Below are 72,089 nucleotides of genomic sequence, written 5' to 3' on the forward strand. Positions count from 1 at the left end.
TGTTACTCTAATGGCCATCTAGCCTCTGATTAGCCTTTTACATTAAGTAAGACATGTAATGACTGACCCAGAAATAGCACAGAGGAACAAACTGTGAAGGCAAAGGAAGAGATGTATCCTATACAGGATATAAAAGTCCTATACAGCCAGACTAAAGTAAAGTAATAACAACAAAATAGACTTTGACCCCTCTGAACCCCAGAGAAGCAGAGCAATGAAGCAAAAGGAAGACAGTAGTTTCTCTGTAGAGTCAAGTTTCCTGACCAAACTAAAAACATTGCCACTGATTTTGTAAAATGCTGAAAAATATTGCTGAGTTGTAACTACTCAGTTTCCACAATTGTATTTACATCAAATCATAACTGCCCAATTGGAAAGCCCTAGCTTAAAAATGTGAGACCAGAAGCACTGACCATATGTTATGGCCAAAACCCAGCTCCATAACAGATCCACCTCGCTAACGTCTATTTTTCAGGAGTGTGAAAGGAAAGAAGGCTGAAGCTAATGCATCTCGACATTTCCCTCCCCACCACTCCATCTGCTGTGCCACTGATTAAGAGGCTTCCAGAAAAGCTCCCAGCTCTATGTCGGATGGCACTGTGGATTACAAGGCGCAACACATCACCATTTACAACATGGATGTAAGTTCGACAGCAGTAAGAGAATCAAAGATCAGGGTCTTAAAAAACTCCATGTACTTTCTACAGAGACAAGAAAACAGAAAAAAAAATGAAAAAAAAAAGTTGCACACGTTTGGATTTTCCATTCTTCTGCACTTGAATTTGAAATAAATGTACATGTATCCAACATTAGAGTGCCAATCTCTGTGAGAGATATGCAATATGAAAAAGAAACTGATGAAAAAATATGCTTGATTTGTATATAACTGGTGTATATAACTGTGTATAACTGGTCTTAGCTATGATTTACAGAAAGGGACCTCAGTGGAGTTTTCCTAAGCAACACAATAAAATAAGCATGAAACAAGTAAAACGTCTGACGCAAGTCTTTGATGATTTTAAGCACTACAGTATTGTGGAGTTGAGTTTTGAACTCATTTTTCATATTAAATTACTGCTTTAAAATATACCATTCAAAGTTCAAGAGTTGTATTCTAAAAGGTAGAACCTGATATATATTTTTTAAAAATACTTATATAATAAGATAAGAAATAGTTTAGTTTGTACTGTGAGATCAATTAGGTTTTTTTCTTTGCGTAAACAGTTGACTTTTTTACTCTGAGGTTTACTGTTGAATCTGGATTTCACCAGCTACACTCTAGGATATATAAGCAGATGTTATATGAACTATCAAGCCTGCTCCTACTATAAAGCATGTTAGATGGTGTTAAAGAGCATTATTACCTTAATTTCACTTTAATAACTGCTTCACAAACCAACCATTGACCAAGAGATCTTAGACCTGCCCTGCACCAATCCTACAAAGTTCATTCTGTAAACTGTACAAATGTACTGAAAACTACTTTACCTTGGACTTACTGTTCAGTATTCTCACATTATTTCTGAATAACACAAAACTGTCCACTCGTTGATAAACAAATAAAAAAATGAAACAGTCAGATAAGTTTATCAAAGGATCAAATGTGACCCCAACAGAAATTAGGACATTTAATCTTTAACTTTCCAGCCTATTAAATATCACCTGGTTAGGAGTGCAAATACCCAATTTACCTTCGGGGTCAACCTTCAGGATCAATAAAGTTTTATTGAGTTGAATTGAACTGAAATAGTACTGAACTACAAACAGCATCAGCTCTAGCAGGCTCCTTTTGTCTTTGATTCAGCAGGTCGATAGTTTCACTACTTCAACCTGAAATGTTCTTTGGTTGCTTTGGCAATAGGATTGCTGTCCTGCTGAATGATAAATTGCTGTCCGGTGTGCTTTAATGCATTTGGCTGAATTTGAGTTTACTACTGCATTACTTCTGTTACTTCCATCAGTACTGAAACTATCAACAAAGGGCCAGCTTTCTGGCAGCTCAAGCCATAATAGAAGCACCACTGCTTCTGACAGATGAGGTAGCGCTTTGGTTTATGAGCCGTTCCATTCAATCATTTAGAAATTTGTCTACAAAAGTTTCCTTTACAATTGTTTTTTTTTTGGTTCTTTATTTGTGTGTATGTAAATGGCTAACTTCCAAATAACTGCTGCTCTGTTCCTTGTTTTCCTGTGGCAACAATTTTTGTTCATAAACAACCCATGTACTAATTTTAGATAACCAACTGCTAACTAAATATATTTCTTTAAACTGACCATATTAAACCATACCAGGAACTTCAAATACTTTGTCACCTTCTTTACTCTGTCAGACAACTGCACTTCAATCTAAGTAGCACCTCTGAATCAACACTAAGCCAGCGTTCATTTTTTATAGCTATATGTGAAAAGGTTCCACCTTCAAGACAGTTTTCTCTATATATTTATAACAAAGTTATATAAAAGCTAGGAATTGGTTCCATAATGTGAGACTGCACTAATAAGTCCATGCTGTGCATTTAAAATCCCTCAGAGAAGCACAATAACCCTGAGCAGAGTTTCAAGAGGAAATATGAATATACATTAAATGGACCGGCCTTGATGGAAGAGAGAGAAGGGAAAATTACAGCGGGCCGGATAGCATTCCTCTTTCTATTCAAATCTCATAATTATATTTGCAACAATGCAACTCAACCACAAAATGATCAGCTCGCGATTCTGGTGTTTTTATTCTACTAGCTGCTAATCTAGTCTCTAACCTCAAACCTGCTGAAGAGATGAGGCCCAGGCCAAAAAAGATGTCACCCCCTGAACTGTTTGTAAAACTCACCCACAGAGTTCGGTTAAATTCCTTCAGGCACTTCTTCTAAGATCACTTTAGTCTTTGTCCCAAACATTCCAATAATAGAAACTACTTTTTTCATATGGTGTAGAACAATCAGCACAGCTTTCCTTTAATTATGTGGCTCAAAATGTTTTCCTCATAAAAAGTCATATTTATTTGAAAGGAATACTCAGAGATACTGAGGAGAAATATGAAATGATTTCTAGTGGCTTTTTCAAAATGGTACATTCGTCACCTATTAAATGAGAAAAAGCAAAACTAGCAGTGCAGCCCCTTATTCATTTTTTCCAATTTACCAACGGAGACAAATGAAACTGAAAGCTTAATTTAACTTTAATAACACCCAAAACTAACATGAATTGTAACACTCATTATGAAAGGTTAAAGTTTCTACTGCAAAATATGTTTTAATAAATAATAAGAGGGAATTCAAAATCTCAATCTTAATTCTAAATCCTACACCCCGATTTTGTTAGGCACAGTGTAGAGTAGGCTAATGTGTATTATTTGTTTTGAGAATTAAAAGGTAGTGATCACCTAGCGCTCCAAATGTAACCTGAAAGTTCCCATTTGTCATTGAGCCTGAGTCTGAAAACAGACCTCTAGCTATTTGTCAGTGTAAGTCCATTTTTTTCCTTTTTATACATTTTTATTATATGCAGTGTTGGGGAGTAACAGAATACATGTACCTGCGTTACGTATTTAAAATACAAAATATGAGTAACTGTATTCCGTTACAGTTACCGTTTAAAAAGGTGGTATTTAGAATACAGTTACTTTGTTGAAATAAATGGATTACACGGCGGTACTTCCCTGTTTCATATTGTGGCGGATCAGGACTGTTTGGGTTTTGTTTGACAGCTACGTTCTGTTGTTCCAGGCGGCAGCGTTACGGTTGCCATGGTTACAGGGTGACGCTCTCTCTCTGCGTGTTTCCTGGGTGAGAGAGCGCCTTTTTGTTGTTGTTGTGCTAAGCTAATAGGCAGAATGCTACAAGTATAGCTCTAAAGAATGTAGCATCATAGGCAGTGTAGTCCGTGCTGCAGGGAGAATGGACTGCCATACACGTTATGTGTCTGTGAGCGAGGGAGGGAGAAAAAGGAAAAGTACGAGCTGTCATCGAGCAAAAACGGGATCTGGAAGCATGTAAATATAATAATAACCACTGCAGCCAAGAAGAGTGCCTGACAAGCCCAGTTGTAAGTAAGCTATTAAGACTCGACTGTACACCGTGTTCATGTTTTCCTCTGAAAACAATAAGTTCCGTTGGAGCAGTCTTTCAACGCCTCTCTTTGTCTCTCGCAAGCAAAGTTGACCCACACAACAAAGTAAAGCTATTTTTTGGCTACGAGCCTGACACAGAACCCGACGTATTAGCCAGAGGTCCCTTTACTACGGTTCGGAGCCGCGGTCAGTAACAGTAATAAATCACAGCAATAGTACATTCACGTAGTTGTAAACAGCATGATAATATATTAAGTAATCCAAAGTATTCAGAATATGTTACTCTCATTGAGTAACGTAACGGAATACGTTACAGACTACATTTTGGGGCATGTATTCTGTAATCTGTAATGGAATACATTTTAAAACTAACCTTCCCAACACTGATTATATGGCACATAAAAGTGAGTAGAACTCCCAATACAACTGTGCAACAGCCAACATGTGCAGTGGGACATATTGATCATTTTTGATGTTCATTAAAAAAAACCATGATGGATGCACAGGAGTGTAGTTATTGATTCAAAAATAAATGACTGTTGGATTGTATTAGATGGATCTAGGATTCAAGCAGAACTGAAAATGCCATTTAACTTGGAATTAAAAGCTTCCCTGTTGGGTACTCATGTTCCACTTACATTCAGCATTACCCACCAAAAACACTGTGTTTATTGACCTTTTGTCAAACCAAGATCGATGTATCCTGGAGAGATAGTCTGAAAATGTGCAATTATCTCCGCTGTTAAACTATGTTGTCTATCGCCCTCCTTCAGTCTTGATGAATGCTGGCATAAACCCATTAGATCTGATTGAGCTATGTTTCATCATGCTAACATGCAAAGGTAGAATACAATACTGTAGGTATGTGTACAAGTCTGTTTACATCTTTATTCATGTATCTGGCAGTAAGTGAGCTGGTAAATTGAATAACAAATCCAAATGATCTACATCATGCAATTATAGTTGTGTTATTGATGTCTCCAGGCAAGAAGTTAAGATATTTTGAAATACTCCAGCAAAATGAATCTGTGAATCCAGTTTCATTTATGCCTTCTAAAGGAAGGAAACTATAGGTAATAGACATGGTATATGCCGCACTTTTCCCTTGTAAAATTGATCTAAACTTTGCACTCTGAGTTCTGCAGTTATGAACAGCAGCAGCACAATTAATAATCAAGGTAGTGTATCATATTCAGTGTTTTTCTGTATGTTGTGTTCAAGTCTTGCAAGTTCTGCTCTGCTTTAACTACTCAGTGATACGTAGCCAATCATCTTACAAAAGTAGGTAGCTGCTGTCTGAGCACTTTCATGCTCTTCTGACAGCAATTTCACGTCCCGTTTCCTGGCAACATGACTTCCATAACTAAATGATATATGGACCACTTATTATATACTGCTTTTCTACTCTAACTGAGTATAACATGTGATAGGTTTGTAGCTTAAACCTATTCGCTGGAACGTTCAAGACAATTCAACTACACAGCAAAAGCATTGAACACCAAGTAGGCAAAGTTCTTTGTGTTAACCATATATGAGGGAGAGAACCACGACAAGCGCCGTTCCTTCGCTTGACCCCACTCGCCCTCGTCTGCTCCCCCGTAACACTGATCTTTTATTGAGGTTACATGAATATACATAGGTTCATTAACATATGACGTCTACATACAAACAAAGAGTACCTTGCCTGTGCGTTGTGTAAGTATCTCTGTGTGTGTGTGTGTGTGTGTGTGTGTGTGTGTGTGTGTGTGTGTGTGTGTGTGTGTGTGTGTGTGTGTGTGTGTGAGTGCGTCTATGTGGTATGGATTGACATTTGACCTGCGCTGTACCTGGGCTCCGGGGACATTTCGACTTTTTGCTGTGTATTCATGTGTCCCCCTAAAACATGACTTGTAAATGCATTTTTAAGTGTCTAAATAATAATTTTTTCTACTTCTTATGAGGTCATTATTTATCTTTTGACCTGTATTTGCTTAAACTGTAGTGTAAATTCATTTATTAAACTATAATTAAAAGATTTTCTGATTTTCTTAAAAGTCCACCTATACCCCTCACCTGATTTTTGTGTATTCCAGTGTATTGCACAGCGACGTTTCGAGTTAGAGTGGATGTGTGTAGGTACTGCAATTTAATACACATTTTCAATACACACGGCCGGAAGTCATTGTGATTGGTAGGCTATATATATAGGCGGTACCTACAGGAAACGGCGCCACAACTTTCGCGCGCGTGCCCTTTAACAAGTGTATGTCGACGGCAATACGAAGACGGATTAAAAACACAAAGGTAAGCCTTTTTTAATGTAAAATGCACCATGACTTTAATACTATATGAAATTATAGGTGCACAGGCCTATATTAAACTGGTTTAATTTATGCTTTATGGACTGTTAGTGAGTCTGTTAGTAAAACGGCCCCAGCGTTTGTCATTGAGTAAATAAAATAGGGCTGACGACTAACCGCGTCAACGCGATAAAGCGGGCTAACCCGTGTTAGGATTTACTCGGTGTTAAAGCATTATTGTGGCTTAAACGTGTTAATGCCGACATCGCGACTAACGCGATTAACAATTAAACCAGCGCAGTCTGAGTCAAAATCCCTGATGTCGCTGTTAGCTAATTTCGGGCAGTTTGTCCAATGTCTGTCCATTCTGCTGACAGCCCTAAAATAAAAGCAAGGGTATAAGTGTATTTAGTCGTGTATTTATTTATATGCCTGAAGAAAAAACTTCTTACAGTTTTGATGCCTAAGCTTTCTCAGTACTTGTATCACTCTCTGCAGTCGCCATTACAGAAATGTCACATGTCGCCATTTTGAGTACTAGGCCTTTAACATTTTAAAAGAAGGCATAAATTAGCACTATGAATAAGTCAGCTGTGTTTATGCTGTAAACTACACTACTGCTAGTTCTGCTACTACTGATGATGATGACAATGATGACGATAATCGTAATACTTTATATGCTTTGGTAATACAGCCAATCAAAACGTACAGGAGAACATGCGAAGGAGACGCATTCCTCCACGGGAGGATGCAGTCTGTCATGTTTCTGCTGGAAGGGACAAACTGGGACTTGATATCCACTACATAAATGCCTTCAAAGGTAAGTTGGTCTTTAGTTTGGATTAGATTTGGAGTTTGTCACTTTGTCTTTTGTCACTCACTTGGTATGCCTCTGCAATTCAGGTCGGGGCATTTTCACGACTGTTCCATTCCAAAAAGGAGACTTTCTTTTGGAATACAGAGGTAAACTCATAACAAAAGAAGAATGTGAGCGGAGACACAGAGTTTATCATGACAGCCTGAAGGTGTTCATGTTTGAATTCAAGTTTGATGGAAAACTCTGGTGGTGCGTATTATATCAGTGTAGTTTGATTAAGATTAAATTACACATTGCTTTTGATTTATGAAAAAAAAGCTTCCTAACTAGTTAAGCTAATACTTTTTTGCCTAACCCCACAGTGTGGATGCATCTCAAGAAGATGGGTCATTAGGCAGACTTGTCAACGACAACCACATCAGTCCAAGTGCTAAGATGAAAATATTAAATATCAATGGAAAGCCCCATCTATGCTTATTTGCAAGCAGAGACATAAGTCCAGGTGAAGAAATAGACTATAATTATGGTGACTCGGATTGGCTCTGGAGATGCAAGGTATTTCTACAATTGTACTTTTTGGAACTGATAAATTGCATACCCTAAGCCATTTTTACATTTGTACCTACTCAAATTGGCTTAACGTGACTTAGGGCATCTAGTTTTTCACTGAAATTGAGTATCACCTACTGTGCCTGGGGTAACTATAGCAATGCAGCCGAGCATCCAGTGATATAAATGCCACAGCAAGCATGGACGTCAAGGTGACAAAATGCCTGCTGCTCAGTCTATACTTTAGTGTTCAATTCAGGGATCACGCTGTTAATTTTGGTCGCTATTTCAAACATTTCAGAGTTTCAAAAATGATGGCTTGGATTTTCACGAAGGAGGCGCACTCATAACTTATCGAGTGACACCATTGACCAGCCACCTGGTGGCATTCAGTCTATGTCAAATTTTCTGATCACTTTGGATCACTTGGAACCTTGGTGCAGTAGTTACTGAAAAACTACATGGTACTATAACCTACTGGAAAAACAGGGGTAGGTACTAATGGAAAACAGGCAATTGTGATGGCTGCCACATCAAAGCCCTCTAAAAGCACTAAAAAAATATCAGCAGGTATGCAGAAATAAAAAATGGCTTTCGGTTTCTAAATTTTAACAGTGATTGATGTTTAATGTGATTCTACACAGCAAAATCTCCAGTGTTAAATTAACACTGGAGAGTGTCTATAAGGGTCCACACCTCTGAGTGTTAAATACAACACTGTTGAGTGTTAAATTAACACTTTTGACAGTGTTATATGTTTAAAAGTAACCTAGTCAGTTTTGAAGATTAACAATGGCTAACACTGAGCAGTGCTGATTTTCTAACACTGGAAAATAACTCAAAATGTTAGAAATATTCCAGTGTTAGAAAATCAGCACTGCTCAGTGTTAGTCTTTGTTAATCTTCAAAACTGACTAGGTTACTTTTAAACATATAACACTGTCAAAAGTGTTAATTCAACACTCAACAGTGTTGTGTGGACCCATATAGACACTCTCTAGTGTTAATTTAACACTGGAGATTTTGCTGTGTAGCCTCTTTAGTTAGATTCATTTTAAATTTTGTCCCTCGAAGATAAATGGGCCCTAGTGACAGTTCGTTGCTGCTACAGGTGATTGTTTTACTCCTTTAGCAATGGCTTAAAAAATAAAGAAATCACACTGACTATTTGTCTCTTAATCATAGGGCCTTAAATTCTCTATACATGACAGTGAATATTTTAAAGACAATAGCTTGAAACTTATCTTTCTCATACAGTTTATTTAATGTTTCAAAAGCCTCTTCAAAAATGCACTGTATATTCATTTTCTATCTGTTACACACGAAGACGGAGACCAGCCAGATTCAGAAGACTGTGAGCTGCCTAAAGCCGCAACCAAACAGCTTTCCAAACAATGATCTGGACCTGAAACATCCAGAGCCTGAAAGGGTAAATATAATCCAGTGTACCACTTAATGAACTAATAATTTAATCTATCATCATTCTTTATGGATGCTGTGTGTGTGTGTGTTTGGCAGTCACCTGGGTGTGATGTGATTTACATGGACCGTGGCTTGTAGGTCCTTTTCATTGTTTCAAAGTGCAAGTCTGGATAACATCTGAGTGTGTGTGTGTGTGTGTGTGTGTGTGTGTGTGTTAACCACCCAAATGTGACTTAGGAGGACCACACTGTTATTGGGGGACTCCGTCAAAGTTTGCTTCATGGTGACATCACTCTGGTTTTAGGAGGGGTCTTCTCGTATGTCTTGACAGTTTGACCTACAGCATGCAGAACTGACTGCATGTGCTTTGTTTCTATGTTGAAATTTTTTGAAACTCAGGCTTGAACATTAAGACAGACAGTACTATACAACTTCTTAACTTGTTTTAGGCACTTTTTACTGCTTTAGTGCATGGGCTCTCTCTGGCTGTGTACTCTGGCTTCTTCCCACAGTCCAAAGATGTAGCTTATGGGGTTAGGTTAACTGGTGATTCAAAACTGCCCTTTGGTGTGAATGCAAATGCTTGTCCTTCCATGTTAGACTGGTGATCTGTCCAGGTTGTACTGCCCTATGGTAGCTGGTATAGGCCCCAAAACTGCTACCCCACAATCCTGATAAGGATAAGTGGAAGAGGATGGATGATTGCAAAGGAATCAGTTGTTAATTATTGTAGCCAGTATTTTTTTTCAGAAGAAAACATTTCTTGAGTGGAAAGGCCCCCCCCACACACACACACACACACACACATGCAAATTAAAAACAGAAGCACAGGCCTGCCCAGTACAGTTGCAAGAAGAGCACTTGGTCTAATCTTTGTGCCATCTTTTCTTTGTTGCAGGATCTTGATGAAGAAATGCCTCAGCAAGGCTCAGAAGCCATGCATTCTTCTTCAGTGCAAGATTATGAAGAGGTAACATTGACCTAGGACAGATTTTAATGAATGTTTCTCATGCACGATGTGTACCTTACGCTATTTGCCGATAGTGAAATGGTCTATTCATCCTCTTGAGTGATGCATTTTTAGTAACTGTCAGATTACTGTTCTTTTGTCTTCATTCTCTATCTGTTACACACGAAGACTGAGACCAGCCAGATTCAGAAGACTGTGAGCTGCCTAAAGCCGCAACCAAACAGCTTTCCAAACAATGATCTGGACCTGAAACATCCAGAGCCTGAAAGGGTAAATATAATCCAGTGTACCACTTAATGAACTAATAATTTAATCTATCATCATTCTTTATGGATGCTGTGTGTGTGTGTGTGTGTGTTTGGCAGTCACCTGGGTGTGATGTGATTTACATGGACGAAGTTTATTAGTTGATATCTGCAACTGAATTGAAAACACACCTTTCCAACTGTCCAAAACAAATAAATGTTGCAATATTTTGCTAACAGTGTCACAATCATCGTCTGGTGTGCACAACAATATCATCTTTGGACAAGTGCATTCAGTGTGTGGGACCGGTTTCCTCCCTCAAGTGGCTTGGCTATAAGTGCAAAGGTGAGACATTTAGTGAATAGGTACAGTGTATAGTAAAAAGCATTAATAGAGTTCAACAAGTTAAGACTAGCTGAAATGAACACTGCTCCCTTTTTAATTAATGGGTGGTCACGTCTAATTAAAGAAATTCAGTATTACCTCATTGGTGCGGGACCTTGTAAAAATGGTATACTTGGGATTGTCCTCAATTCCCCATTCCATAACATAAACTGCTCAAAATAATAAAGGGAACACTTAAACAATGCGATGTTACTCCAAGTCAGTCACACTTCTGTGAAATCAAACTGTTCACTTAGGAAGTAACACTGACAACCAGTTTCACATGCTGTTTTGCAAATAGAGTAGACAACAAGTGGAAATTATAGTCAATTCACCATAATAAAGGACTGGTTCTGCAGGTGGTGACCACAGACCACTTCTCAGCACCTATGCTTTCTGGCTGATGTTATGGTCACTTTTGAATGCTGGCGGTGATTTCATTTTAGTGGTAGCATGAGACAGTCTACAACCCACACAAGGGGCTCAGGTAGTGCAGCTCATCTAGCGTAGCACATCAATGTGAGCTGTGGCAAGAAGGTTTGCTGTGTCTGTTAGTGTAGTGTCCAGAGCATGGAGGTGCTACCTGGATGTGGAGTAGGCCATAGGAGGGCAACAACCCAGCAGCAGGACCGCTACCTCCACCTTTGTGCAAGGAGGAACAAGAGGAGCCCTGCAAAATGACCTCAAACAGGCCACAAATGTGCATCTGTCTGCTCAAATGGTCAGAAACTGACTTCATGAGGGTGGCTTGAGGGTCCAGCATCCACAGGTGGGGATTGATCTTGCAGTCCAACACCATGCAGGATGTTTGGCATTTGCCAGAAAACACAAAGTTTGGCAACTTCAGCACGGGCACCCTATGCTCCTCACAGCTGAAAGGAGGTTCAAACTGAGCACGTGACAGTCTGGAGATGCCGTGGGGAACGTTCTGCTGCCTGCAACATCCTCCAGCATGATCATATTGGCAGTGGGTCAGTAATGGTGAGGGGTGGCATTTCTGTGCCTGCCAGAGAGCCTGACTGTCATTGGGTAACAAGATGAGGTCCTCGGACCCTTTGTGAGACCACATGCTGGTGCATTTGGCCCTGGGGTCCACCTAATGCGAGACGACACTGGGCCTCATGTGGCTGGAGTATGTCAGCAGTTCCTCCATGACAAAGGCATTGATGCTATGGACTGGCCCGCCTGTTCCCCAGACCTGAATCCAATTGAGCACATCTGGGACATCATGTCTCACTCCATCCACCACAAACTGTCCAGGGGTTGGCAGATGCTTTAGTCCAGGTCTTGGAGGAGATCCTTCAGGAGACCATCCGCCACCTCATCCCGAGCATGCCCAGGCATTGTAGGGAAGTCGTACAGGCATCTGGAGGCCACACACATTCAACTACACACTTTCATGCCACTCAACTACCTAAAGAACAAAGTATTTAATAAGAATAATTCCTTCATTCACATCTGGGATGTCCTTTTTTGGGGGGGGGGAGGGGGATTAGCAGTGTATGTGTAGTCATTAAAATATCCTTAATGTGAAGTTTTTTTTTTTTTTTTTTTTTCAGCATTTGACATTACTGCAATGCTTTGACAAAAAACTACTTCACTTAAATAGAACTGCAAAGCTAAATTAAGTCTATCAAAATGTGTTTCAGTTTGTTTAGGGGTCTGGCACAAATCTTGCCTTGCAAAATTGGCAAATCAGAATTGCCACCAGTCAACACAGGTGTGTATCCCATTCATATTTGGCTTGACTTTTTTTTCAGTTTATTTTTTACCTGTCTAAAGTATTGATCAATTAAAAAAACTTTTGTTCTTACATTCCAGAAAGAAGAAATTTCTGAATATTCAGGGGAGGATGGATTGCCACATTCAGTTCTGGATCAAATATCAAGCGATGATGATGGCAACCACAGCATATCAGAAGAATATGTGCCAGATTCAGAGTCATATGATGAAGATTCAGATGAAGACATCTCATTATTGCCAAGCACATCAAAAGGTCTGCTATGCCAAGATGACATCTCCAAAGCGCATGAACAATCAGATTCAACGAATTTAATCTACAACTTGACAAAGGACAAGCCACAAGATAAAAGTGAGCTTTGCGAAACTGAATCAGAAAAAATGACTTTAAGTAAAAGAAATTACTGCTATTTTTGTGGCAAACCACAAGCTAAAATTTCCCGCCACCTGAAAACGCACAAAACGGCTCCTGATGTTGTGCATGCATTTTCCCTGCCTAGAGACTCAAACGAGCGTAAAAGTCTGTTAGAGAAATTGAGAAATAAGGGAAATTTTAAGCATAATGCTGCAGTTTTGCATGGTGGAGTGGGACCACTGAAAGTGAAGAGAAGACCCAAGATTAAAGCAGTAGAGGGAAAGTTTGCTCATTGCTTTTATTGTCAAGGGATGTATGTTCGCAAGGATCTTTGGAGACATGTCCGCAGATGTCCTAACAAACCAAAAGATGACACGGATAAAGAACCTGGAAGAACCAAAGTACTCGGCCTGGCTTTAACTCTGGAGTTTCAGTGTTATCCGCAGGTGTCAAGTGGAGTCTGGAAGGTTCTTGCTGTTATGAAACAAGATGAGATTGCCTCAGCTGTGCGAAATGACTTTACTGTTATTCAGTTTGCCCAGTCCCTCTACAATAAACATGGACAAGACCCTACAAAGTATGATTATATACGACAGAAGCTTCGTGAAGCGGGACGTTTGTTGTTGTGTCTGCGCACAGAATTCTCAGTGCATAACATGGAAGAAGCTATTAAGCCTGCTAATTTCCAGAGAGTTGTGCAAGCAGTAAAGAAAGTTTCAGGTTTTGATGAAGAGACACTGTCATACAAAACTCCAAGCCTTGCGCTGAAACTGGGACATACACTGCATAAAATGTCTGACATTATCCATTGTCGTGCCCTCATGACAGAGGATGAAGCCCTAATCAAGTCCACTGATGCGTTCAAGAAGTTGTATGTCTCCAAATGGTCTGAGATGGTGTCTCACCGTGCCTTGAACACATTGAGTGAGGCAAAGTTTAACAAGCCATCAACATTGCCCTTTACAGAAGATGTTCAGATTCTCCATCACTACCTTCAAAAATCTGCAGAAAGTGCCTTTTGCAGCTTGGAGAACGAAGCCACAGCTCAGAATTATGCCCAACTTGCACAAGTTACACTCTCACAAATCATTGTGTTCAACCGAAGACGTTCTGGAGAGGTTTCAAAGATGCGCCTCAAAAGTTTTCTTGAAAGAGACAAAACAGCACTCCACACAGATGTTGCCATGGGGCTCTCAGAAATGGAACAGAGACTCTGTAACTATTTCTGTAGAATAGAAATAATGGGAAAAAGGGACAGAAATGTTCCAGTTCTGCTAACACCAAGCATGCTGGATGCTCTGTCACTACTGGTTAGTAGGAGGCCTGACTGTGGTATTTGTGCCACTAATATCTACCTCTTTGCAAGACCCCGATCAATGAGTCATTACAGAGGAATGGACTCCTTGCGTGTTCATGCACACCAGTGTGGAGCAAAGCAGCCTGAGTATCTAAGATCGACACAGCTCAGAAAACATGTTGCCACACTCTCACAAGTCCTTAATTTGAAAAACAACGAACTTGATCAGGTTGCAGATTTCCTGGGTCATGATATCCGCGTTCACCGCGAATTCTACAGATTACCAGTTCCCACAACACAGCTGGCCAAGATTTCCAAACTGCTTTTAACACTGGAAAAAGGACAACTTTCCCAGATCCAGGGGAAATCACTGGATGAGATCAAAATAGAAGGTTTGTATTGAAAGGAGCAAATATTAGGGCAGTAGTTGAATATTATGCTTTATCAACAGAATTAAAACCTAAAAGCACAGACCATTCTGTTAAATGTCCATGATTTAAGGTTCTTGAAGTCTATTGTTTCATCACTTTGCAACATTTGGCAAACTGCAGAGTGGTGGCCTTAAATAGTAAAACTATGTACTATAATTTCCAGTATTTGTTCTGTATTTTGTCATATCTCGTTGTTAATGTGAGGTTTTTGGGGGGTTTGTGTTTGGTTTTTTGGGGGGTTTTTCCCACAATTTCTCAGATGAAATTGCATTAAGTGATGCTGAAACAAAGGACAGTGAGAGTGAATCAGATGATGATGACACAGCACTCACAATGTTGGCATGTGGCACCAGTGAGCCTGTACATGCAGTAGCTGATTCCACAAACACAGCGCAGCTCCAAGACACTGTAGATTGTGGTAAGTTACCACTAGCTTGGTTTCTGTGGATAAAATGTTTGTTACAAATATTAAAACTTAATCAAATTGTGTAATCAGCAGATGAAGGACCACTCACAATGCCTGCAGCAAGTGAGACTGCTGCTCCCTCTGAAGGTAAGGGGTGCAGTTGGTTCTCTAAGCTTATTATTGTTTCATCACTTTGCAACATATGGCAAACTGCAGAGTGGTGGCAAAAAGTCACTTGGATGAGTGACAAAATGTTTCTCCCACTGAAAACGCTACGTCCAGATTAACAGAATCAACGTTTTGGGATTTACTTACCTGGATGATTGAGCATGCATCAAGAGATTTTTATTCAACTTTTTATTCAGTCTTTTATTCACAGCGGAACACTAAATGTCTCATTTTAGAAATTTGATAAATTTTCAAAGAGAATTTTAGCTCGTTTTGATATTGATGGTAGCAACACATTTCAGAAGTTGGTACAGGGTAGCATCCATTCTTTTAACCACCAAATGTTTTTTGTTTTTTTTGTTTGGTTTTTTGTTTGTTTTAACTACTACTACTTTATATATCTTCCAGAGAAAAATGCTGCTCAATCCCACAATTCCCGAAGAGCTCCCAAAAACATGTGGTCCAAGGCTGAGGTTGCTGCAGTGATGAGGCATTTTAAAGACCACATAAACGAAGGGAAACTAGCCACCAAAAATGAATGCAGTCATTGCAAATTGGTAGAAGATCCGGTGTTGGCAGGAAGAACAGTTCAAAACATACGAGATTTTGTAAGAAACAGAGGATTAACTGCAAAAAGGCAGAAAAAAATGAACTAAAATAACTGTTTAGCCAGATGTGGTTTTACATCTTGGTCAGATTGCCAATTGTTGTTAACACTGATGTTCTGTTTAAAGAAAAAAAAAGTTCTTGTTAATTACAGAAGTAGTTTGTATTTCATAATTTTTACATTTAATTTATTTAGGGTTTTTTTTTTTTGACAGGTTATATTTAAAATAAAAAATTATAAATGCATATTTTCTCCCCTTAATATTTACCTTTAGACTATTAAAATTCATTTTAAATGTTTTTAATTTTTCTGTTTTCTATATTTTTATATTTCTGTGGGAAGCGTGGGCATTTTTGTCCATAGATTTCTTTTTTTATTTATGGTTAAAATTAATGTTCAGATCCAAGAACACTAATAAAATGATGTTCCAGTAATCCTGTGTCCTGTCAGATGTGTATTCATGGTAATGATGAGCTATTTAAATATTACATCATTGTCCCTTTAAAGACCCAATATTGTTTTTTTTGGACCTCATAAAACACATTGTTGTCAAGTGGACAATGTCTCCAGAAAACACAATAGTCTGGTTGATGTGTATCAGTGTATCTAGACTTCTATAGGGAGTGTATGAGGTCTGAAGTGACCCAAATTTTTTTCAGATTTTTTCGAACACTTTAACCTCGCTCCCTTGGCTCTAAGTCCTTTGAAAATGGTAGTCCACTTAAACCACCACCGGGCGGATTGACGTAGTATAGTCCCTCCATACCACATAGACCCGTGTGTGTGTGTGTGTCAGAACGTGAACCTGTGAAGCCCCCCCAAAGCTGGTGCCAGGAGTCTAGCAGTCCATCTAAACAAAAGGCTCTTATACTTAACCAGATATAGAGTAGGTGTCCTCCTATACCATAAATCAGTAAGAGCAGATATAACCTCTCCTCTGACCTTAAGTTCTGTATGCATGCCAAAGTGCTCTGGGAGGCACACAGTCTCCAGAGACTACTAAGGATCAAACCTCTACCAACATGACATTGATTATAAAACTCTAACCATATATGAGTAAATATTTCTAAGTATAAATGACAATCAACAATACAAATCTAACAACATGGCTCACACACCCATTCACACAAGCACTTTGTCTCTTAAGTCTGAACAGTACTTATCTCGGCGTGAAGTATCTTGCTCGCGGATACTTTATAGACAGGAGCAGCCAGGGATCAAAACACCAACTTTCAGTTAGTAGATGATCTGCTCTACCTCCTTAACCACCACCCATCCCCCTCTTTCTCCCATATGTTTTGACTTACATTTAAGTTGTTTTCAGTTTTGCAAGTGGTTGCTGATTCACATCCTCGTGCTGGTGCCTCATGCCAAAAACCTTTATACGTTTGTATTTTTTCCAACATATTTTTACTTGCACAGTAAGAATACAGTCTTACTGTGCATGTATTTATTGGCAACATGATTTTATAAAATCACATCCAAAAATATTCCTCTCAGTCCTAAATTTGAGACCAGTCTGTAATGGATACTTCAGCTGTTTTCTCTCAAACTCAACCTGGCAAGAATTTAGAAGTTAAAAAGGAAATGAAAAAACGAAAGAACAAAAAACACTAAATGCCACAAGGCATGTGAGCTATCCTGGCATGAAGGTGTAACTTGAAATGTTTACCTTTTTTTTAGTGAACTTGCCTGCAGGCTGTTGAGTCTGTATAACACAATGTCTCTCTGTTTCAAGAGCAAAAGGGAAAGTGATATACTGAGCTCTGACATGGACTCAAAGTGCCTGCTGCACTTGTTCTTTCTTTTAAATATTGGGTTTTTTTTTTAATATTTAAATATCTGCATGTTCCCCTAAGTATAAAGTTGCAAAAGTTCTGCGTAACCTCAGAAAAATACTGTTATTGGCAACACCCAAAGGTGTTAGCTAAACTGCAACATCACTCTGTTGTATGAATCTAATTTATTGAACAACACCTGGAAGACCAGCATCCATCAACTGGATTAGCATAATAACAATGAAGATGACTTGGATGTGGAGCAAACACACGGTGGAGGAAACTGATTACTCACTTCTCAGGTCAAAGGCACTGAGGGCAATTAAAAAAAGAAATGGTTTAAGGTCCTTCTATGTCGCCTTCGCTTTTTAGACCTGTGAGCTTCATCTATCTTTTAAACTTTCTGCTTGAAGAATGTTGTAATTTGTGTTTATACTGGCCTTCACTTTCTTGCTCATCAAAAACTGGATGTAATAGCACTCAAGACAACTATGAAGATAATTGCTAAACGTAAAATTGTAAGCGACAAATCATTAACAGGAGCTGATATGATTGTTGCTTAGCTGTTTGTAGAGTTTTCTTTTGATGCCCCTGTGTTGGTGTTGTTTCTGCATCAACATAATAATGTTGGTCTAAATGTGAAATTGAGCTTTAAGCTTATTGTTTTAGGATCCATCCAGAGTCCGTAGGTCAGTTCCAAATGGAGTGAATAGAGTGTTTTTTTTCCGGCCATTTTAACAATCCTGTCTGGGTGTTTTAGCAAATGACTGTTCGGTTCAGAGACTGTATGATATTACGAAAAAGTGGAGATAAAAATTCTGATATTCTGTGTCACAGTGTCTGCTTAATTATTTCGACGGGGTGAAGACAGATTTTCTGACATGAAGAAGAAATGCATGTGCACAGAAGGTAATGAATCTGTGTTGGAAAGTTATTTTCTGTTGAAGGTAATTAAAAATTGAGACGGTGTCACTGCAAAGGGCTGTGCTCTGTTCAACAAATGGAAAGTGTACTACAGATAGCAAAACTCAATACTAGGTAAATGATACAAAGGCTTACTGGAGATATAGACAGTTTCAATCTTTGGTAAAGCAGGGGCTGTCTGCAGAGGAGGAGAACGTGATGACCATTATACATGTATTCTGTTCTGAAAAGGCTGTCAAAGGAGGCTAACTCATGATCTCTGTGGTTATAGTAGAGATTGATTGGGAAAGTGAAGAACACAGTGTGACAGGATACAGGGGTTAAGATGAAAGCTTGATCTGAAGCATCTAATGACCTATCTACTGTGTATTCCAGAACAGGTAGGATCTAAGCATTTCTGTTCCCAGTAGGGGTAACAGAGCAATCAGATGAGCAACTGGAAACTATCCATGATCAATGAACCCCAGTTCTCCTAGAAGATCACACTGCAATTGCTGTGTTTCTGAACTTCTAGCTGATCGATCTTATAGATGTGTGCATTAGAGATCTAGGCAGCCAGGACAAAGATTATTTTCATTCGGAGATGCGACATTAAACTGAGGAGAAGATTAATGCAGATGTTGAACACATTTTTCGCATTTTTCGATTTCTTTGAAACGTAGAGTTAAGAATTTCAAAACTTCAAAACTTCCATCTTACCATGTCCTATGTTATGGCAACATCATGTTAAACAGAAACTTTTAGTGGTAGATGAACATCACCCAATGATCAGTGTACATTTAACGTCCATCCTACTCACTGATTAAGCCTAGTCAAAAACTAAAATACTCAATGACAATTTCCCACAAATAAAGCTTTTAGTCTTAGTGTTTAAATTTAGTATGGTACAAAGTTGTAAAAGATGTGCATGTATAAAAGAAGTAAATGGCAGGCTTCAATTGAGCTCAGTGGGTGAGCAGGCAGCCATATGTCAGATGGCTGGAATGCAGAGGCATGGTTCAAGTTCAAGTCTGACCAGCGTCCCTCTGACTTGCTGTGTCTTTGCCCTTCTCTTTCTCCCCACTTTTCTTTCCAGATCTATGTATCTGGCCAAGGATGTATTTGCATTCTAAGCATATCCAATTAAGATTGCCATCTCTAAACAAGCGGCCATAATTAAAGATCAGTCTGTGGCTACACATTTCCGGAGAGCTTAACATGTAATCACTAACCAGCACTTTGGTTGGCTTATTGAATTAATTGAAGCAATTCATGCTGAGGTATTTTCCACTTCCTCCTCAGGTTCCCTGGTTCCAACTCCACCCCCACCCCCCACCCCCACTGAGGCTCCTGCAGGTACATAAGCACCTGCCTCACCTTCAAAAACCTCAGTTTTACTGAAGCAGCTAAACTTTCCTATGTCGTAGGTTATCTATGACTTAAGGCCCTAGCTTAGGCAGACACCTTTTTCCAATGTACTCCAATCTCCACCTGCTCTTATGATTTGCTTATTGAGGAATTTAAGAAAACCTTTCACCGCCCTTTAATTGTGCCCAAGAGACCAATTTGTTTGTCGAACTGTTTCAAATCCACAAAGCCTACCTCCCCAGCTAGCTCTGAGTCTACAAACTCCTACATTCCTGGTCTCACATTAATTTTCCCAGGAATACAACAATACAGATATACAACAAGTTTTCAATAAAGGCAAACCACTCTCATTCCCAAGACACTGTTCATACGATTGACTATTGACCTTCTCCTAGGTGCTCCACTACCCACCAAAAAAATATTTAACTTCTCTTGTCCTAAGAGGGTGGACATGGAAAAATATATCAAAGACTCTTTCGCAGTTGGAATTATTTTCACTAAAATAGACCTCCATAATGTAATGCATTTCCCCTCATCCACATCCATGAGGGTAACGAATGGAAAACTGTGTTTAACATGCCTCCGGAAAACTTCGAATATCTAGTCATGCCCTTCACCGTAACCAATACATCTGCTTCGTTTCAGGCACTATGTTGTAAGAAACTTGTTAGCTTCTTCAGTCATGCTGACAGATTATATTTACTAGACATTCATTTCTGTATGACGTAGCAAAACTGAGACACACTATTGAAATTGTGATATTTTTTTTCTTATATTAAGATATTTCATTGATTAAATGTCCAGTTAATTTTCTGCACAGACAAAGAAAAGTCACAGAAAAGGGAGTTTTCTTGGTCCGGCCCACAAAAGATCAAATGTCTCTTTTCCACTTGTACCTATTTGGCTCAACTCTGCTCTACTCGGTTTCAATCATTTTCCATTACAATTCAGATACCACCTCAGTGTCGATGGGATCTTTATAGCAATGCATCTGAAAGTCTGTGACATCATTTGCATGTGACACAAAAATAACACAACAATGGAGTACGTCATGGCAATCGTGTACCCACTGCTCAGTCTAGGGCTTTTTGTCAGAATCCAGAACCATGGTGTTGGTTTGTGAGTAGTCATTTTCCCCATTGTCGGGTTTCAAACGTGTTGGTTGTGATTTTTGTGAATGAGTTGATTTCATGACTAACTCGATGAGTCACGAGAACCCTGGCCAAACAGGAGCTAAAAAATCTACTAAGTACCAGGTACTACTACTAAATGGAAAACTAGAGATGGCACGATACCACTTTTTAATGTCCGATACCGATTCCGATATCATAAATTTGGATATCTGCCGATACCGATATGAATCCGATATAGCGTATTTTGTAATCAATAAAACTTTTTTTTATAAACACACAGCAAATTCAAAAGTGTTAAATGTTTTGGTGTTAATAGTCTTCTTGCAAAAGTAGAGTTAATTTTACTCTAAGCAGAGTCACATTCTTTTAATGTAACTCTGAGGTGTAAAATGATAGTAGTTAAAATCGAGTGTTAAAAATGAGTGTTTCTCTGTCAAATCTGGAGGTGTTACAATGGAAACATTAACTCTTGACCTCTTAACTCTGAACTCCTACAGGGGCTATGACACTAATAGAGTAAATTCACAGACTCCGCCCCCAGCACCATAGGCTCCAATCGAAGCTGAAGTGAAGCCGTTTCAGAACATTTTGCTCTACATATTTGAGTTGTTTGCCATGCTTGGTAAGTCATTTTTTCAAAGATTGTTTCAATTATTATTATGAGCTTTTACTTCTGTGGCTCTTTGGAGTTGAGACAAAGCTGTGTGAAAGGCATTAGCCATGTTGCTCGGTGATAGCATAATATTCTGTTTTAGCTAGCTGAAAGGTATTGTTTGCAGGCAAATACCACAGCCTTGAAAAAAAGCTTGCATGTGAATTTTCAGTCACATTTTTGGTCAAATACACCTAAAACAATGTCTAGAATGTGAAATGTTGGTATAATGGTGCTACTTGAAGCCTGAAAATGATCGCCCATAAAAAAAAACAAAAAAAACGAGCAAACAGCAGTAGCTGACGTCCTGACTGGATTCTACGTTAGCATAGATCCCTCCAGAGTTTTGCGCACACGGTTTAGGTAAAAATGAAAAAGGTTGAGGTTTTACATTTAGTTCAGTATTACCTGTTGCCTGTGTCTTTGTCTTTTGGGAAAATACTTTACACAAGTAATGGCTCAAAGAGGATTCCTTTTTTATTTTTCTGTGCTGCAATTGTTTACTGGATTATTTGTGCCATTAATTAGTGTCAACTAATTTTTATTCAATCTCCGCACAGGATATGCTTGTGAAGATGGAATATGGGGGAGAGCAGAAGTGCGTTGAAGTTCCACAAAGGGATGAATGAAGGACATGCATATTGTATTGAAGAAATAAGTGATGAGAACGCTGTTATTTGCATTTACCATGTCAGACCTTTTGATAAACAAAATTCTAATGAAAGTGAGAACATGTACACTGTTACATCTTTCAGAAAATGTTTTAAAATTGTGGTGCACAGTTCAGAATAAATGTTTTTCAAAAACCATTGCATCTTTTTAGTAAATGTTTATTTCCAAAAGAAATTTCTAGAAGTTCAGAACAGTAAAATTCCCGCTTTTTAGAATGAATTAGAAGATAACTCTTACGTAGTTAAACTAAAATACTCTTTGAGAGTTAATATATAAACTCTTAACACAATGTGTTAAATTATCAATTCCAGACAGATTTGGTGTTTAACACTAAATCAGAGTTAACGTACCAACTCTCCAAAAAGAGTTAAATTAACACTCTCTGGTGTGGACCCATATAGACACTTTAATAGTGTTGAAATCAAATCCGACAGTGTTAATTTGGACATGCTGGATTTGCTGTGCATCTTGCTGCATTTTGTATAAGTTTATACTCAAGTTTTAAAAAACAAGAGACTGAAGCTATTCTGTTATACCTGTATGCAAAAAAGACACTCCACCCAAAACATTTTATAGTTCAGCAACACTGATCAATCTAATAAATTTAAACCTACACCATCCTCCCTATTCTGGTATTTTAAAGAGTACACAGCAAAGTCTCCAGTGTTAAATTAACACTAGAGAGTGTCTATATGGGTCCACACCTCTGAGTGTTAAATACAACACTGTTGAGTGTTAAATTAACACTTTTGGCAGTGTTATATGTTTAAAAGTAACCTAGTCAGTTTTGAAGATTAACAAAGACTAACACTGAGCAGTGCTGATTTTCTAACACTGGAATATTTCTAACATTTTGAGTTATTTTCCAGTGTTAAACAATCAGCACTGCTCAGTGTTAGTCTTTGTTAATCTTCAAAACTGACTAGGTTACTTTTAAACATATAACACTGTCCATCCATCCATCCATCTTCATCCGCTTTATCCAAGACCGGGTCGCGGGGGCAGCAGCCTAAGCAAAGAGGCCCAGACCTCCCTCTCCCCAGCCACCTCCTCCAGCTTATCCAAGGGAACACCGAAGCGTTCCCAGGCCAGCCGAGAGATATAATCTCTCCAGCGTGTCCTGGGTCTGCCCCGGGGCCTCCTCCCGGTGGGACATGCCTGGAACACCTCACCCAGGAGGCGCCCAGGGGGCATCCTTGTCAGATGCCCGAACCACCTCAGCTGGCTCCTTTCGATGTGGAGCAGCAGCTGCTCTACTCTGAGCCCCTCCCGGATGGCCGAACTTCTCACCCTATCTCTAAGGGAGAGGCCAGCCACCCTTCGGAGGAAGCTCATTTCTGCCGCTTGTATCCGCGATCTCGTTCTTTCGGTCACTACCCACAGCTCGTGGCCATAGGTGAGGGTAGGGACGTAGATCGACCGGTAAATTGAGAGCTTCGCTTTTACACTCTGCTCCCTCTTCACCACGATGGACCGGTGCAGCGTCCGCATTACTGCAGCTGCAGCCCCAATCCATCTGTCGATCTCCGGCTCCCTTCTCCCATCACTCGCGAACAAGACCCCGAGATACTTGAACTCCTCCACTGTCAAAAGTGTTAATTTAACACTCAACAGTGTTGTATTTAACACTCAGAGGTGTGGACCCATATAGACACTCTCTAGTGTTAATTTAACACTGGAGATTTTGCTGTGTACTCTATATCTGGTTAAGTATAAGAGCCTTTTGTTTAGATGGACTGCTAGACTCCTGGCACCAGCTTTGGGGGGTCTTCACAGGGGACGGGGCGATCGTGGCTCAAGAGTTGAGAGTTCGCCTTGTAATCGGAAGGTTGCCGGTTCGAGCCCCGGCTCGGACAGTCTCAGTCGTTGTGTCCTTGGGCACGACACTTCACCCATTGCCTACTGGTGGTGGTCAGAGGGCCCGGTGGCGCCAGTGTCCGGCAGCCTCGCCTCTGTCAGTGCGCCTCAGGGTGGCTGTGGCTACAATGTAGCTTGCCATCACCAGTGTATGAATGTGTGTGTGAATGGGTGGATGACTGGATATGTAAAGCGCTTTGGGGTCCTTAGGGACTAGTAAAGCGCTATATAAATACAGGCCATTTACCATTCACAGGTTCACGTTCTGACACACACACACACACAGATACTTGCACAGGCAAGGTACTCTTTGTTTGTATGTAGACGTCATATGTTAATGAACCTATGTATATTCATGTAACCTCAATAAAAGATCAGTGTTACGGGGGAGCGGATGAGGGCGAGTGGGGTCAAGCGAAGGAACGGCGCTTGTCGTGGTTCTCTCCCTCATATATGGTTAACACAAAGAACTTTGCCTACTTGGTGTTCAATGCTTTTGCTGTGTAGTTGAATTGTCTTGAACGTTCCAGCGAATAGGTTTAAGCTACAAACCTATCACATGTTATACTCAGTTAGAGTAGAAAAGCAGTATATAATAAGTGGTCCATATACCATTTAGTTATGGAAGTCATGTTGCCAGGAAACGGGACGTGAAATTGCTGTCAGAAGAGCATGAAAGTGCTCAGACAGCAGCTACCTACTTTTGTAAGATGATTGGCTACGTATCACTGAGTAGTTAAAGCAGAGCAGAACTTGCAAGACTTGAACACAACATACAGAAAAACACTGAATATGATACACTACCTTGATTATTAATTGTGCTGCTGCTGTTCATAACTGCAGAACTCAGAGTGCAAAGTTTAGATCAATTTTACAAGGGAAAAGTGCGGCATATACCATGTCTATTACCTATAGTTTCCTTCCTTTAGAAGGCATAAATGAAACTGGATTCACAGATTCATTTTGCTGGAGTATTTCAAAATATCTTAACTTCTTGCCTGGAGACATCAATAACACAACTATAATTGCATGATGTAGATCATTTGGATTTGTTATTCAATTTACCAGCTCACTTACTGCCAGATACATGAATAAAGATGTAAACAGACTTGTACATATACCTACAGTATTGTATTCTACCTTTGCATGTTAGCATGATGAAACATAGCTCAATCAGATCTAATGGGTTTATGCCAGCATTCATCAAGACTGAAGGAGGGCGATAGACAACATAGTTTAACAGCGGAGATAATTGCACATTTTCAGACTATCTCTCCAGGATACATCGATCTTGGTTTGACAAAAGGTCAATAAACACAGTGTTTTTGGTGGGTAATGCTGAATGTAAGTGGAACATGAGTACCCAACAGGGAAGCTTTTAATTCCAAGTTAAATGGCATTTTCAGTTCTGCTTGAATCCTAGATCCATCTAATACAATCCAACAGTCATTTATTTTTGAATCAATAACTACACTCCTGTGCATCCATCATGGGTTTTTTTAATGAACATCAAAAATGATCAATATGTCCCACTGCACATGTTGGCTGTTGCACAGTTGTATTGGGAGTTCTACTCACTTTTATGTGCCATATAATCAGTGTTGGGAAGGTTAGTTTTAAAATGTATTCCATTACAGATTACAGAATACATGCCCCAAAATGTATTCTGTACCGTATTCTGTTACGTTACTCAATGAGAGTATCGTATTCTGAATACTTTGGATTACTTAATATATTATCATGCTGTTTACAACTATGTGAATGTACTATTGCTGTGTGATTTATTACTGTTACTGAAGGTCCGCGGCTCCGAACCGTAGTAAAGGGACCTCTGACTAATACGGTGGGTTCTGTGTCAGGCTCGTAGCCAAAAAATAGCTTTACTTTGTTGTGTGGGTCAACTTTGCTTGTGAGAGACAAAGAGAGGCGTTGAAAGGCTGCTCCAACGGAACTTATTGTTTTTGGAGGAAAACACGAACACGGTGTACAGTCGAGTCTTAATAGCTTACTTACAACTGGGCTCGTCAGGCACTCTTCTTGGCTGCAGTGGTTATTATTATATTTACATGCTTCCAGATCCCGTTTTTGCTCGATGACAGCTCGTACCTTTCCTTTTTCTCCCTCCCTCGCTCACAGACACATAACGTGTATGGCAGTCCATTCTCCCTGCAGCACGGACTACACTGCCTATGATGCTACATTCTTTAGAGCTTCAAAACTGACTAGGTTACTTTTAAACATATAACACTGTCCATCCATTCATCCATCTTCATCCGAGACCGGGTCGCGGGTGCAGCAGCCTTAGCAAAGAGGCCCAGACCTCCCTCTCCCCAGCCACCTCCTCCAGCTTATCCAGGGGAACACCGAGGCGTTCCCAGGCCAGCCGTGTACTTACCTACCTAACTAATAGGGTTGCCAACTCCCAGCAAAAATATTAGGGAACCATGCAAATGTAAAACAAATGCACAGAAATCAATTATTTTTCTACACTAATTAAATAGATTCATCTTTCTTCAACAGAATTGCAGACTGCACAGATGGTACCTTCCCAAAGGAAAAAGGTACTATGGATTTCTATACATTTAATCAGATGACCACTTTTGTTGTAAGATTCAGATAATTATTTATTCAAAGTTTTTAAATGGCATAACAAAGAAAAATATTTCTTTGTGCCCCCCTCTCCCTGTTAATTGCCTACCTGGCCCCTGACAAAACTTTGCTAGACCCACCCCTGCACAGTTACCAGCTGTCAGCTACATAAAAAAGGATCCTGGTGTTATTTGTCTCTCAGAAACAGTTCATAACTTCCCTTCAACTCATTAATGTCACCTAAAAGGTAAACCTGTTTATCCATCACCTGCTCAGCTCTAGTAAGGACGTTTAGTAAGAACATCTCCTGGTTCCATCTTCATGTTTCCCTCTCACCACATATCCAAACGGATATCATGACCAGCAGCTTTTACAGCTATGCCTCCAGCAAACCTCAGCTGATACTAGAAAGTAATATTAAATACATTCTAACAACAGCTGATCATGCTTAAACGTGCTGCTGTTGTTTATCCGCTGGTCTCCTCTTTCTAGCGCAAAGTGAGCGATAAACAAACAAGAAAGACGGGACTTGCGACAGAAAAGCCAATCAGCTGATCATTGATCAGTTTCATGTTTGAAGTAATAACAGGAGAGGAAGGGGGAGAGAATGAGAGAAGTAGATGCAGCTGCGCAGCAAAGACAGAATAACGCCAGCTTTGTGTCTATTTTTTAATTCTAGCTGAAGTACAGGACAAATCGCTTCCTTTCCACCTCAATATGGAACTCCGATGGCCAGTCCAGCTGTGGCTCAATATATCAGTTGTTAAGCTTAACGTGGAAATACTATGCAAACATTCAGGGATGAACTTACACACTTGCTTTACTTCTCTGGGATAGTTTTTGCCGAGATGAAATGCCGCGGTTAGGAAGCATGCAGCGAGGCTCCAAATGCTCCAACAGACCGCCGACAGGTCTCGCAGACAACAGCCGCTCTATCACGTGACACATACTGCTCCGATGTGCCGAGCTGAGTTTCGCCAAGTAGCGCGTTTTGTGAGGTGATTCTGTGATACTTTGGATTGGATTACATTTTTTATTTCTCTCCGATATCCAATCCAGTAATTTAGATCAGTATCGGACCGATACCGATACATAATATTGGATCGGTCCATCTCTATGGAAAACCCTAAAAAGCTGAGCCAAGTTGAGCAGGTACTAGTGGAAAAGAGGCTAAATGGATTGTGTGTGGCCTGCGATGTAAATGGCCTGTATTTATATAGTGCTTTACTAGTCCCTAAGGACCCCAAAGCGCTTTACATATCCAGTCATCCACCCATTCACACACTGGTGATGGCAAACTACATTGTAGCCACAGCCACCCTGGGGCGCACTGACAGAGGCGAGGCTGCCGGACACTGGCGCCACCGAGCCCTCTGACCACCACCAGTAGGCAACGGGTGAAGTGTCTTGCCCAAGGACACAACGACCGAGACTGTCCAAGCCGGGGCTCGAACCGGCAACCTTCCGATTACAAGGCGAACTCCCAACTCTTGAGCCACGATCGCCCCATAATGTAAGATGAGTCTGACATTCCAGCTGTAGATATTGTGTCCAATTGTGGTCTTACAAGTTTGGAAAACTTTCTGTATGGCTTTGGGAGACCAAGGCAAGCTTCAGCTCATGATACCACCCTCAGTCCAACGGCCAGACAGAAACACTAAGTCAGGAGTTACAGGCAGCCCTGCTGTCACTTCACCCCTCTGAGGACCATTCATAGAAATACAAGTAAGCTCTGCGCGTTCATACCTCCACACTAATCTCTGTCACCAAAAGCTCTTTGTACTGGCTCAAACACTCTTCTCTTTGTCGTGTGTATTTCCTGCCTTTTCTGGACCTGGAGGGCTTTCTCCTGACATTCCCAGTGTTTACCTTTGCTCCATAGTAACAAAATCAATAAAGACTGTAAACATTTCTCTGAGTGTCTCTTGGTTCTGCATTTGGTTCCAGTTTGCCAACCAGACACACGGCACTCAAGATCAAAATTAGAATTTTTTTTTCTAAATATTAAAGTCACTACTTATTCCCGTTTAAAATGATTCAGTCAGAGGGATGCATTTTAATTTCTTAGAATCTGAAAATATGAGAAGTAGTTGTAGGAGGATAATTGTTAGAGTATCTAAGACATTACATGTCATGTAATTGAGAACACTCTAGTTTGAATTTCTTGCCAGTTCTCTCCTGAACGGGGCAAATCTTTTTCTTGGCATAAAGTATCTCACCACCTGGAAGAATTTGGACTGAAAATCCACTCTGCAGTGGCCAAACTAGGGTCAGCGCCAGTGCATAAGGACTGGACAGGCAACCAACTCTGACAGAGGGGCATTTGGCCCCCTTTACTTTGGTGTTTCATGAAAGAAATAAGCTATGACAGATGGGCGTACATTCATACTGTCATTTCAACTGACAAAAAAGTGTCAGCTAAACAGAGGTTATAAATGAAGACGCATAGTAGGAAACCCAGTAAATTTACATTTAAAACAGTATGACAAAGTAAACCTATAACCACCACCATAATCAACTGCATAGTAAATTCAAGCCTATTTTAAATTGTCTTAAACTGGTATGCATAAATACAACTAGTGTATTTACAGACAATTTCAAGAGTTGTTCTGGATAAATCAAGGTTTAAGAAAAAACCTTGTGGGAGGGCGAGAGCCAATCACAGCTGTCAGGGAGCAATAGGCAGGGTACACCAGGGGCAGGTCACGCATCTATCACAAGGCCAATAGGCAACCTTTCACACCTGCAGTCAATTTAGAATCACCAACTAATGTAACCCACGCATCTCTCTGGACTGTAAGTAGAAGTCAGATTGGCCAAAGAGAACTCACACAGACGCAGGGATTCAAACCCAGGACCTTCATGTTGGGTTTGAGTCACTTGGTTAGCCCAGTGAATGGATGGATGCCTCTTTTTAATTTTAGTATCATTTTACAATGTAAAAAGCAGGGAATTTGAAAGTTGATCTCTAATTTTTATCTGTACCATGTTTCCGAAGGCATAATTTATTCCTCCCGCTGCCTCAGCAGAGCAGCAAACATCAGGACAAGGACAGTTCCCACCCTGGCTTTTATGGCGTTATTTTTGTTTTTTTACGTGCGCTCAAATTTTTTTTTTTACGTGCGCTCAAAATAGTGGCACAAAAATAACGCCATACCTGTAGGTGGACACATCAACCTTGCTAACTTTAGCGTGTGTTTATGTCTTCTATAATGGCTTTACTGAAAGTGCGGTTAAAAGGCAGTTTCAGTATCATTAACGTGCCCTGTTCCCAGTTTACTCGAGATAAGTGGAATTTGATTGAATCTGTTTCCTTTTCTGCGCAACTTTAAGGTTTTATTTCTGTTTAAAAGAAGGAAACCCCAAACCTTGCATTCCCGTTTATTCCAGTGTGATTTCATATAAATGAGCAGGTTTGACGTCGACGCACGGGTATTAGAGAGCTGCCGGGCTGTGAGGTGGGGGTCTCCGAGAGTATAAGAGGTGTACACACAGCTAGAGCGCACAGATGCAGCTGCCCGCTTCCGGGGGGGCACTTACTCTTCGTCCGTTTGGATAGAAAACTCTTACTCAGAGGCTCTAATCTGCACGTTTTTTGGAAACTCTCCTGCTCGCCTTTTCCACTTCTTCCCTCCAGTCTGACTAGTTCTTTTTCCTCCTGTGTCAGTTTAAATCTTTGCCTTTCTTCTCACTGTTGCGCGGTTAAGTTTTCATCACCGAGGACAGAGTGGGCAGCACTGCAGCATGGAGCCTTACACGGTCCCCGGAGCTCAGCTCTCCCTGTCCGACCTTTACTCCGTCATCCCCTTCAATGTCACCCTCCCGGCTGATGAGAGCGACTTAATGAGCGACAGGCTGCAGAACTACACCGAGCAGCAGAATCCGGCGAGGAGCGCCGGGGGTATAATCATAGCCATATCCATCACGGCGCTCTACTCCGTTATTTGCGTGGTGGGACTTCTCGGCAACGTCCTTGTCATGTACGGAGTGGTCAGGTAAACACTATCATGCTTTATTAGCACAGTTACTTTAATGAGTTTGTGGCTGTTGATGAGAGCAACAAAACCCACTTTATGCCTAATGCAAAGCTTCATTTGGGGGTTTCAGGCCCCAAATACGTGCTGATTTCAAATCAAATTCAATTCAATTCAAATGTGTTGCTTTAAGTTTTCTTCAGTTATCTCAAGAGCTTTTCTAAATACAAATAAAATTTATGTTTTCTGAGGAAATGCACACGAATTAACAAAAAAATCCCAATCAGACCCTTGTAGGATACACGTGATGTATATACCGGAAAGTTGCTTGCTAATTACCCATCGATTGCTCCTTTCCTGCACTTTTTTAGTGTCTGTGTCTGTGTTGAGCCACAAGTGTGTACTTGCACTGCACCTGCATTTGTAGGTGAAATATGCGCATGCCAAACAAGTGATTTAAGATTCCCTGCATAAACCATGAGATTGGTCTTTTATTATTTCTGCATGAAGCAACAACATGCACCAGTTTCATACTAAAGATGGTTGTTATGACTGACTCAGCCTTGCCTCAGGGAGAGAGGGCTACTCAAATAGTCTTCATGAGCTCAAACTGATCTGTGGACCTTCAGCTGCACGCTCCTCTTCACTGAGTGTGATGGAGCAGAGTAGAAATGGAAATCCTGCAGCTAGAAGGACCGACGGAGACAGCATTTGGTCTCTTTATATAACTGTAGGTTATATGCCCTAGTTTTAAGATTATTATTGTAATAATAATAATAATAATAATAATAATCCATCCATCCATCCATTCGCGTCCGCTTATCCTTTTCAGGGTTGCCGTGGGCGCTGGAGCCTATCCCAGCTGTCATAGGGTGAGAGGCAGGGTACACCCTGGACAGGTCGCCAGTCTGTCGCAGGGCCAACACACAGGGACAGAGAACCATTCGCACTCACATTCATTCGAATGAATAATAATAATAATAATAATAATAATAATAATAATTATTATTATTATTATTATTATTATTATTATTATTATTATTATTATTATCATTCCATTAGTGGGTGTTGACAGCATTATTGTCAGTCCAAGGTCTGACTCTAAAAAAAGAAAGAAATAAACCCTGTACGCACTTATTTCCCTGAAAAGCCTCCCAGCCCTAACCTGCATGATGAGGAAAAAATATAAACAAATAAATAGACAAGAAAAAAGAGCTTATATTGCTTGCTTCTTATCCTCATTTATACCTCCTAATCTCAGATATTCTCTTTATCCCCAATATCAGCCAAAGTATTAATCACGACTCTTGGCTGGAAAATTGAAGAAGCAGGTAAAATTAATTTAGGAGGCACCAGCTTTGGGGTAAAGCAGCTGTAAAAATGTGACAAGATCAGCAAAAAATAATGCAGTTATATATCTATCTATATCCTAGCTATATCCTAGCTGCTGGTCATATTTCAGCCTATGGAGGGAACAGTAGAAGACAGCAGCAGGGGGAATCCAAACAGAGAAATAACAGAAAATCTGGAATGTATGCTGTGGCAATCAAAACTGATCCATATTCAGAGCTCTGAGGTATTTCCATTCAGGTGTTGGCGTGAAAAGATTGGGGAAAAATAAGCCACCTAAACACAAAGGGGAGCAAGGGAGGAAGGAGGGAGACAAAAAGGGGATGTCTGAGGAGTCAGCAAAGTCAGTGAGTCACACTGTGAAGCGATTTACTTTACAATGACGTCACATATTTCAGACAGCACCCACACCTCCATGAGACGGGAAGCTCGAGCACAGTAACCCAGTGAGAATGTATCATCTCCTGTGGAACATCTGTAAGCTCTGAAAGTAATGATCTTATTAACAAAATCTTAGAGTTGCCTTCAAATGAAAAGTTTGGCATTCTGTAATAGCTGTACTATGGATTTATGAGCTCATTAATACACGAAATAACAAAATGCTTTAGGTGAATTTGTTTTGTAGTGCCTTCGTGTTTGCAAAAACTGGAGGCATGAATAGCAAAAAAGCAGGGGAGTCTCCAGAACTATAATATTTGACAGATTACATTTTCCTTTTTTCTTTTTTAAAGCTGCATTTTAAAGCACTGTTTTTATCAACACGATGTTCGGGTAAAGAACCCACGACTTCTAAATTTATCTCACTCTTCTTACATTTTCAAAAAAAAAAAACCCAAAAAAGATCCACAAAATACGGTTAAACAATCTTGAAGAAAACAGTAAAGGGACCTTGTGTAAGTCCATCCACTGGAGGGCAGATTGCAGCCTGATCGTCCCTGGTCAAAATATCATCTTTGTGCACTTCTACTTGATAGACAATCAATGCGTGCTTTTCCTCATTGTTTTGTGGAACAAATACATTTTGTATAATTTCCATTTGACATAAATTGGCTGCAATTCAACCAACATTTTAATTAAAAAAATACAGCATTAATAATATGGCAGTTATGTCCTTTAATTTTTCTTTCAGGAATTCTGTTCGTAAGAGGCTAACATCCTGATTGATTTAAGACTGCTGACTGTGTTAAGAATAACTGCACACACTGCCTTAATGCCACCTGTACTACAAATAATAACCGGATGTTAAGCCACAGGAGAATTTTCCTAAAAAATTCAGAAATTTAGAAAAAGTAGGATTTCTCCATAATGTTAGGCTTGAATCCCATCTGTTTTATAGAACAACAGTAATGGAGCGATTTAGAGAGTAAAAACTGTTATAACCGACAGTACTGTTTTATTATTATCGAAGGTGTATTGGAGTAGATTTTGTGTTGTATATATTTTGCTGTATTTTCCGAATGTAGGGCCAGTGCATTTATATAGCTGAAAACTGTGTATTTTTATATCCAAAATTGCAAAGGTGTGGACCCAGGAATCAGGACAATGCAGAATTGAAGTAAACATTTGAGGAACTCTAATTTGATAACATCCATCCATCCTCTTCCGATTATCCAATTGAGGGTTGCAGGGGGCTGGAGCCTATCCCAGCTACCACAGAGTGAGAGGTGGGATACTTCCTGGACAATTTGTTGCAGGGCAGTTCGACTATATGAAAGGTTTTTAATGTCATGTTAATGTTAATGTCATTTTATTGTCTTTTCTCAAAAATTCTAAGTTTTCGCCTCAAAATACTAATAATACTAGCTATAAATTCAGAATTCCACTTTTAATTTATAATACTGTATAATGATTTTCTTTTTGCCATCTCAGATAAATGAAAAAGAGCTTAATTGATATTTATTTATTTAATAGTGATGAACTCTGATGGAACAACCAAATATCACAGCAGTGTTTATTGGACATGCTGGTTTAAGTTGCAGTACCAGCAGAGGGCGATATTTTATTACAAGACAACATGAATATGGTTAAAGAGACATTCCGAACACATTTACATGTAAATACATATTAGCCAAGAAGCTTCATTGTTTCTGGCATAGAAGGAGTCTGCAATGTACTTTATACCTTCCTTGGTCACTAGCCAAGTGTTGGCTTTAATTACATTATCTCCCCCTACTGGTAATACAACTTAAGCATGCGTGTCTATTTCACGGTTAAGAAGATGCAAGGGGTGAGATCCACATGGTGAACCAGTGTGTCCATTACACTCAATGCTGTGATAATTGAAGATGGGCACAGTGACTGTTTCGGAGGAATGCATTGTTTTCATGATCCATGCAGAAAGTTACAGCCAAGTTCAACAGTTATATTGTCATCACTGTTAAAGTGACTTGGTGGTGCAGTACAGTGTTACTACAGCATTTCGTGTGACGTTTCAGCATAATACCTGAAAGTCCCTGGTCCCAGACTAGAAAGAGACACAACTTCCTTTGGGGTTGTGTCAGGGGCTGTGAGAACCTCTTATGAATAAGTAAACAGTAGCCTCTGTTCCTTCTGTAGCAGTATTGCAATGAAATATTTGAGAATTTTCTGCCATACATGGGGTGAGATCGATGCAGGCTGAACAGAATGGCAAACAGTACTGGGGGTGTTTTGCCAAGGGGTGACCTGCATGCATGGATGAATAAATCAATAACTAGAACTAGTTTATTTACTGCCACGTGTCAGCTTTGATAATAATAAACCAAAAGCCCATTTGAAAGCATCCATCTATTTTTTTTTTAATATAATGAATTTTGAATTTGTGCCTCCACTTAGGTCCTTCGATAGAAACACACACACGCAAACATGCTCCACATTTATAGCAGAGTCTCCCTGGATGCTAGCGTCATTGTGGATGTCACACCGGTCTGACGTGACCTGACAGCCTGTTTTCTGATGGAGAGCATGACGCAGACGCAAACACACGCTTCAAGCGATAGTCCATTCAGTTACACAGGGCAGGATCCTTTTATCTTCCACAGGTTTTCCACCTTCTTGCTGCTGCACTGTTTAGATAAGAACCAGTTCAGTGCTCATGCAATATACTGTCAAGTGGGCTAAATTTGAAATCAGATCGATATGCAGGTAATGGAAGCTGGGCTCAGTTTGTGTGAAAATAGACTCTTACTGAGCTTCTTCTTGTGGATTATTGTTCAATCTCTACTGAGACAGTAGGTTTTGAAAACATTTACAATTTATGTTTTGGATGTTCTGTAATGGGAATATTGTGGAATGACAAAATTTAAAGTTAATTACTGGGGTTTGAAATTTGCTTGGAAATATTGTAGCTCGTTGCCAGTAGGAACATGACTGTGTGTGTCTGAGAGATGGCAGTCAGTCTGTTCATTTCCTGGGCTGAGTCAACATGGCGACTGCATCCCATGGCTTGTCTTGCATCTCACACAGCAGGGATTGATGTCAGTGTGCGCTTGTGTTTGTGTCCATGTGTACCCTTCAGGGGAGAGTCGAAGCTGACTTTTGTGTCAAAACTGAAAGGTCTGATGTAGTCACAAAATGTATTGTAACTTTAAGCTGCACTGAGATGAAAGATAAGGAATTATCTAAATGCAAATCTTAAGTCTCTGTAGCTCAGTGTATCAAGAAGCACTTCAAACTGCTGATGGTCATGTAGTAGTGTGGAGGAGATTTTCTTTGCACACTTTAGGTCCATTGGTAGTAGCTGAGGATCAGCACAGCATTGCCGCACCAGCCTGTGCTAATAATTGTCATGATGTGTGTGGAGTTTGGAGCCAAAATGCAGACTAGAAAAACAGATTGGAATAAATGAAAATGAGCCCTTATTCAGGTGAGCCAGCAAATCCAGATGACAGAGGGAAACTGAAAGCAAACCAAAAGAGAATACACAGCAGGACCAAACAGTATGACTCAACAAAGCACAGTGGGAGACAGAAACAATATACACATGCATAGGATAACGAGAGGATGGGCAGCAGGTGGGAAAACAGCTGACAACAATCAAGGGAGACTAGACACGAGAAGCAAACACAGGATGAAGATAAAATAAAAAAGGAAGTACCAAACTATGCCAAACTATGGAATCGCAAACAGGGACAATGACGACTTGACAAGGAACAGGGAACACAGGGAAGGGCTGATAACTGAAATAAGGGAACTAATACAAGCCAACGAAAGTCAAGAAAATAAACCAGGTAATCATGATAGTAAGAACAGCGAACAAAGCACACATTATCACTGCCAGATAAAACTTGAAATACTAAATATGAAAGAGAGCGCAACCAAGGCAAAGCATAGTATTAGATCAAACTTAAAATGTGAAACACAGCAGACAGAAATGAAAGGTCCCAAAGAGAAAATCCTGAGGTAAAACCCAGGATCATTGAAAGAACAGTGTACCAGTCTTGTAATGGCTGCCTTAAACACATGGTCCCTTTTCCCTTTTACATATAGAAATTATGTAAAAAAAAAAAAAAAGTAAGCTTTTAATTCCAAGATTTATCTTTAAGGACAAAATTTTAAAAACCTTAAAGATGAGACAGAAGCAGAGATGTTTAGCTGTAATAGACCATATTTTCTTGCATCATAATAAACTTAACTAGTATGTTAGATAAATGGATTACCAATTACTCATTATTTGTATCTATCCAAGCATAAATACACAGCAGTTATTTTGGGCCATAAGATTGAATAATAATAATAATGGATTGGATTTATATAGCACTTTTCAAGGCACCCAAAGCGCTTTACAATGCCACTATTCATTCACTCTGACATGAACGGGTGCCTAATGAGGAACATACAAGCATAATCATTTTATTACTTCTTTAATAATTATGAGCCCAAATCCAGAGTTTGTGTTGTTCATAAAATAATGTTTAACCCTTGGTGTTTTAATAATAATCTTCTCAGCAACTTGCGGCACATATGGTTTGATTGTTACTATACAACTGGGTGCCATATTTCATGTTTTTGTACTTGGACAAAATGACGATACAATAATATATAGATGAATAATTAAAGCTTTAATAACAATAAAATAAAAATGTCCCAAGTAGTGCTACCAGTGTTAATCTCGTTAAAATGACATAACTGCATTAACACAAATCTCCGTTAGCGAGTTGGCGTGCGCGGGCCTGCACGGGGTCAATGTGTTAGCGCGGTTAGCTCGTTAGCGCGGTTAGCTCTTTAACACGTTAGCGCCATCCAGCCCCATGCACGCTACCTTGCTAACAAAGATTTGCCGCGTTAATGCGCTTATGGCGTTTCGTCATTTTAACGAGATTAACGCTGACAGCACTAGTCCCAAGTTTGAGGTCTGAGCTGTGATGGAGCTCAAATCTCAACTTTTGGACAGCTACTGAGTATCAGATCCTTTCACTATAAAACTCTCACAGTATGTAAAGCCTCACCTGTCTGAGGTGAAGAAAAGTGCAGACAGAGAGTTAAGGTTTGGTTCTGATAGGTCTTGTCGCTCCGATATAATGAAAACCACATCTGTGGGTTGCAATTTACTTGCTTTCAGAAATCTCACAGACTCCGCTGTAGGTAAATTTAAAATAAACCTTTAGTGTTTTTTTTAAATAATCTCACAGGAAAGTGAGTAGAACTCAGTAGACAGCAAACATCATTTCCTGGAATGACAAATTTTTTTATTTTTTTTTTGCCTGTCTCGTTTGGCTCTTTTGCCATCAGAATTATTGTCTAAAGGCAAAGAAAGATGCCCAACTGATTTACTTTACCAAATTGACCATCCCAGCCTTGCCATAATGGTCCATTTGATTCACCTTTTATTGTTTATTTTATTTTCACTTGCTGAATACGGGACAGACTTGACTGGGGGAAAGAAGGGGAGAAAGAAAGAGGGAAAGAAACAGCTGAGAAGAGGGACGGGGGAGAAGGGCAAAAGACAAAAACCAACAGAACGGGCAGAAAAAAAAAGAGAAGAAAAAATGCATATATCGATCACCTGGGTCACCTGCTGAGAAAGAAAAAAGAAAACAAGCAGAAGAGAACAAGAGTAATAGAATAAACAACATCACAATGATATATGGGAATATGACAGTAAATACTAAATGTTAAACATTATTGTGCAGCACATAAGATCAACAGAACACAGTGTGCTTTGAGGTAGGAGCCAAAAAGGGTGTAGTTTGTGGGTGTGATCACCCGTGTGTACACCTGTGAGCATGGACGCGCTTGTTTTTTTTAAAAGGTTCCTTCATGTAATGATCTGCTAGAGGGTGGGGGGGGGGGGGGGGGGGGGGGGCCACAGCCCCGTCCTCCAGGGCATGAAGCAGGTATGGAGGAGATCAAAACTCCAGACATCCAGAGGCCCCCAGAACACAAGAGACCAAGGAAGACCAACAGAGGGGCAGCCGCGCCACTGTCCCAGAAAGAGCTGAGGAGAGTCCCAGATGAGGGGTCACTCAGCAGCCGTGGAGCAGAAGCCAGGGGGAGTTGCAGTGACGCGCCCGTGAGCTCCGCCGGCAGCCAGCCGTGCCTGAGTGACCGAGCCCCAGGCCGAGAGGCCGGGGGCACCCCACCTCCGAAGTGGCCCGAGCGAGCCCCAGGCTCCAGGCCCCGATAAGCGGCCGCCAAGGAGTGAGCCGGTGTGTACCTGGACGCCCATCCCCAGACACAAAGAACCACCAACGCACCGATGTCTGAGGGGGTCCGCCACTGGCAGGGGAAGTGGTGGTAGGGGGAGATAGGCCTCCAAACCTTGGAGGGCCTGAGATGTCCCCAGAGAGGTGGCGCCTGATACCCAACCTGACATATAGACACAGACATACAGGCACACACAGATACAAACATCCATTCCCACCCTCATGCTCTCAATTTTTTTTATTAACCTCCTCCACAGCTCTTTTCTCCCCCAGCAATTTAAGAACATAAACTGTGTCTTTTGCATTTACTTTAGGGGAAATATCTACATTTCTAGTTCATAAGCTGTCAGTATCAAAAATGGATGTGCTCCTCAGAACATCAGTAATATGATCTTTCCTTTTTCGCAATTCTTGTTCATCCTCCCAGGCTTTCAGTATTATCTGCATCATTATTTTATAGCAGCGTGGGTAACGTTATCCTAATCTTCTAATATTTTCATTAGTCTGCTTACTCATATATGATTCTCAAATTCTTAATTTATCATCACACAGATGTGTCTCCATGTACATGATTTGTGTTGTGGACAGAGGGGGTTTTCACCTGCCCCATATGCAGTGTTGGGAAGGTTAGTTTTAAAATGTATTCCATTACAGATTACAGAATACATGCCCCAAAATGTATTCTGTAACGTATTCCATTACGTTACTCAATGAGAGTAACATATTCTGAATACTTTGGATTACTTAATATATTATCATGCTGTTTACAACTACGTGAATGTACTATTGCTGTGTGATTTATTACTGTTACTGAAGGTTCGCGGCTCCGAACCCGTAGTAAAGGGACCTCTGACTAATACGGCGGGTTCCGTGTCGGGCTTGTAGCTGAAAAATAGCTTTACTTTGTTGTGTGGGTCAACTTTACTTGCGAGAGACAGAGAGAGGCGTTGAAAGACTGCTCCAACGGAACTTATTGTTTCGGAGGAAAACACGAACACAGTGTACAGTCGAGTCTTAATAGCTTACTTACAACTGGGCTCGTCAGGCACTCTTTTTGGCTGCAGTGGTTATTATTATATTTACATGCTTCCAGCTCCCGTTTTTGCTCGATGACAACTCGTACTTTTCCTTTTTCTCCCCTCCCTCGCTCACAGACACATAACGAGTATGGCAGTCCATTCTCCGTGCAACACGGACTACACTGCCTATGATGCTACATTCTTTAGAGCTATACCTGTAGCATTCTGCCTATTAGCTTAGCACAACAACAACAAAAAGGCGCTCTCTCACCCAGGAAACACGCAGAGAGAGAGCATCACCCTGTAACCATGGCAACCGTAACGCTGCCGCCTGGAACAACAGAACGTAGCTGTCAAGCAAAACCCAAACAGTCCTGACCCGCCACAATATGAAACAGGGAAGTACCGCCGTGTAATCCATTTATTTCAACAAAGTAACTGTATTCTAAATACCACCTTTTTAAACGGTAACTGTAACGGAATACAGTTACTCATATTTTGTATTTTAAATACGTAACGGTGGTACATGTATTCCGTTACTCCCCAACACTGCCCATATGGGCTCCCACGCAGTCTTTATTAAATATCCTGACTGTGGGTCAGCAGAACCAAATGACAAGCGTCAGTGTTAATGTTGACTGGTTGACAAGTGGGTCAGAATAAAGGCTGAGAGCACCAGGAATGGGAGAAGTGTAAAAAACACCTCAAAGAAAATACTTCAGCTCTTTGGGTGCTTTGACTTTGCTCTTCTCTGCGACTGGCTGATGGACTGGCAAGAGTAGCCCACATACCGGTTGTGCACTGCTTCCATCTGGCAATGGAGCGCACTGGAAATGAAAGTTTTTATAACAGTGTGCAGGGTGCAGCAAGCACAAGCAGCAGACTTTGAAGAGCAGATAAAATTAATTGCTTAATATTTATTCCATCTCTGTGGTAACCCTTGAGCTGGTGACTCCTTAGGCAGCCCACTAGTTGGCCTAAAACAAAAAAGCTTTTCCTGAGTGCACTACTGCACTGCTGAACAATGCAAACCAGAGGGGCTCAAGAAGTGGGCATCCTCAATACTAAATAAAAAAGTAGGTGTATGCAGAATATTTACTTTTACCCTGTGGTAGAACACAAACAGTGACAACAGTGTGCTATAACGCAAATGGTAATAAACAATCTTATGTTTTCCTTTAAGAATTTTCTAAGCATTTCTTGTAATTTAATTACAAGCATTTCTTGTAATTAAATTAAATGCTTAATTTAATTTTAGCATTTAATTTAATTAAATGCTTAAATTAAGCATTTAGTTTAAGCATAATTTCTTAGTTTAATTTAAGCAAATTAACTAAGAAATTATGGTACTATAATTTCTTAGTTCTGTTGTGCTTTCAGTTGACATCATTCATATGATTTAGGTTGTACCTTGGTACGATGTGAAGGTGGTTCACATCGTACCAAGGTGCACTGCCATTGTGACTTATGCTGCAGGCCTAACCAGCACTGGAGCAGGTTCTGTTCCAAATTAAAGAGGTATGGGATGTACTAAACAACCAGTCCTCCACAAAATACAGGGAGTGCAGAATTATTAGGCAAGTTGTATTTTTGAGGAATAATTGTATTATTGAACAACAACCATGTTCTCAATGAACCCAAAAAACTCATTAATATCAAAGCTGAATGTTTTTGGAAGTAGTTTTTAGTTGGTTTTTAGTTTTAGCTATTTTAGGGGGATATCTGTGTGTGCAGGTGACTATTACTGTGCATAATTATTAGGCAACTTAACAAAAAACAAATATATACCCATTACAATTATTTATTTTTACCAGTGAAACCAATATAACATCTCCACATTCACAAATATACATTTCTGACATTCAAAAACAAAACAAAAACAAATCAGCGACCAATATAGCCACCTTTCTTTGCAAGGACTCTCAAAAGCCTGCCATCCATGGATTCTGTCAGTGTTTTGATCTGTTCACCATCAACATTGCGTGCAGCAGCAACCACAGCCTCCCAGACACTGTTCAGAGAGGTGTACTGTTTTCCCTCCTTGTAAATCTCACATTTGATGATGGACCACAGGTTCTCAATGGGGTTCAGATCAGGTGAACAAGGTGGCCATGTCATTAGTTTTTCTTCTTTTATACCCTTTCTTGCCAGCCACGCTGTGGAGTACTTGGACGCGTGTGATGGAGCATTGTCCTGCATGAAAATCATGTTTTTCTTGAAGGATGCAGACTTCTTCCTGTACCACTGCTTGAAGAAGGTGTCTTCCACAAACTAGCAGTAGGACTGGGAGTTGAGCTTGACTCCATCCTCAACCTGAAAAGGCCCCACAAGCTCATCTTTGATGATACCAGCCCAAACCAGTACTCCACCTCCACCTTGCTGGCGTCTGAGTCGGACTGGAGCTCTCTGCCCTTTACCAATCCAGCCACGGGCCCATCCATCTGGCCCATCAAGACTCACTCTCATTTCATCAGTCCATAAAACCTTAGAAAAACCAGTCTTGAGATATTTCTTGTCCCAGTCTTGACGTTTCAGCTTGTGTGTCTTGTTCAGTGGTGGTCGTCTTTCAGCCTTTCTTACCTTGGCCATGTCTCTGAGTATTGCACACCTTGTGCTTTTGGGCACTCCAGTGATGTTGCAGCTCTGAAATATGGCCAAACTGGTGGCAAGTGGCATCTTGGCAGCTGCACGCTTGACTTTTCTCAGTTCATGGGCAGTTATTTTGCGCCTTGGTTTTTCCACACGCTTCTTGCGACCCTGTTGACTATTTTGAATGAAACGCTTGATTGTTCGATGATCACGCTTCAGAAGCTTTGCAGTTTTGAGACTGCTGCATCCCTCTGCAAGATATCTCACTATTTTTGACTTTTCTGAGCCTGTCAAGTCCTTCTTTTGACCCATTTTGCCAAAGGAAAGGACATTGCCTAATAATTATGCACACCTGATATAGGGTGTTGATGTCATTAGACCACACCCCTTCTCATTACAGCGATGCACATCACCTAATATGCTTAATTGGTAGTAGGCTTTCGAGCCTATATAGCTTGGAGTAAGACAACATGCATGAAGAGGATGATGTGGACAAAATACTCATTTGCCTAATAATTCTGCACTCCCTGTAGTGTCAACATCCCTGGAAGATTGCCAGGATATCAGTACACAGATAGTACAAGGCTCCACAGTTTTTTACTGGCTAGTAAGTCTTTGTCATCCCCTGATGTACATCAGTAAGGAATATAGAAAATAGTACTGTACTCCTTAATTTTCTTTTTTTCTTATTTTTCTGTTAGCTGGCCACAACTACAATTTTAGTGTTCTATGCATCACAATACAGTGCAGAAACAAGTAGTAAATACAAAGTAAACACAAAGTTTTTAAGGGTTTTATTTATTTTTTTTAAAAAAGAAAACTATCCGAATCAACTTGGCCCTAAAGTAATAAAAAGTAATTGTCCTTCCACCTTGTTAAATCATGAATTAAATGTGATTAACCACATCTTTTATTAAAGCTGAGCTCAATTTCACTACCCACACCAAGGCCTGATTATTGCCAAAGCTGTTGAATAAAAAATTACTTGAACAGCACCTGTGAAATAGGCTAAAAGAAATCAAATAGCAACACACCGTGCCTTCGTGAAATCGCTCGCTCTGCTGCAAGCAGACCTACCCATGCTTGTGACTGTTCAGATGCTGCCAGTCCCACCAATTTCATATGAATACGCTTGTACCCAGATTGGGAATCCCTGGGTTGACTTTTCAACTTAATTACAACCTTCATATGCCACTTAGCCTGATTGCTGATATTAAGATAAATGAAGGCAGATTAAGTAAATATATCCAGGGTATGTTGAAACTGAGTCATAGTATAGGCACCTGTACAGGTACATGCTTGTAGGGATGTCATCATCATACATTTCTAAGCATGAGAAAAAAAATGATATATGCAGGCAAAAATGGTATAAAGATCTTAAAAAAGTGAAAAAAAGAAATTAGAAGCCCAAGAAATCATGATAATTATTTCATAACATGTCTTTCTTTAATGGTTAAAAGTATAAGGCTGTGTGCAATGGATTCTTCATGATCCAAAAAAAAAGATATTTAATTTTTATCAGTGTCTGACTCTGTGTTTCTACATCCTTCCTGGTTTGTTGGGATTTATATAATTCTGAGCTGTCAATATTTGATTAAGGGATCTAGGTAAGCTAAGGGATCACTTGTTGGGATCACTGGTGTGCTGACAAGGTGAACAAGCAGAAATTACCTTCAGAGCCCAGGAAACAGGATGGATAGCATTACTAAGACACTCTCAGTGTGCATCATCGTTTGCTTAGAAGTGAAGGTCAGGGACCCCCGCTGCAGCCCACTGCTCTGAGACTTCTTTTTTCATTCTGTGTTTCATTACTGTTGAAGAGGAAATGATTGGATAGCTGTGACAGCCACTTAGCATGATGCCCGTGGTTTTAACCCAAAACAAGCAAACAAACAAAAATGTGATTAAACTACAGGAACAAGATTTTCCGCCTGTCACCTTTATATGCTGAAAGCTGACTGTGACTGAACCTCAGGACCACTTGTATTAGTGCCTATCAGAAAAATACTTCTGCATAACAACCTGTCAGTGTCTGGTGTAAAATTTATGTTGAATGTCAATGTGTCTTTTGCTTGTTGCCTGCTGAGAGCATGCATACTGTGCAGTCCAGACCAAAGCAATAATACTAAAACAGAGCCTTCCATGCAGGCGCTTTTCCCTTCTTCGTGACATTTTGTTTTTTGATTTCTTACAATCCAGCCAAGCTAGTGCATACTAGCATGGATCTGACACAGCTTGGCAGTGGCTATACCTCAGGAGCTACAGCAGGGCATCTCTTAATCAGAAGGTTGTTCTGACCAGGTGTTTCAATCCCTGGTTGCTCTAGTCTGCATGCCAAATATCCTTGGGTCAACTAACCCCAAGTTGTTCTCTGACCGCATCCATCGGAGTAGGAATGTGTGTGTGAATGCTAGATAAAAAGCACTTAAGTATAGATGAGCTGCTTGTATGAACGAGTGAATGAGGCTTGTTGTATTACATGGTTTGAGGGACTAAAATGTCAGCGAAATAGTCTACAGCCAAAAGCTGATTTATATACTCAAATTTGAACAATCCTACTACCGTGTCATTTCCACTATTTCCACTATTATGTCATATCAGAGTGGGTGTTATATCACTGAGAATCCCCTACAAGTTGCAAGTACAAGCGTCTGTACTTCTTTAAGGTTCCTTGAAGATGTATCACTTCTCATCCGAGAAGCTTCTTCAGTTCTTCTGAGAGCAATTGGCAAAGTCTACGGATAAGTGTTTGGTTGACTCTTCATGGCCAAAGAAAAAGAAAAAGAAAGAGAAAGAGGGATGATAAAGGCAGGAATGAGGAAGGAGAATTAAATTGGTGCAGCAGGAAAAAAAAATAGATGACAAGGTGCAGTTATATCATTTTAGAAAGTTTGCAGAATGATTAGACATTCAGGGAAGAAGAATGCTGTAGCTCTAACTGGTGGTACCTCACAGCTAACTGTTTTTTCAGGCACTCCCACAGTGTTCAATATGTCTCTGATGTGTGCAAAGTCATTTGGATGCATTATATTTCTGGCCTTTCCATTCCACCATTGTCCTTTTGAAATTCAAAACTAACTCTATCATAAGTTTGACTTTTCTGTGTTGCTGCACTGAATTACTGTAGGTAATTTCTGCAAAATTTTCTGTGTGCTACTGCTAGTTATTCAGTCTCTGCATAGCCTCCTGAATGATTAACATTTCATATTTGATGGCAATTTTCCCGCCATAATTAGTAAGAGGTGTAAAAGATAAGATAGCCACTTGCATGGAACAAAAAAACTAGCAGCTTCTTTGACATGGAACACAAGATTTAAATGCAGCCTCTAATTAATTACACCAGTAGTTTTCCTTTTATGAATTATGATAAAGCCCGTTGCTCTTATAAATAATTACTAATTTGTTAATGGTCTGTGTCAGTTTTACCTTCAGCTGAAAAAAAGAAACAGATTGAAATGAAACATTGATGTCATTTAGAGACTAAAGCTGATGCTGAGAGTGAATAATAGAGCAGCTGTTGAGACGTTTTGACAGCATTTGTAATTATAAATTCCTGATTAAGCCGACATTCGCTTTAGACTAATTTATTACTTTAAGAAATCTTTTCTATCAGACTACAGAGTTCTTTCATTAATATACTTGTAGTGGAAAAACTCCCAAAGATGATTTAACTCTTAAGGCCTGACCTAATATGACACGCTGCAACTGTTCTACAACTTAAAAAAATGACATGGCCTAATTATGATTTATCTCATAATAATCTAGATCCAGTTAATGAAAAAAAAATGAAATGCCGGCATTAAAGTAGATTTTTTTTTGTATCAAAGTGATTCAGTCATGGTTGTTAGTGTATCTAAAAGGACACAGAAAAAAGATCTATTGATTCAATAGAATTAGATTTTAAAATATAAACGACTGTGATTGAGTTATTGGATACAAACCCCTCTAATTTATTGAGCTCTCACTACATGTTGTGGCTTGAAAAAAGACTCACTAAAACATTTGAGAGTATGATGACCTATCTACTGCTTTGGCTCTACAATGGGTCACAACAGCAGTTTGCAGTCTATTTACAAGCTGTAGGAGCTTGTAAATAGTGTAAATAGTGAAACCCACATTAAATGTATCTACAGTATATTTTGCACTATTGATCTGCATTTCCTACACAATTATTTCTGCATGAGGGGAACCCTCATGCAGAAATAACAGTGTATTAAGTAATCTGTATTAAGTAATCTGTTACATATTACCTATAAGCTTTTGAAAAAGTAATACAATAATTACTCCCTGCAGAAAGTACTTAAACGACTTTAACATGTCCTGAGATGCATTGTCTCTAGTTAACCTTTTATGGCTTAGCCTCTCATACATTTATTTTTACATTTTTTACATATCAACACAAATAAAAAGCCACAGTGATTCCACTATAGAATCATGGACAGGTACAAATGAGGTTGGCTTCCACTAGCTGATGTTCTGCTTGAGCATGGTTTAGGCTTTACAATAATATTGTTATCTTTTTCTGCTATAAAATGAAATGTCAATATCTCCAATGTTAAAAAGTTAAAGATAGAAATGGGGGGGGAAAAGCAACATTTTTTTCTTGTTAAAATTATAGACTACAAAGAAAATATGCTGGAAATGAGCTACAAATGAAGCATGTGACTTGAATCTCTTTTGTACTATGAGCACGCCAGTGTGAATTTGGGTTAATAAAACTGTCACCGTCCTGGATTTTAATCCCAAAACCTTTGAGTTTCTATGAGATCTGAAATAATAACTTATTAATTATTATTATTATTAATTACGCTCCTAGCCTTTAATTATTGTTAATGATGAGGTTTTGACCCCTAATTAAATGTCATTAATATTCCAGACACTTGTTACTTGTTGTGTTTGAGTTGCAGTGACTGTTTTGGGTTTATGGAGTTTGAATGAGTTGCTGTTCTAGTGTTGGCTTTGAATCCTTGGTTTCAGTTCTTACAGTGGGGCAAAAAAGTATTTAGTCAGCCACCGATTGTGCAAGTTCCCCCACCTAAAATGATGACAGAGGTCAGTAATTTGCACCAGAGGTACACTTCAACTGTGAGAGACAGAATGTGAAAGAAAAATCCATGAATTCACATGGTAGGATTTGTAAAGAATTTATTCGTAAATCAGGGTGGAAAATAAGTATTTGGTCAATAACAAAAATACAACTCAATACTTTGTAACATAACCTTTGTTGGCAATAACAGAGGTCAAACGTTTACTATAGGTCTTTACCAGGTTTGCACACACAGTAGCTGGTATTTTGGCCCATTCCTCCATGCAGATCTTCTCGAGAGCAGTGATGTTTTGGGGCTGTCGCCGAGCAACACGGACTTTCAACTCCCGCCACAGATTTTCTATGGGGTTGAGGTCTGGAGACTGGCTAGGCCACTCCAGGACTTTCAAATGCTTCTTACGGAGCCACTCCTTTGTTGCCCGGGCGGTGTGTTTTGGATCATTGTCATGTTGGAAGACCCAGCCTCGTTTCATCTTCAAAGTTCTCACTGATGGAAGGAGGTTTTGGCTCAAAATCTCACGATACATGGCCCCATTCATTCTGTCCTTAACACGGATCAGTCGTCCTGTCCCCTTGGCAGAAAAACAGCCCCATAGCATGATGTTTCCACCCCCATGCTTCACAGTAGGTATGGTGTTCTTGGGATGCAACTCAGTATTCTTCTTCCTCCAAACACGACGAGTTGAGTTTATACCAAAAAGTTATACTTTGGTTTCATCTGACCACATGACATTCTCCCAATCCTCTGCTGTATCATCCATGTGCTCTCTGGCAAACTTCAGACGGGCCTGGACATGCACTGGCTTCAGCAGCGGAACACGTCTGGCACTGCGGGATTTGATTCCCTGCCGTTGTAGTGTGTTACTGATGGTGACCAGCTCTCTGCAGGTCATTCACCAGGTCCCCCCGTGTGGTTCTGGGATCTTTGCTCACCGTTCTCATGATCATTTTGACCCCACGGGATGAGATCTTGCGTGGAGCCCCAGATCGAGGGAGATTATCAGTGGTCTTGTATGTCTTCCATTTTCTGATGATTGCTCCCACAGTTGATTTTTTCACACCAAGCTGCTTGCCTATTGTAGATTCACTCTTCCCAGTCTGGTGCAGGTCTACAATACTTTTCCTGGTGTCCTTCAAAAGCTCTTTGGTCTTGGCCATGGCGGAGTTTGGAGTCTGACTGTTTGAGGCTGTGGACAGGTGTCTTTTATACAGATGATGAGTTCAAACAGGTGCCATTCATACAGGTAACGAGTGGGGGACAGAAAAGCTTCTTACAGGAGACGTTACAGGTCTGTGAGGGCCAGAGATTTTCCTTGTTTGAGGTGACCAAATACTTATTTTCCACCCTAATTTACGAATAAATTCTTTACAAATCCTACCATGTGGATTCATGGATTTTTCTTTCATATTCTGTCTCTCACAGTTGAAGTGTACCTCTGGTGCAAATTACTGACCTCTGTCATCATTTTAGGTGGGGGAACTTGCACAATCGGTGGCTGACTAAATACTTTTTTGCCCCACTGTATTTTAACTTTGGATATGAGGAGAAAAGCAATTAACTTGTAGTTTATTTTTGGGATTTGGTAATCTGGAAATTAGCAAGGCAGTGCAGTCATAAATTAAACTAAGCCTTTGTTTGTAATCAATTCCAACATGGAATTATATCTAATTATTTCTATAATAACTTTATGAAAATGACTAGAGGTAAAATGGATCTAAAGTAGGTAACAGAATAATTGAAATATCCGTTTTCCCTGATGAAGCTCAGTTGGTAGAATGGTCGCCCCATGATCGGAAGTTTGGATGTTCAAATCCACTGAACGGCTACCCTGAGGTACCCCTGAGCAAGGTACCGTCCCTACACACTGCTCCCCGGGCGCCTGCTTAGTGGCTGCCCACTGCTTCACTGAGTGAATGGGTCAAATGCAGAGAAAGTAATTTCCCCACGAGGATGAATAAAGTATACATTATTATTATTATTATTATTATTATTATTATTATTATTATTATTATTATTATTATTAAGAAAGGACAAAAATGCACCAGTAACACAAATGACAATTTTTTTCTATTCAAATCTCAATTCATGGGCCTTTATGTCATCTATTCTCTACATACACTATTTCTCTCTCCAACAAGCTAATAAATTATACCCAAATAACTATATGATTTTCAGTTCAACAGCAGCTGCAAGTAGACTGGACCAGGGAGGCAACTGTGAGATGATCTGAAATAACCTGTTTTTGACTGGGGAAAAAAATCGTTAAAAAATATCAGTTTCTTTTTAACTTTTACTACACCTTCTGTCTACTTTGTGACCACAACCAGATACACCAAGATGAACACTGCCACAAATATCTACATCTTCAATCTAGCTCTTGCCGATGCCTTGGCCACCAGCACGCTGCCCTTCCAGAGCGCCAAATACCTCATGAACACCTGGCCATTTGGGGATGTCCTCTGCAAGCTCATTATTGCCATCGACTACTACAACATGTTCACAAGTATCTTCACCCTCACAATGATGAGTGTAGATCGCTACATCGCCGTGTGCCACCCAGTCAGGGCGCTGGAGTTTCGGACGCCTGTCAAGGCCAAGTTGATCAACATACTCATCTGGGTCCTGTCCTCGGCAATTGGTGTGCCTGTCATGATCATGGCTGTGACCAAAGTGGCAGACAATGGTAAGACTGCAAGTCCATGTTCTTTACCTCTTGGTAATATTTTAAGATGATTTCTGAATTAATTATATTGTTTCAAAAATAAGGCTGAATATGTATGGTTACTGAGTGCTGGTTGTTGTAGTGGAGAACAAAGGTAATTCTGCATTCATTTGAATAATTTGCATCTATCAGGCAAACCTTGTGGTCCTTTAGTTGGAAATGAAACTGTACACAAGGAAATGCAACAATAGCGGCAACTGATTCTGAATCAATACTCTGAACTGTTCATTGTGTATTCTAAGAGCAAGGAGAAGAGCCTCTGAAGCATCTACACTACTTGATACAAAAACTGTCTAATGAAACCTAAGGTAATATGTTCCAGGAGACAGATTCTGTAGTTGAGGGTAGGTCCTTTTGAACTGCTTTTCCAGATGTCTTCTTTTGTTTGGTGCCACAAAGTAAGTACAAGATTGCATGAGGATTACTCATTTTTCCAAATAAATGTATTTGGTAATGAAGTCACAGCCTTCTCTGATAACCTTTAGCAAATCTTTGAAGGAACATAATGTAGAAAAAAAACAACTATGTATCGCTGAAATACTATTGCCGAAATATAGTTGCCGGTATAGGAGGTAGTGTGCCCTTTATTTAGCAAAGTGTGTAATCCTCAGTTGTGTAATCCTACTAGAGACTTCACAGTGTGTTCCAAAAATCACATATCTGCTGCCCAAGGCAATTAAAATTTTAAAAAGTAATCTAACAGACATTTAGCAGTGACAGCTGAGAAGTTGTGTCTGACAGGATGCATTGAAGTGATAAGTTTAAGGTAGTTTAAGGTGTTTTAAGTGTGACGTCATTAGCCGTGTCTGGGCCCAAACTCCGCTGCAGGTCCATAAGCCAAACGATCACTGCGGCATCACTGAGAGTTAAAAACTGTTTAAATTCTTTCATCTGTAATAAAATAATCATTGTGGCTGCTCTACCAGATGTAACAATTAAGTTTAGCATCCAGACATCCATGAAAACGGAATTTATTAAACTTAACGGAGTTAGAAGTTAGCAAGGAGTTAGGTCACTAATTTCCATCTAAATATAATATAGCCCGTCCTGACTGAGAAATTTCTAAAACAAATTAAGACGTACAGCTCTGCTATCACTTCCGACATAAATGAAGACAGGAAAGTAAACAGCAGTGGCGTTTGTAGGGTTACTTTAGTTTGGCTAGCTGATATATAACGATGTGCTACGTGATCGCTAGCGACACAGCTATGTTAGCTTAATATAAACAGTAAAGGTGGAGGATGAATGCTAACTTTTTTCCACTCAATAAATGTTAACGTGAGGGTGGGAGAACAACTGAGATAATCCATCCACAATACGAGGTTAGTCATTAATATACTGCTGCATGGGCTGGGCCGTAGTTACATCGTAAGATTTTAAAAACTGAGCGTTAAAATGAACAGTGACAATAAACACCGAGAGAGGCCGACAGTGATCACTGCCTGTTTTTAGGGGCTTGTTGAGATTAAATAGAACAAGATACAAATCATTAAAACATGTTAAAAACACAACAGCCTTATTAAATGCAGAGTAGTTTGGGCCCTGAAGCAGGATTCATCAATTATAGACCGAATAGTGTGTTCCTGAGGTGTTCAGAGCCCATTTTATATAAAGTGAAGAGCACTGGTCCTGACCAAGCATTAAGAATTGGCACTGAAAAATAAAACACTTCCACTTTCCATATGAGGAAGTTACATTTACATAGAGTGAATGAGCTACTCCAAATATGCACCTTGCTAACCCAAACTAAAGCAAGAAAAGCATAGAAAATATCATTAATGATTCTAACTTGTGATTTTGTAATATCTAATAATTACCACCAAAACAGTTTATTCTCCCACAGAATCAGCTAAATTGATTATACTAGTATTAATTGGAATTTTTCTTTTCTGTCTGAAGCTAATTTGGTATTTGTTCAGTTCGCTCTTGATGGCTTATAGACAATATGATAATGTCTGTGAATTCTCTGAAGATCAGTCTCTGCTTTGCCAAAGATTGTCCTCAGTGCCAAAAAGTAAGGACAATCAGGGATGAAGCATAACACATTTTATAGCCCTATAAAGTAAATACAAAATGTGGGTGGAGGAGACGCTTCCTCTCTCATCTAACACTCAGTCTTGCAACGAGCTGCCTGAAAATCAGTACATAAAATTACAGCTTAATCAGTTGTATTGTTAGAGTATAGCTGTTGGCCATTATGAGGTATGTCCCACTATGATGTGCAATAGAGTGATAATGAGGTGATCTTTTTATCAGACAGTTTGGAGAAACTGCTGTATCTCTGCACCCTAGCTGATGTTTCTGTGAAAGACTCAGAGGGGTGAAACAGAGTTACAGCAAATCCAGACTTTATCCTTGGGTCCACATCTTGTTTTATTTAGGCTCCTGTATGTGTTATTGGGTTTCTCACAGTCTGTAGCTACAGAGTTAGCAGCTCAAGGCTCACCTTGTTGTGTGTTAAAGTCATATAAAGTCACTGCTGATCCTTCAAACCATGCAGCAGACAGTCAACACATAGCTATTAGTGCTGCACAAAGACAAACATTGTAACAAATGCACCAGCTGTAACAAAGTTGTGCCATTTCAGCTTAAGCCTTCGTTTCACTTGGACATTCCTGTACAGCTTCTAACGCTGAAGACGGCGTCTCGTGTCATTTAAAGGGTTTAAATTGAGCAGACGCTTTGCAAGCAGCTGAGCGTACACAGCAGTGAGGAGTTGATTGGGAGATTTTGTCTCTGATTAGGAGGAAATGTCTACCGCTGCCATTGGATGTACAGTTTGTGTTTACCATGGTCAGCGTCGCGAGTGGCGAGATCATTTAAAAGTAGTTGAATCTTCACAAAAAACCTAGCAACGTGAGCATTGCTCTCATTTTCAAAGAAATACCTTTCTTTGCTTTGTTGAAGACCTCTTTTCACTTTGTTAATACATAATTAGACTGCTTGACCGTGAAGGTGTTGACAGTACAGCTTTATTGATTTTCATAATTTAATATAATTTAAATTCCCCTTTGTTTTTATTTTGATTCAGTGTTGCTGCAAATCAGACATGCATGCCAATGAATAAAACTGGAAATAGTTGAGTCTAGGCTTAAATTTGGTTGATCCTGACTTAAAACCTATTCTATACACTGCTCTTGACAAAGATCAACTGAAGACTACCATGCCAGAAAACTTTGAAAAGATTGCGAAAGTCTGCCACCCTCTTACAGCTAAAAACAATATGTTATTATCAGTCAATGTTTTCAGATATAACCTATTAGATTTCTCAAAGATGGGGGCTCTTTGCAGGGTCGCTGATTGCAAGACTACAACTAAACTCCCTTTCAGACTATTTTCCATCCTGCTCCAGGGAGAAACTGAAAAACTGTTGAACAGTGGAGCAGAAACATAAGGAGTTTTTGGCCACAGTCTCCCTCGTGTGTGCAATGTTCTATTCTGTTCAGACAAAAACGGGTTAAAAGAACAAAAAGAGGAAGATGCTGCAGAATGTGAACATGAGGCTGAGAGAACAGAGAGTTCAACTCAATCAGTCAGTCGATCGATATGTTCAGTCCTGTTCCCTCTCCGGGGATGCAAAAGTGCAGTGATCAGCCTAACAGCAAGGAAACGTGAAATGTGCAAGTAGTGACTAATCTTTCAAAAAATTAAAATATAAAGAGTGAAGGGATTGTACAGTAGTGTATTCATTGTGATGGTTGAAAAGACAAACTATAAAAATAACTGGGTGCACATGCATAAAATGTGTGTATAAATTCAGTGATGCAGGTCTGTACTGGGATGATATTAAAGTTTGAGTTGCCCGCACAAGTAAAATCCAGCTGTAAGTTTACCTAACCTTATTTTCTATAAGTGTGTGCCTAAAGTTACACGTAAATTACATGTCACTACATGTGTAATTGCTTCTATAACTTTTGAAAAGTTATTAGCTTTTGCTTTATTCTCTCTTCTTCAGCACTTTAGGGGACTTTTTATCTCTTATTGTGTGAACAGTTGAGTGCAACATTATGAAACCTTCCATGACAGACTGTCTGAATTTAAAAGTCTGCACTACACACGAAAGGTTCTTGATCTTGTACCACAGCCTTCACTGCAGTTTTTTGGATTTGAATCCTGTGGTTTTTGCTCTGATCTTTCACAGATGTTAATTAACATCAGCCCTATTTTGTCTAACGCCATCAAAATGTAACTGTTCTTTTTTTTTTTCAGGTAAAACCACTTGCATGTTAAAGTTTCCTGAGCCTGACTGGTATTGGGACACGGTGACAAAGATCTGCGTCTTCATCTTTGCTTTTGTGGGGCCTGTGATGGTCATCACCATATGCTATGGTCTGATGATCCTGCGTCTGAGGAGTGTTCGTCTGCTCTCAGGCTCTAAGGAGAAAGACCGCAACATGCGCCGCATTACCCGCATGGTCCTGGTGGTGGTGGCGGCCTTTATCATCTGCTGGACCCCCATTCACATATTCATCATTGTGAAGACCATGATAGAAATTGACAGCAGGAATCCCTTTGTGATAGCTAGCTGGCATCTGTGCATCGCTTTGGGGTATACCAACAGTAGCCTCAATCCTGTCCTCTATGCATTTTTGGATGAAAATTTCAAGCGATGCTTCAGGGATTTCTGCCTCCCCTGTCGGACCCGTGTGGAGCAAAACAGTCTGACCAGAGGCCACAACACCACCAGGGAGCCAGTGTCCATCTGTGCTCCAACAGAAGCAGGAAAGAAGCCGGCATGACTAGGCATGGACCGGGTCCCCCATTGCTCTCGTTCAAGGAGGATCCAGCAAGATCTCCAATCAGAAGTCACCCAGATCTCCACAACAGAGTTTTAAGAGATATTTTCAAAGGAAGAGTTGACATAGGCAAATCTTGTTTTATTCTCTCTAATTTGGCTGTCAAACGAGACATTCAAATGAATAATTAAAGGTAATGGAAAACAAGTTCCACTTTCTATTAAAGTTCTTACTGTCCCCCCTCAAAGTGATGCCTTACAGAGGCACTGAGAGTAGAATGATATTGATGGCCTAAAATGTTTTATCAAGATAATGAAACAGTTCATAATTTAGGGATCGAAAGCTGAACTTTCTGATGACGCAAAAAGGGCAAAGAAATCCCTGAAGGAGTCTGTCTCAAAAAATGTCATTCATATGGCATTTATCTTGGTACTATAATCGAGCAGAGAATGACTGATGTACAAAAAGCCAAAAGTTTAAAACAATGGCCTTTTCAAATCCGACTTTGCCATTTCATCAGAGACATCTGATGTGGATTAAAAAACTGAAAAGTAAGAATTTTGGAGATTAACTCTTTCCATTTGTACATTTAACATCATCTCATAATAAGTGAGCCTTACAGAGGAGAATCACACAACTCTTGCCCACCGACAGCTGGATGATGAATTACAGTGTAGTTTGTTGCACAATGGCAGCAACTCTCTACATGGAGAAGCAGGGAATTCTTGTTTGGTATTCCGTGTGATTCAACCACCCTTTGGGTATTTTTTTGTATTTTTCTTTGTTTTAAAAAGAGACACGTGGTGTGTGCTGAAAGACAATTTTGGACTCAGTGGATTTGAAAAAGGTCTGTCATAACAGATGTAGAATCAGAATGGAGCCCACTCTATGGGGTTTGTGCTTAGAAAAAGACAGAATAGCATCAAACCACTTGTGTTTGGATTTCCATGGGCTTCTTCTCTGCTTACCTACTTGACTTTCTGTAGTGGTGTCAAGCGCACAGAAAGCCTCTGAGCAGAATCACTAAAGGAGGATAAACCTGCCAGTGGAAGAACACTGTCGGCAGCCACAACACTTCACTCATTGTATTGGTCTATTGTTCTGACTGAGACTGGCTTTATCTCATTTTCTAGACTTCCATCCTGATGTCAAACTAACTGCTCCAAGGGTTATTAAGATTATTGATCATTTTTAAATTAGAAAACTGTTATACTGAATATCTGTAGCACATTTAAGACAAGTAAGATGGCATTAGCCAGAGCTAAATCATTCGTGGTGATTTATGTGCTATGACGGGACTCGACATGAATCAAACTCCGTCAGTGTGAAGGTAATGATCATTTCAGCTTTGCATACACAAAGAGTTGTGTTAGAGATAATAATCTGAGTTTATATGAATTTGCTCTCATGTGGAAATATTTCCGAGACAGTCACGGTCACACTGGTGAGTGCTGAAATGCATAGTTGACTAAATGAGGTTAATGTAGCAGTAAAAACACATCGGAGCAGACTGTGAATGAAAAGATGGTGGAAAATGAATCAAAAATGTAAATTTGTACATAATGTTTAGCTTTTACATTACAACACATTTGGCTTCAGTCACAGATAAAATGACCACAAGGTACGTCTGTGGTTCTGTATTTTTCCTTTACGCTTTGCTTATATTGACATTTGATAATTCTTGATATTTCATCACCTTGCTTTTGATCTATGTGGCTCTAAAATATTTAAGAAAAAAAAGCAAAAAAGAAAGAGAAGCAAAATAAGTGTTTACAGTTTGTTTGGATATGAGTTTGTGTTCCGTTTACAGATTCAGCAATTTCCCTTTGGACTGGCTGTGGACTTCCCCACAGAGATATGGTCAGAAGAGAAAAACAAACATACAAACAAAAAATCTGTTTGCAGCAGGATATTGATACTTTTTGTAGTGTATGTTTTCTTACAGTGATAATGTGTGATATAAAGTGTAATGTGGTGTATATACCTGCTCTGCTTAGCTCTAAGTGCCAAATCTGTCAGGTGTGCAGAATACATCTGAGCTGCTGTTATCTTTGCAAAATCAAACGATATCTGGCTGGAATGTACAGACGTAGCTATCCCAAAGGATGACAAGAGTGTGTAAATTTCTTTTTTGACTAAATTAGCAATTACTACAAAAAGCAAAGCATGAATCATGTGAATTCAGGGTATGAATAAGTAAAATGTATGTGCATGATTTACACTGTACAACCAGGATTAGCCCTGCTTATGAGGCTTTGTCATTCTTTTACACTCAGATACTTTCCATAGCTCGATACAGAGAGCTACAAAAGGAATTGTATTTTCTCTGTGTGAGTCCAAACCTGAAAAATAAGTAATATACTACCACCATCTTTATTTGTCCATTCTAGTCATCTAATATTGCTTCAATGGATGTGGAGGCTTAAAGCTTTACCAGGGAGATGGTGCTCAGGCAGTTGAGCTGAACATCTGACCACTTTGATAAACCATGAAGGCATAGAGCCAGGCTTTTTTTGTCTTAGCTGGCCTGAAAAAATACCTTTAAAAGCTTAAAATACCGGCTATCACAAAAGCGGCTATCAACTTTCTTTGATAAGCCAACCTTCAGGGTCTGTGCACACTCTCATAAAAAGGGGCGTGACAAGGGCATACCAGTAGAATTGTGGAATGACAGAGACTGGGAGCATATAGTACACATAAGCATACACAGTCGCAAAAAATGACGTGGTATTCGCAGAGACCTGTGTCTACTGAGCAAATTTGGGGTCATTTGCTCAACCAACAGTCACTGCAGTGCATGGCGCTTTCTATGTGAAAGGGCCATCACAGAACATGTGACTGTTTTTCTGCACAAAGTCCCAACTTACTCCAGTAAGAGACATTATTAAATAATGATGATAAAATGGTGATAAAACTCCTTAATTAGTATACAAAATATAACAGCACAATGCAACCCAAGTCCAAATATAACTCAAGTTCTAATGCAGCTGAAAATTATTAAAATTATTAAAAATATTGGGGTTTAGCTCAAGAGTAGTAGCGTATTTGTTAATTATGTTTACACTGCAGGTAATTTCTAATGTCACAACTGCACATTAGAGCTCTTTAAAATCGATACATCTGAACATTAAATGTTACTGTTCCATAGCCTACTATAAGTAGACATGGAAATTACTTTGGTTTAGTTCACAGTATTTACTTTTGTTGATTTAATAGGTCATCTTAGTTATAACAAAAGCTCTTTTTAATGTTCTAATCTGTGTTTTAGTAGCTACAACTCCAGCAGTGTAAAAGTCAAATAAAACAGCAGCAGATTAGAGCCAAGGATAAAAACCTTTGTAGAGTTTTTGCATCACCAACTGACAATACGACACAGTTTGTATCTTGAATAGAATAGAATTGTCATTGTACATGTACAATGGCACTGTGGGTGCTCCACATCAACTGTGCAGGACATATAAGTAGTGACACAACAGGAATAAATAACAAACAAGAAGAATATGTGCAAAATAAGAGGAACAGCAGGGTTTCATTCAGGGGTTTTAGCTGCATATATACAAGAAGTTACAAATATAAACCATATTGCTACAGCTGGAATCGTATAGCTATATAACACTAGCAATATGCTGTGAATAATAGGAACATTGTAACACAGAAAACACTGACCTCAAGCTCCACACGGTTTGCTAACCCATTAATCTCTTTGCCATTAGCCCTGTAAACCAATCAACTTAGTCTATTTTAGGTGCAAAGCAATATTTATTATTTGTTGCCTTTCAGAATAAATACTACTTTTATTTTTGGAAGATTAAGTCAGAAACATTAAATCCTTATTTTGGCACAAAAAGAAACATTTCTGTCCTAAACCATGCCTCCTGGAGCTTCAGGACTCCAAAACTTGAACATGATAGGTCGTGCCGGGCTATGATTCCAGAAAATTATGAGTCTTTTTTGTAATGGAAGGCACTGAAACAATATCCTGTTAATAGTCAAAAGGAAGCCTAAATTCTCCAGAGAGGAATTACACAGAAGTGTGTCCTGTGTTAGATGAAATAGGGTTGGCTACACAGCTTCTTTGGTATGTGGAATTTGGTATTCCCAAATGTAAATTTTAATACAGAAAAGCTGTGTGGCCAAAGATGTAATTTCAAAGATGACAAAAGGGTAAGCGATCCCTGCCTCTAAGTTATTCTCATATAACCTGCTGGGCTACTGATTAAAATCAGCAAAAAAGACTACACTAAGAGTATTTTTACATTGATTAATCAACTTTCAGAACTTTAACCACAGAAAACAGACTTGTCAGACTTTTATGTTCAGTGCACTGTCTTTGATCCATTGGTTTACTTTGGTATTATACGGAAACTGCGTGGAAATGCCCATTACATATGGATATTTCCACATCTCCAACATTTTTTTTTTTAAAGTTTGATTCTCGAACAAAATTCCCTTGCAAATACAAATTTTAGTAATCATTAAGTTACATACAGTGTTGTGACACATGAAACTAAAGCAAACTGAGAATGTGACGCAGTGTGCTTTCACTGTTGGAATATGAAATTAACATAATACATGCAATCTAAATCACCATTTAATCTTCAATCTTTTGTAAAATTATATTGCTGTTAGTGATCACAATATGTGTGATAAAGTCCATGCAAAGATTCGCTCAGATTGGCACCGTGTTAAGGAGATACAGACATATATACATAAATACACTATGATGATCACGGCTATGCAGCAATCTAAAGTTTTTAAGCTTCACGGTTACTTCTGTGACTTTCGGTAGTACGATCTATGTTGTCATAGTAATTTATCATGGGCAATTTAATAATTCCAGCTTAACTGGTTAAATTGCAATGATCAGTTCAATTCACCAAATCACAACAACAGTAGCCTAAAGGCGCTTTATATTGTAAAAACAATAAACAACGTCGTTTGAGCAAGCATTTGGCAACAGTGGGAAAGAAAAACTCCCTTTTACCAGGAAGAAACCTCTGGCAGAAGCAGGATGAGGGAGAGGGAGATGAGAGGAAGACAGGATAAAAGATGCGCTGTGGAAGAGAGCCAGAGATTAATAATAACTCATAATTAAATGCATTAGCAGTTCACTCCTGATACAGAAGATAATCAATAGGGAGCCTTGTAAGATGTGAAATATTAGTAAATGCTATTACTGGTTTATTGTTCAGAACAGTTCATCTGATTCATTTCTTACTCTTCTGTCAGGTTCTATAAATTTTTTGCACGCCTGTCATTTACATTGTATCAGTATTGTTAGCTACTTTGACACTTTTGACATTGATACACTACAGCTTAACACTGTAAACAGAATATTAAAGCAGCCTTTGTGAATTTAATAGATGTAGATTTGTGTTATATGCTAATCTGTTGATAACCACTGACTGCAATATCAAATGCAAGGCTAATCATATTTAACACTATACTGCTTCTTTTGCAGTGTTAACATATTTCTTGGCTTTTTGGTGCAAATGTTGTTTAAAACATTTATCTTGCAGCTACTGTGTTTCTACCGTAACTTCAATTGTAGGCAAAAGTGAAGAAAACAAAATAAAGCTTTCAGTGAACTTTGTGACCTTTTGGGGTTTTTTTTGTTTGTTTGTTTTTTGTTTTGGTTTCCTGGTAATGAGGAAAAGAGAGGGCATAATATTTCCTTTAAACTGATTTGTTTCATAATGGAACAATCCATCTTGCATGAACATGATTGAGGTTAACAGCTAAGAGTGCTTCTCTTTGGTCAGTCGTGGCAAAGTGCATTTCCACGGGTGCATGGATAAACACACAAGAGGTGACCCAAGGCTCTTCTGAGTCCCAGAGTGTGCTGCTCACCGCCAGCAGGAAATTAAACACCCAACTTTGCAAATACATGTCAGCAGCTTGCAGTTGCCATGGAGACTGACAGTCACCTCAGCCAAAGAATACTCTAGTGAAAGAGCTGAAGAGTTTCAATTTAATGATGACTGTTTCCTTCTGTAGCAGCCACTCATCAATTACCCACAACAACAGCGACACCTCCCTGGTGATTAGCCAAGGGCTGACCGCTTTAACAAGCAAGGGGATGGCTCAAATCCCTGACCTAAGTATTCAAAAGAGTATTCTGACATGCAGGATAGCCTTCTGCCATTCTACTGTCAGAATAAAGACTCCTGAACTTGATGAACAATCCTGTTTATTTATGATTACCACTGTAACTGTGTTTTGAGAGAAATATATTAGGCAGCTAAAATAAGTAATTATTATTTAAATAATAACATAATAAACTGGGACCTTTTTAAAAAAGTGTGTCCATGAGGACATAAAGGATCTTTTCTCTACAATATACACTCTAACTCAACTAGATCATCATTTACATTTGTAATGGTTATGTTTAGAGATGTATAATAGTTTCCTTTGAATTAGGAAGAGTGATAAATGACTCATTTTACCAACAGTAATATTTATTTTATCAATATAAAACCTCAAAGTCAACAGCGTAGTAGCAATTCTGTAAGCTAATATAAGGCTGTGTACACTGTAAAAATTTCACTTGAGATATTGAAGATTCACTACCTCACATACCTTGTCCCTCAATGTAGTGTAAAAGTGAGTTTTAAATTGGTGCTATACAAGACTAAAGATATGTGAAGAATTCATAGTTTTCCACTAAAAAGTGTAAAACTGATGGGTGTGGTATAACGAGATGAGAGTGAGGGAAAAAAAAGATCACAACTTTAATATATTGGCTACTCTATATTGGCCCCCAGAATTTAATTTCAAAGCCCTCTCCCCTCATCCAAAATCCTGAATGATCTATCCCTATTGTATCTCAAAAAGGCTGCCTCAAAGTACCCTATTATCCTGATGGCGCTTCCAAAACTACAATAGAAGGCAGAGTGCTCAGACTGTTGAGCCTGGTTGGACATGGTGTGTCCATCCTTTTTAAGCCAGTCGGTGTGAAAAGCACAATTAACTTGCAACATACAGTGTGAGAGACAATATATTAAAATACATGACATTAAATATGCATCTAATTTCTCTTATTGTCTGTACTGCTAAAATTGTTTGTTATGCAGCAGATCTAATCACAAATGTTGAAGCCAATTGGCCTGGCCTAGTGCATGATGATCAAATGTATCAGGAGTGTAGCTTGAGCAACAGATTTGCAAATGTAAATTCAATATATTATATTTTCTTTCCATTCTTAAAACAATCTTAAAATGTATCCAGTTATAAATACAGGAGAGCTTGATGGCTATCTACTTGATGATAGGGGACACCCATGATGTCAGCCCTCTGTGCTGACTCGTTAACCTGACCCTGAGCCACGCCCCGGTTCATGTTGGAAGAACACATTATATATTTTATTATATTTATTTTTCTTCATTCACTACAAAATCAACAAATTGCTGGTCTGTCTTTCAAATCTGACGCTCCGAGTATCTTATTTCTTTTCTGTTTTTGTCTTTTTTTTGTCTTTTTTTTTTTGCTGTAGTGAATCTCATCCCCAGGAAATGTATTGATTGAATACTAAGGCATATTTAAACTGTCGTGGTTCCTGGGTATGAAGTTTTTTTGTTCTTTGTTCTTGCTTAAAAGATTTTTTAACAGATTTTTCAGTGTTGTTGTAATTATGTTTTGGTTATGTGCTGCTGGTAGGTTTTTAATGGTAATCTAGTCCTCGAGTTTTATTAAATGTCTATGTCCAGTTCATGTTCTGCTTGGGGTATTTGTGTTTCCCTGCCTTCCCTGTGTGTTGTCTAGTCTCCGTCTCTGTATCTGTTGCTGCTGTGTCATCGTCTGATATGCATTCTGTTCAGTTGTTTAGCCTTGTGTCATTAGTTTAGCGGTATTCCCAAGTATCTCCCTTCATCCTTATTAACTCGTGTGTATTTAAATCCTTGATTTTCTTTGTTCTTTGACATGTAGTCGTCAAACATCCCCACATAGTTGTGTTCCCTGTAAGTTTTGTGGCATGCCCTTGACATGTACATTAGTAAGTTTCTGGCTCCAGAGTTACCTGGGTTTCATAGTAAAATGTTTTAAAGAGATTTCTGTTAAGTTTAAGTGTTGTCTCAAGTCCCGCACTTTGATCCACCTACAGGCTGAGGCAGCCTGCAAAGTAAATTAAAGGCTACATAAGTTTGAAAATATGCCAATACACCAAGAAGGGTCATTTCAGTGATGAAAAATACTTTTAATGGAAATAAATACAGTAATGCAATGTCTGTGACCTAATGGTGTTTTGAAATCAATATCAACAAATGAAAAGTGAGAGAGGCTGGGATGGACTTAACAGTATTTTAGGGCCCTAACGAAGTGGAATAAAAAATACATTACACATCAGCTTCACAACCCAGAGTGCTGAACTATAAAGGAAATGTGGAAGAGGGGACCCACCACCAGGTGTTTCTGTCAAAAATCTTTCAGCACTATGGACACCCAGCCCAAGACCAAGTGCCTAACAGTCATATTAAATAAAAACACTAACATTTATTCCAAAACCAAAAATGCTAAATCCACACACACGTACACCAAACAGTATTAAAAATTCTCAATAAGTCTGCCACCTGAGCTGTGTAGCGCCAGTTTTACCTTCAATAGCTGTAGCGCAACACTCCGTAATCACTCTGTGAAGGCCACTTCCCTCAGCTACAGCCCAAGCTCTGGGGGGGCTGTAGCTGAGGGGGTAGAGCAGGTCACCTACTGATTGGAAGGCTGGTGGTAGCAAGATACTAAGCCCAAGTTGCTCTCTGATGCATCGATCGGAGCATGAATGTTAGATACAGTCCATATATAACAGCGTATCAAAAAAAAGTGCTTGTGTGAATGAGGCAAGTTGTGTAAAGCACTTTGAGTGCTGAGATAGAGTAGATAAGTGCTATATAGGAACCAGTCTGTTTATTTACTCTCAGAGAAAAGGCCACTGCAGGTTATACAGTTATACATACAGTGGGGCAAAAAAGTATTTAGTCAGCCACCGATTGTGCAAGTTCCCCCACTTAAAATGATGACAGAGGTCAGTAATTTGCACCAGAGGTACACTTCAACTGTGAGAGACAGAATGTGAAAAAAAAATCCATGAATCCACATGGTAGGATTTGTAAAGAATTTATTCGTAAATTAGGGTGGAAAATAAGTATTTGGTCACCTCAAACAAGGAAAATCTCTGGCTCTCACAGACCTGTAACGTCTTCTGTAAGAAGCTTTTCTGTCCCCCACTCGTTACCTGTATGAATGGCACCTGTTTGAACTCATCATCTGTATAAAAGACACCTGTCCACAGCCTCAAACAGTCAGACTCCAAACTCCGCCATGGCCAAGACCAAAGAGCTTTCGAAGGACACCAGGAAAAGTATTGTAGACCTGCACCAGACTGGGAAGAGTGAATCTACAATAGGCAAGCAGCTTGGTGTGAAAAAATCAACTGTGGGAGCAATCATCAGAAAATGGAAGACATACAAGACCACTGATAATCTCCCTCCATCTGGGGCTCCACGCAAGATCTCATCCCGTGGGGTCAAAATGATCATGAGAACGGTGAGCAAAGATCCCAGAACCACACGGGGGGACCTGGTGAATGACCTGCAGAGAGCTGGGACCAAAGTAACAAAGGTCACCATCAGTAACACACTACAACGGCAGGGAATCAAATCCCGCAGTGCCAGACGTGTTCCGCTGCTGAAGCCAGTGCATGTCCAGGCCCGTCTGAAGTTTGCCACAGAGCACATGGATGATACAGCAGAGGATTGGGAGAATGTCATGTGGTCAGATGAAACCAAAGTATAACTTTTTGGTATAAACTCAACTCGTCGTGTTTGGAGGAAGAAGAATACTGAGTTGCATCCCAAGAACACCATACCTACTGTGAAGCATGGGGGTGGAAACATCATGCTATGGGGCTGTTTTTCTGCCAAGGGGACAGGACGACTGATCCGTGTTAAGGACAGAATGAATGGGGCCATGTATCGTGAGATTTTGAGCCAAAACCTCCTTCCATCAGTGAGAACTTTGAAGATGAAACGAGGCTGGGTCTTCCAACATGACAATGATCCAAAACACACCGCCCGGGCAACAAAGGAGTGGCTCCGTAAGAAGCATTTGAAAGTCCTGGAGTGGCCTAGCCAGTCTCCAGACCTCAACCCCATAGAAAATCTGTGGCGGGAGTTGAAAGTCCGTGTTGCTTGGCGACAGCCCCAAAACATCACTGCTCTCGAGAAGATCTGCATGGAGGAATGGGCCAAAATACCAGCTACTGTGTGTGCAAACCTGGTAAAGACCTATAGTAAACGTTTGACCTCTGTTATTGCCAACAAAGGTTATGTTACAAAGTATTGAGTTGTATTTTTGTTATTGACCAAATACTTATTTTCCACCCTGATTTATGAATAAATTCTTTACAAATCCTACCATGTGGATTCATGGATTTTTTTTTCACATTCTGTCTCTCACAGTTGAAGTGTACCTCTGGTGCAAATTACTGACCTCTGTCATCATTTTAGGTGGGGGAACTTGCACAATCGGTGGCTGACTAAATACTTTTTTGCCCCACTGTAATTAGTGTATATTTATCAATTGTCATCTAACAAGTACACCAAAGCCACTCAGTAAAGTGAAAGGACACTTTATTGCAACTATTTCTAGTTGAAATAGCTTAAATAAATAGACAGTGTATCAGTTATCTGTCTTTTTACATTACCTTGTTAATTTTATTCACATATTCAACTTTCTGTTTTCCAGATGTTGCATCTCCAGATTTATCATTTTCACATAATGGTTGCCTTTATCTACCAGTATGTTAGTTTGACAAGTTTAAGGACCTTGGGGGAAAAAATCTATATTATCACATCTAAGCTTTCTGCTTAGTCTCATATCTCTGTTTCTGTAACATAAATCACAAGCTGAGATTTTCCCAAGACACCACCCATCAGCTCGATGGAATCTTGCATACCTTAAAAATTTGTTTGATAAGGACTTTTTTATTCAAGATGTTACCATAAGAGACATTAAAATGAATGCAGTAGAAGAAGAAAAAACAACAACAAAAAATATACAATAAAATAGAAAAAGATTTTATGTGGCATACAGCTGGCATTGGTTTACACACAGGAACAGCAAAAGAAATCCTCAATGGATGTTTCACAAACACTGCCACAAAAGACTGCCAAGAACAGTCGACTCATTGCTGTTAATTCACATAATCCTTGTGTTTTGTATAACACCATAAATTCTGCGTTCTGAGGAAAAAAATAGTTCACACTCAGCTGATGGACTATCTAAGTTTCAATTTTCAGAAGCTCTTCCGTCCAGCTTAAGCTGTTTTACAGCACAGCGACAGCTCTCGTAAAGGTTATGAACAACATTTTTTTAGTGACATACTGTGGTAAACATGTATTGCTTGTTTTGTTGGATCTGACTGCTGCATTTGACACGGTGGATCATGGATCTCTTGACTACAGCTATGTGTGGGAATTTCTGGCTTGGCCTTTTGTGGATAAAATCATCTCTCTCTAACAGGAGCTTTTGTGTTAGGTTGGGTTCAGTCTCATCCTTGGTCCCCCTTTGCCATGGGGTGTATCGCATGGGCCACAACTGTTTTCATTGTATTTCCTGCTGTGTCTCTGGAATTTCATGTCATCTATATGGTGACGATTGCCAGCTTGATCTACATTTTAATCACTCGGATAGCTCCTCGATTAGACTCCTGTTTGATTGTCTTAGCGATGCTAAGTCATGGATGGCTCAAACTTGAGCATATTACTCCAGTTCTGTCCACCTTTTACTGGCTTTTAGATCCTTAAATTGTCTGGCGCCTGTATATTTGTCTGATCTGCTGCAGCTGTTGCTCTCAGTCCCTAAATCTTGGCGGAAACTTCGAGGCCACTATTAAGAATGCAAGGTGTACTCTAAGCTTTGGAATGACCTTCCTCTTCACATCTTCTTCCTACTTCAGTGGTGGTGTTTAAATCCTGGTAAAAACTCAGTTTTATTTGTTGGCTTTTGACTCACTGGGTAACTGACACTATTATTTTATTGTTATTTATTTATCTATTTATTGTATTTGTTGTTCTTATTGTACTTTTTATATTTCTGCTGTACAGCACTTTGGTCGGCCATTTGTTATATGAAAGTGCTTTATAAATAAATTATGGTATGGTAAGGTAAGGTATAGTAAACACATGTGCAGTGGAACTTATTCCCACAAAGGGTGCACTCAATCTGTTAGAAAAAGAAACATCAGCGACATTGTAAGCTACTTCTATGATGAACACATCAACTGCAAATGTTCCCAATAATAAACCACTTTTGATTTTGATTCTCTAAAACAAAAATTGGAATGTGGCAGCCATGGTGACATCCCATCCCTTTCACAATGACAATATAAAATAACTAGGCAACAGTATTTCTCCCAAGCTGTCAAAGCTGCACAGCCCTAATTTCACATCTCTACTTGAATCTTGTACAACCTGCATCTGGGGTCTCATCTGGTCTAGTAAACCCCATCTTGTGCTTAGCGCTTGTTCCTGTGCTGCCATGATTACTGCCTCTGTGCTTTCAGTCCAACTTTGTCCAGCCATTGGAGGATTTTTCAATATCAGCCACTTCTTTTATCTCCCAGTTGTACCTGCCGGCAGTCCACAATGGTTCCTGTTCTTGCTCCTCTTCTTTATTGGGTTTCTGCTGCCGAGGGTATTCACTAAGTACACAGCCAGTTGTGGCCATCTTCCTGATGTACCCATGGATATTTGTTCTGACACTCACACTCACTGGTACTTGGCCTCCTCCCTTATGCTTAGCATGTAGTCTCAGCGTGCTGTATTTGGGGAGAAACCCCTTTATGTATGTTAAGGAGCTTTCTTGTCTTGATGTCAATGGCTTCTATTTCCTCCTTTTGTCAGCTTATTATTGCAGCAAGGTATCTGATGACTGGCAGGGAGTAGGTGCTGATTGCCTGTGTCTTGTTCTTCCAGTACAGCTGACTCCTCAAGACTTGCCTTATTCTCTGCAGGTATTTCTTGACATTCCCTTTTGATTTAGTATCTAATGATTTCACCGTATTTATTTCTAAATCTGTAATGGTTGTTAGTTCTAAATGAAGAAGAATTAACGTATATGGCAATTAGACAAAGAATACCTGTCAAGACAGAATGTGATCTCAGCAGTGATAGGATTTAGGACAGGAACCACTGGATTCTAGATTTTGATAAGATAAGATAAGATAAGATAGAACTTTATTAATCCCTCGGGTGGGTTCCTCTGGGAAATTCGACTTCCAAAAAAAAGCACAGCAACGACCGAAGTTACAGTTACAGAATTGTTATATAAAAAACACCCAGCACGCCCCTGCGGGCGGTTTATCCTTCAAGCTCGGGTCCTCTACCAGAGGCCTGGGAGCTTGAGGGTCCTGCGCAGTATCTTAGCTGTTCCCAGGACTGAGCTCTTCTGGACAGAGATCTCCGATGTTATTCCCGGGATCTGCTGGAGCCACTCGCCTAGCTTGGGAGTCACCGCACCTAGTGCTCCGATTACCACGGGGACCACCGTTACCTTCACCCTCCACATCCTCTCGAGCTCTTCTCTGAGCCCTTGGTATTTCTCCAGCTTCTCGTGTTCCTTCTTCCTGATATTGCTGTCATTCGGAACCGCTACATCGATCACTACGGCCGTCTTCTTCTGTTTGTCTACCACCACTATGTCCGGTTGGTTAGCCACCACCATTTTGTCCGTCTGTATCTGGAAGTCCCACAGGATCTTAGCTCGGTCATTCTCCACCACCCTTGGGGGCATCTCCCATTTTGACCTCGGGACTTCTAGGTTATACTCGGCACAGATGTTCCTGTACACTATGCCGGCCACTTGGTTATGGCGTTCCATGTATGCCTTGCCTGCTAGCATCTTGCACCCTGCTGTTATGTGCTGGATTGTCTCTGGGGCATCTTTACACAGCCTGCACCTGGGGTCTTGCCTGGTGTGATAGACCCCAGCCTCTATGGATCTTGTACTCAGAGCTTGTTCTTGTGCTGCCATGATTAGTGCCTCTGTGCTGTCTTTCAGTCCAGCTTTGTCCAGCCACTGGTAGGATTTCTGGATATCAGCCACCTCCTCTATCTGCCGGTGGTACATACCGTGCAGGGGCCTGTCCTTCCATGATGGTTCCTCGTCTCCCTCCTCTTTCTTGGGTTTCTGCTGCCTGAGGTATTCACTGAGCACTCGGTCAGTTGGGGCCATCTTCCCAATGTATTCTTGGATGTTCCTTGTCTCATCCTGGACTGTGGTGCTGACACTCACCAGTCCCCGGCCCCCTTCCTTCCGCTTAGCGTACAGCCTCAGGGTGCTGGACTTGGGGTGAAACCCTCCATGCATGGTCAGGAGCTTTCTTGTCTTTATGTCAGTGGCTTCTATCTCCTCCTTTGGCCAGCCTATTACCCCAGCAGGGTACCTGATCACGGGCAGGGCGTACGTGTTGATGGCCCGGATCTTGTTCTTACCATTCAGCTGACTCCTCAGGACTTGCCTGACCCTCTGCAGGTACTTGGTGGTTGCAGCCTTTCTAGCGGCCTCTTCATGGTTCCCATTTGCCTGCGGGATCCCCAGGTACTTGTAACTGTCCTCTATGTCTGCAATGTTGCCTTCTGGTAGTTCAATCCCCTCAGTTCTGACTACCTTCCCTCTCTTTGTTACCATCCGACTACACTTCTCCAGTCCGAACGACATTCCAATGTCATTGCTGTATAGCCTGGTAGTGTGGATCAGTGAATCGATGTCTCGTTCACTCTTGGCATACAGCTTGATGTCATCCATGTACAGGAGGTGGCTGACAACTGCTCCGTTCCGTAGTCGGTATCCGTAGCCAGTCTTGTTAATGATCTCACTGAGGGGGTTCAGGCCTATGCAGAACAGCAGTGGGGACAGAGCATCTCCTTGGTAGATCCCGCACTTGATGGTAACTTGTGCTATGGGCTTGGAGTTGGCCTCTAGTGTTGTACGCCACATCCCCATTGATATATATATATATATATATATATATATATATATATATACACACACACACACACACACACACACATATATAAATACAGAGACAAATATAAATAAAATATACAAAGGGGATAAATAGAATAAATAGGAATAAAAAATAAAAATACAAGTGAATTGCACATTTCAAGTATTGAGTCTATTGCACTGTTGACTATTTACAAAAAGTATTGCACAAGGTATTGTACAGTGAGGTGAAGAGGCACTACAGCTTAGTTGTTCCCCCCTCCTTTGTCCTCCTGTTTCCTGTTTCCCCTCCCTCTCCCCTCCAGAGAGGAGTTAAACAGTCTGATGGCGTGTGGGACAAAGGAGTTTTTAAGTCTGTTAGTTCTTGTCTTGGGGAGAAGCAACCTGTCACTGAACAGACTCTTCTGATTGTTTATGGCCGTGTGCAGAGGATGCCCAGCATTGTTCATAATGTCCAGCAGTTTCTTTAATGTCCTTTTCTCTGCCACTGTCACCACAGTGTCCAGCTTCATGCCGACCACAGAGCCAGCCTTCCTGATCAGTTTCTCCAGCCTGGATGAGTCCTTCTTTGCTGTGCTGCTCCCCCAGCACACCACAGCATAGAAAAGTACTCCAGCAACCACCGACTGGTAAAACATCCTCAGGAGCTTCCTGCAGATGTTAAAAGACCTCAGCCTCCTGAGGAAGTACAGTCGGCTTTGGGCTTTTTTATACAGGTGCTCTGTGTTGCATGACCAGTCCAGTTTATTGTCCACCCACAGCCCGAGGTACTTGTACTTGTTGACCACCTCCACCTCCTCCCCCTCTATCTGAACCGGCAGTGGACCTTCTCTGGACCTCCCGAAGTCCACAACCAGTTCCTTAGTCTTTGAGGTGTTGAGTTGCAGGTGGTTTGTGTGACTCCATGCGACAAAGTTCCTCACCAGACTTCTGTACTCCTCTTCCTGATCATCCCAGATACACCCCATGATGGCCGTGTCATCTGCAAACTTCTGAATGTGGCATAATTCAGAGTTGTAGCAGAAGTCAGAGGTGTACAGGGTGAAGAGAAGAGGGGACAGCACAGTTCCCTGTGGTGCTCCTGTGCTGCTGACCACAGTGTCAGACGTGATGGTGGTGAAGATAATGCAGAGGCTGATTGGCTCAAAAAAGGCAGGCGAGAAGATGATTGGACTAGAGTAATGATGTCAGTATTGACACTGAGCGTGTGAGAAAACGGCAGTCACGCAAAGAACAGGAAAGCAGCTGAACATCCGGGAAAGCAGGCAGAGGGATGATTACAGATTTTCCATACTGAACTTACCCATAAGCTTAATTTAATTATATTCTGCTTGGAAAATTATAAATAGGTTAATCAAGTTATAGAAATCAATATTTGGTGTGACTGCAGCACAGTCTGAATTCTCCTCAGCAAGTTCTTCAATTAGTTTTCTGTGATTGTTCTCAAGGCTTCTTGAAGCACTCTTCTTTGAAGCCCTTCTTTGACATATGCTTTTATGAAACAGGTGTTTATTGATGATGTGACTAGTGATAGAACCATCAATCACAGTGAATTGTGAGATGCATAGGTGTCAGACTGCAGCAAAGGCATTTACTGCAGCTACACACCTGTATGTGTGTAATTTCATTGTTTACAAATGATAAGAATGACACGAATATAATGAAGATAACCTTTATAACATCCTATGGTTTAATTTTCATAAAGCTTAAAGTTAATTATGAACTTAAATTTGAATGAATGAAGAGGTTGACAGGTGTTTTTTAACAGGCCAGTGTGAGCTTCTTTTTGCCCCACACCTTTAGAGCCACCCCTGTGGTTTTTGCAAGTTGCTCTGTCAGCATCAAGCAACAGCCACAGACAGGCGAGAGTAAAACACTGTACTGGTCTGATAAGCTGCTCAGAAAAATGTAAGCTGCAGTCTGAGGCCTTTCATTATGCTCACATGCACTCTGTTGTAAATGATTAGGTCTATCTTCAGATTTCAGTCCCTCATACAGGAAAGCTCCATGGATTAAAGTAATCTTCGATCCAGCAGGTTATGCTGACCTGCCTTGGTTGTAGATGAGGAAAGCTTTCTGTAGTCATGACAATATAAGCTGAGCCAATGACTAAACTGAAATACTATCATGTGCTCCAATATTAAAGTAAGGAAAGGCACTTGAAATCAGGATTTGGACTTGGTTAGGTTTACGGGATTGTCAGTGACGGGTAACAGTTGGCCAAGCCATTTTTTAGTTGTAAAACAGCTAACTGATCATCTGCAGAGAAAAGGTTTATTTGAAGAGTTTCTTTAACGTTTCAGAGCTCGATACAGAAACGGCATTAGTGAACTTTACAA

The 72,089-nt window shown here is 40.0% G+C and overlaps 3 protein-coding genes across 4 annotated transcripts; all 3 read left to right on the plus strand.

Moving 5' to 3' along the window:
- Positions 1-6,473: 6,473 nt before the first annotated feature.
- LOC308383982 (uncharacterized protein) lies at positions 6,474-12,823 on the plus strand (the record flags this gene model as incomplete). The annotated part of the gene is made up of 8 exons (XM_080862267.1): positions 6,474-7,165; positions 7,249-7,411; positions 7,525-7,717; positions 10,272-10,373; positions 10,589-10,694; positions 12,383-12,453; positions 12,555-12,729; positions 12,807-12,823. The coding sequence occupies exons 1-8, from the start codon at positions 7,063-7,065 to the stop codon at positions 12,821-12,823; spliced, it is 930 nt and encodes a 309-aa protein (XP_080718393.1). The 5' UTR covers positions 6,474-7,062.
- On the plus strand, positions 12,812-15,938 carry LOC308385221 (uncharacterized protein). 2 transcript variants are annotated; one of them, XM_080864028.1, is made up of 4 exons: positions 12,812-14,517; positions 14,816-14,974; positions 15,053-15,109; positions 15,539-15,938. In XM_080864028.1, exons 1-4 carry the CDS (start codon positions 12,855-12,857, stop codon positions 15,784-15,786), a joined length of 2,127 nt encoding a protein of 708 aa, XP_080720154.1. In that variant the 5' UTR covers positions 12,812-12,854; the 3' UTR covers positions 15,787-15,938. The 2 variants fall into 2 exon arrangements, with proteins under 2 accessions (XP_080720154.1, XP_080720155.1); XM_080864029.1 differs by having other exon boundaries at positions 15,056-15,109.
- A 14,274-nt stretch (positions 15,939-30,212) lies between these two features.
- oprd1a (opioid receptor, delta 1a) lies at positions 30,213-57,238 on the plus strand. Its single transcript, XM_080863597.1, has 3 exons — positions 30,213-30,684; positions 49,620-49,975; positions 54,224-57,238. Exons 1-3 carry the CDS (start codon positions 30,434-30,436, stop codon positions 54,751-54,753), a joined length of 1,137 nt encoding a protein of 378 aa, XP_080719723.1. The 5' UTR covers positions 30,213-30,433; the 3' UTR covers positions 54,754-57,238.
- The last annotated feature ends 14,851 nt before the right edge of the window (positions 57,239-72,089 follow it).

This window comes from Rhamphochromis sp. 'chilingali' (assembly GCF_963969265.1).
Source record: "Rhamphochromis sp. 'chilingali' genome assembly, chromosome: 17".
In the NCBI taxonomy this organism is placed as follows: Eukaryota; Metazoa; Chordata; class Actinopteri; order Cichliformes; family Cichlidae; genus Rhamphochromis; species Rhamphochromis sp. 'chilingali'.

What these genes read in the sequence shown, in the direction of transcription:
- oprd1a (XM_080863597.1), top strand. Translation starts at nt 30,434, where the DNA reads ATGGAGCCTTACACGGTCCCCGGAGCTCAGCTCTCCCTGTCCGACCTT. An exon ending in GTCATGTACGGAGTGGTCAG is followed by an intron (nt 30,685 to 49,619) that starts GTAAACACTATC and finishes GACCACAACCAG; the next exon opens with ATACACCAAGATGAACACTG. An exon ending in GACCAAAGTGGCAGACAATG is followed by an intron (nt 49,976 to 54,223) that starts GTAAGACTGCAA and finishes TTTTTTTTTCAG; the next exon opens with GTAAAACCACTTGCATGTTA.
- LOC308385221 (XM_080864028.1), top strand. Translation starts at nt 12,855, where the DNA reads ATGACTTTAAGTAAAAGAAATTACTGCTATTTTTGTGGCAAACCACAA. An exon ending in GGATGAGATCAAAATAGAAG is followed by an intron (nt 14,518 to 14,815) that starts GTTTGTATTGAA and finishes ACAATTTCTCAG; the next exon opens with ATGAAATTGCATTAAGTGAT. An exon ending in CCAAGACACTGTAGATTGTG is followed by an intron (nt 14,975 to 15,052) that starts GTAAGTTACCAC and finishes TTGTGTAATCAG; the next exon opens with CAGATGAAGGACCACTCACA.